A 72089-nucleotide genomic window follows, 5' to 3' on the forward strand; every position below is an offset into this window, starting at 1 on the left:
GCATAATTGCTTTTTATATGTTTTTCTTCATTAGTATCACAGTGGTTACATACTTTTTTGGATTGTTTCGAATTATTATTTGGTTTGGGACAATCACCTAATCTTTCATCATTTTTCTTCTACATTTAATAGACAAACCACAGTTCCATTCAAATAATTATTTTTTAAAAGTTGGATGATAAACATTTTGTAATTTATCAATGACGTGGGTTTTTATATTCATCGCTAACTATTTGATCAAGTTTGGATTTAATAAAATTTCTTCGTTTAAGGAACTTTTTATATGAATTTTGTCTGGATTCATTATTTTCTCCTAAGTGCTAGATAATTTTGGATAATCATTCTATCTTCCTTTCTATTAACAATCTATATATAATTATACTGTATAGAAAATAAAATCTTTAAAAACGCACCTAATGAAATTATATTGATTTGAGAATTTTTTTTATATTATCTATATCTTTTGAATTAGATTTTTAAAGTTCATTTTTTCTAAATTGTTATCACTGTTAAAATTTTAATACTTTTGAGACATTCTTGTTTAACCCTTCTTCGGTTAATAGGTGTAGTATTTCTAAATAATCTTAAACCAACTTTGTTTTCTTTCCGTTTCTGTTTCTTTTCGTAGTCTTTTAAAAGACATATTTCTGGGTCGGTTTTAACATAAAAAATCCATCAATTGGATTTTTTCCGTATGGTTTTAATAATATTGATGAGTTAAGAAAAGATTGTATTACGCCCACTTCGGGGGGATTTATAACACCATGTCGTGATGTTGGTTTGTAAAAAAACGTTACTGTTTTTTTTGGGGTGGTTGGGGCAAGATGAAATAAAACACGTTCCAAGGACAGAAACACATCAATCGTTTAGCAGACGATAACATTTTTATATGACTGGTTTAAAGGTTTAGCTGAAAAGGATATAAATATTTGGATAGGGTCTTGAGCAGGCAAAGTTCAAAAGGTTATAAGAATTATAACTTGCGAAGCTGGGAAACTTCGGTTGCACGTGGATCAGTAACATTTTGCCAGTCGTGAATTGAGTTCTGGAATTATATTAAATTTAGGATTATATCTTTATTATATCTAAAAAAACGTACTTTTTCCTGAGGCAATATTACCTTCACTGCTAAATTTTTCTCATTTATATAAAATACTTATAGAAAAAATCTTAATCAACAAATCTTTCATAAATCTTTAATAATCTTTAATAACCTTTATTACAACTCTTCTTCTATTTTTATTTTTATCCGTTAAGTTTAACTTCCTTATATGCATTTAAGAGGTGTTGAATAATTTTTTCTTTCTGCATTTTAATAGTATTGTAAATATATCTGATCAACTTTATTTGGATCTTCTTTATTTACTTTTCCAATCGTGCTTTTGTTATACGTTGTTTTAATTTTGTGATGATGTGTTGTTAAAATATATTTCTTGTCGTCAAGTTTTAGTCTGTTAGTTAAATATGAGTAATAACTGATGGACAGCACAGCAATGCTACAAATCAGGAATAGCTGGAACAAGTGCTAATTTTGCAGCTGAACAACCAAGACACCTGCGTAATATATAAACCCAGTTATTTCTCTCCCACAAAATAATACTTTTTCTGTAAGCAGCAGCTAGTTTAGTTAAGTGAAAATTAATTGATTATTAGTTCTATTCCATTATTATAGAATTAGATTTTTAGTGCTCATTAATTAATTAGCTTTTTATTTTCTAAATAAATTTCTTTCAATACTAAATGGTAACCCAATATTAAATTTTTCATTGTAACCTTTCCATTTTTTACTAAAGCTTGTTTTTTCTTATAGTCTCGTCTAATAACTTTTTCTATGCTAAAATTCTTGTGTAGTAGGTAAAAGTCTTGTTCATAAATTGTCTTGAATTATTTCATCATTTAAATCTTTAATAGTGTATGTTCTGGGTTTGTATTATTAATTTTCTACATTATAAATATTTCCTCTGTCCAATTTGGTGTATATCCTTTTCAAAATGTCTTTTAAGTTTGCTTAAGCGAACTCGATCACCATTTTTAAATTTTGCTTTGCTCTTTGGTGTCTTTAAATTACCATATAAGTTTAAAGTAAACATACCTTTATTTAGTTTTTACTTGCTGCGGTTGGTGTCATTTTTATACTAGAATGGTTTTGTTTTGTTTATATTTATCAACCATATCTGGCAAATTATTAAATAAGATATAGTATTATTGTTGTAAAATATTTCCACATTATTTTTTTTAAGTTCTATTAACTCTTTCAATTACTACGCTTTGCCTTCATTAAATGTATGATGCATATTAATCTTGATTTTTTTTCTATTCAAAATGATTCAAACTTTTTTTATAAAATTCTTTTCCTTCATCTACCCCCCCCCCCCCCCCCCATCAACTTTACTGGTAATCGTCTTCTAAATTATTTTGTCCAATGCTTCTGTAACAGATTCTCAGTTTTATTCTTCATTGGATACCAAGCATATTTACTAAAAAAATTTAGACCCTTTTCAAAATAATTTACAGAATTTCTAAAAAATTTTAATAAATTATCCTGATATACCGAAATAGCTAAAATCATATCCCGAAAAGTAAATGTTACAGAATTCTGTAAAATGAACAAAAATTTCCCAAAATAAAAACGTAATGCAAAAATCATACAAAAATCTAACAAATAAATTTCTTACCTCGATCGAGCATAAATTTTAGCAAGAAAATAATTCAGACATAGATTGTCTATAAAGTCGTAAGGTGGTTGTGCGCAGGCATATCTAGTCCAGTCTTTTAAAGGATAAGTCCCGCCAAATCCCTAAATTTCAGGGGAAATTCACGGCTAAGCCGTGAGCTATGACTATTGTCATTTTCACGGGATTCACGATATAGCCGGGGAATCAAAAACTACTTGGCGCGAATTTAAATTGACAATTTGAGGCCCATTTTTAGTGGTTTTGGGGATAAAAACATAAATTACTGAAGTTTATAAAATATCAACTTTCTTATTACGAACAGAATTTAATGAAATTTACATGGAAATTTAAGTTATGAACTACAGAAAAACATGAGAGGTATTTCATGCGTGAAATCTGACATTTACCAATTTAACTCAAAAATTTACAAAAGATGATGCAATACCTGCATTTATAATACAGATAAAATAAGGCCCGTATGTCAATTTGTGACAATGAGTCCGCCAGTATTTCCCCTAGTTTTAACCAGGAAATTCTCCCCAGTTTCCACAAGGACTTCCGTCTATCAACAGTCACTAGTTACTAACCTCACAGTAAAAGCCATCTGTTGCGTTGTGCCAGACGTAAAACGTTTCTTGTCCTGTTATGGTTTTATCTTCCTCATCCGAGTCATCAACAGACCATACTATAAAGGGATTCTTAAAAACTTTGAAACCTGTTTATTTCAAATTTCATATGTACATCTACTAGTTCTATTTTTTGAGTACTTAAGACGATTCAGAAAAGTTCTTTAATTTCTAAATTATACTCCAAATGATACATTTCCCTTTGACAATTTCTCCAAATTTACTTAGGTTGAGAGAGAAAAAATGGTTTTGTAAAATACAAATCATAAATCACAACACTTAAAGTAGTATTAATTTTTGGTTGCTTCCCTCTTTACAAGAAAGAAAGTTTATTTGTTTTTTTGTTGTTGCTTTTTTGTGTGTTCAAACACTGACATGATTTAGGTCATTTGGCAACTTTCCATGCTTTTGATAGTGGTGGAGGAAGATTGGGCCATTGTTTCAGGAATAAACTGTAACAGGACATAACCTTCTTCTGTAACCCAGCTTCCTTACTGTGTAATTTAAGTAACTTGAGAGAAACACTAAACAGACAAAAAAGTAGCAAACTAATATCTTGGTGAGATACTAACAGAAGTATACATCAGTAAAATAATAAACAAATCTTCTAAATAGTACAGCAATTACCTAAACACCAAGTCCTGTCTCAGGTCTTGGCACCAACTTTAAAGAATTTCCTTCTATCTTTTCTTGCCACTCACTGCCTTCAACTTCTCAAGGTTCAGTAAAATATCAATAGTAGGATTTTCATAACTTATTTTTATCTATTTTGAGATCAGTAGGTCAAAAGTAAAGGTCATAGTGACCCAGAACAGTTAAAATGATTCCGACGGTAATTAAGAACCCTTTTGCCTAGGATCACAAAACTGTATATTGAGTTGATCATGACCTGCAGAATTTCCTTTGAGATCAGTAGGTAAAAGGTCACAGTGTCCAGAACAGTGGATTTTTTTGCTAAATAACTAAAGAATGCTTTGGCCTAAGAGTACATTTGATCGGAGGTCATTTATGTCTGGTAAATGTCCCATAATTATCGATTTGAGGTTAGAACGTCAAACATTCTATTGCACAGTGACCAAATAATTTCTGTTCAATATGCAGTAACTGAATGCATCAAGGTTGGCTTTTCATGTTCTACAAGTCTTGTTTTCTGTATTTAACAAGATAAAAATGAAAGCAAATTCAATCCCATGCTTGTATAATACTGAGCATTTCACTGATAAATATTGCAGCACTTCTTACGTGCCTCTAAAAACCTACAAATTATTTCTCTACAGATTTACAAGCAGGGGAAAAGACCAATTATCTCCAGGCATAAGTGGGAGGAAAAGGTGTAGAGCTAGCAAGCAACACTTTCATATTTCTAAAGAGGCTTGAAGTAAACAGCACTGCACATAATTCAAAGTAAGCTGATTTCCCAACTATGGTCTTTTTTAACTATCCCATTGCTAATTTTAATCATTTTACGTACAGTACAGATAAAAAATCATAAATTTCAGCTCTTTTAACAATCTGCTTTACAGAAAATTCAATCTGCAAAAGAATTCAATACCTTAATTAGAGTTCCAATAGATTTATCTCTCAGCCAAATACAGTCCAAAGTGATCTAAGCATTCTTACTGAGCCCTTTCACCCACTTCAGGTTTGTTGTTATCGTCTGGGTACATGTTTTACCTTTGCGAGGGAAAAAAACACTGCAAAGGCAAGTTTACTATAGGTGATATACATTATACCAGATAGAAACTACAGTTGTCACAGGATTGACGAATTATACCCTACAATATGGCCTTGTCACAGAACTAAGCGAATCTCAAAGCCAAACTTGCTTGAACTTTGACCTACTGACCTAAAAATCAATACAGGTATCTGCTGGTCATGATAAACCTCCCTATGAAGTTTCATAAATCCTCTGCCCAATCATTCTCAAGTTATTGTCCCAAAAAAGGGTTTTAAAAATGTTCCGGGTCACTCTGACCTTTGACCTTTGGAACTCAAAAATAAAGGGGTCATTGCTGGTCATGACCAACCTCCTATTAAGTTTCGTGATCCTAGTCAAAGTGTTCTAAGTTATTGTCCGAAAACCTTTTTTAAATTTTTCCAGGTCACTGTGACCTTGATTTGTGACCTACTGACCTAAAAAATCATAAGGGGTCATCTGCTGGTCAAAAACCAAACCCTCCCTATCAATTTTCATGATCCTAATCCCAAGCGTTCTCAAGTTATCATCCGGAAACCATTTAACTGTTTCGTATCATTGTGACCTTGACCTTTGCCTACAACTTCAAAGTCAAACATGACCTGTATCTTATCATGTTACACTGTGTCCAAAAAAAAATATGACCCAAAGACCCAAGCATTCTCAAGTTACCATCCGGAAACCGTTTAGCTGTTCTGAAGTCACTGTGACCTTGACCTTTGACCTATGACCTCAAAGTTGAACTTGTCCTGTATTTTATGTTGCTACACCTGTGCACTAAAATTTATGATCCCCAAGACCCAAGCCTTCTCAAGTTATCACCGGAAAATCATATTACTGTTCAGGGTCACTGTGACCTTGACCTTTTTTCCTACTGACCCAAAGTCGAACTTGACCTGTTGGGCCTGTATTTTCTGATGTTTCACCTGTGTACCAAAAATTATTTAATCGGTCAAGCCTTTCAAGAGTTATCATCCGGAAACCATGAAACCAAAAAGACCGACAGACAGACTGACCGACCGATAAGCTCACTCCTTATACCCTCACCCCCAAATTTTGTTTTGTGGGTTTATAATTAAGGTAAATCATTGGATTTCAACTCCCATTATATAACCCCGACCCTTAAATATAATAATCATGTCACCCAAAATAATTACAGAATATTAAGGTTTAGATGGAGGCCCTTTAGAAACAAAAAACAAACAACACCAAATCATGAAAAAAAGAGTTGTTTGACATGAAAATTGAACAGCATGTAAAACATGTATATTACTTTACGAAAACAAGTGTCAGTATACTGATATAAACATTGAATTCCAGAAAAGGGCTCCGCTAAGGGGTTCCACTGAAAATTGAACAGCATGTAAAACATGTATATTACTTTACGAAACAAGTGTCAGTATACTGATATAAACGTTGAATTCCGGAAAGGGCTGCCTAAAGGGGCTTCACTTCCGGACAGGTTAAACACCTTTTAAAAACTCACCATTTTCAAAGAACAGTTACACATGTTTTGTTTTGATGCCTTTGCAACAGCGTGTGAGTGGTGAAATTTCGCATAACAAGTTGGAACACAGTTTTCAACAATTGTTTATCTTTATTTCTTTACAAAAGACATTCATTTTCAAAGGGAGACAACCTGTTCCCCATTATTTTAAGTACAAAATGGCATTTAAATTTTTAAAGGGAAACAACTTTTTCCGATTAATTATTAATTAAGTAATATTTTAGGGAAAAAAATTGTTCCTTTGAAATGAATTTCCATTTGTAAAGAAAAAAAGATAAAAAAATTGCTGAAAACTAAGTTCCACCTTGTTACGTGAAATTTCACCACTCGCACGCTATTGCAAATGCATCAAACAAACATGTGTAAACAGTTCTTTGAAAATGATGAGTTTTTAAAGGCGTTTAACTGTCCGGAAGTGGAGGGCCCCCTTTTGGCAGCCCTTTTCCGGAATTCAATGTTTATATCAGTATACTGACACTTGTTTCGTAAAGTAATATACATGTTTTTCATGCTGTTCAATTTCATGTCAAACAACTCTTTCTTTTTATGACTTGGTGTTGTTCGATTTTTGTTTCTCAAGGCCTCCATCGAAACCTTAAGTGCCTAATCATTCTTGCATTCTTTCAGTATTTCAGTATAAAGTTTTCAATTTCATCATTTTTTTCAGGTTGCTGTTGTGACAGAATTTGGGAGAAATAAAATCAACCCAGTTGTAATTAAATCTTCCCTATGTAACTTGGGAAGACCATGATGCACAAGATGAAGATCAATTAATTCTGGCTTACAATCTCTGCTCAAACTGTCATGAGCTTGGCTTCAGTAGCCAAGTGGTAAGGATATTAACATCAAAAACTTGCCTTCACTACAGTGGGGTTTATAATCTCCCTTTAGGTAAAGAATTATTTACGTGAGAAAGCTAAACACTATTCATGTCTACCCAGGCATCCATCCATGCCTGAAACTAAGAGGTACACCTCCACCATCAGAAGTTGGACAGTTGTCATATGACTATTGTTGTGTCAGCGTAACCCAACAAAACAAAACATATTGTGAAGATCAGTTGACTTGGCTGGAAATTGAACTCTTGACCTTTACTGATAGATACAACTCTAAAGACCACTTTCCTAGTGGTTTCCTTTAAATGTTAATAGACAGAGTCTTGACAGTGATATTTGAAACCAGGAAAAAAAAGACATAAAAAATCAAATTTTGTAAAGAACATACCAGTCTCATTCAAAGTTCATATAGGCCCAAAATTTGTCATTCCTGGAAGATACTTGCGTGTCCTTCCCTGCCCATTGCAAAGTCCTCAATTTAAAACAGTTGCCATATTCATCCACCATCTCTGAGAATGCCTCCTGACTCGGTACTGTGTAATACCCAGGTTTTGATAGTAACAATACCCGCTGGGTGTGGGGGTGGCATTGTCATCTGGAAAAAAAAAGCAGCATTTACTCATCATCTTAATTACCTGTACTTTCTCATTAAAAGCAAATGTCAGTTTCAAACTGTTTTTGCTGAAAAGCATTGGGTTTTTCTCTTTGGTTTGGCGGACATGAAGCTTCATCAGATCTCCCGATATAATATCTAGTGAATGAGATCATTTCTCCATCATTATCTGTTGGTTTTCCGTCACTCTTCTATTAAATAGCTGCCAAACTGGCTATACTTGGTACTGATGAAAAAAACTCAAACAGATGATAAAGCCAACAACCTAGAATTCAGTTGATTATTTATATAATTGAACACCCTGTCTAATAGTAATCACTTACAACACCAACCCGGTATAAACAAAAAAAAAGTGGTAAAAAATTTTTGTATAAATAAAAGACTTACATTTATCTGTTTAAAAATATTTATCCAAAATTACTGGGGAAAAGGATGCTTTTTGCACATGAACACTGTCAACACATGAAGGCCTGATATTGGGTCACTTTTCATTACATGATCCAGAATAATTGTTGCAGAATTATAATAAATACTAAGGAGAAAATTTTGTAAATGACAGTCGTCAAATTTATCATCAATAAACGTTCATACAGTCCCCATTTTACAACCACTTTCAGGGCCTCACTTTGTGTGAGATTGCTTATTAAATATAAATTTAAATTATGTCAGTTTTTCAGCAAACGTTAAGCTTATCTTGATACCAACCTTTGACAACAATATGCAGAAATAAACAAGAGGGTCATGTATGTCATCAAAATTTCAAGGCTGTATCTTAAAAACCAAGAAAGTAGGTCAGTAGGTCAAGGTCACAGTCAAGTGACATCATATTACTTGGGGTCATCAGGTAATTATAATTAAACAGTCTTGGAAATAGGATCAGATGATTTTTTAAGTATTTTTCCTATATAACTCACATAATAACTAAGTGACCTCAGGGCGAGGCCTCTTTTAACCCCAGGGGCATAATTTGAACAATTTTGGTAGAGGACTACTAGACAATGCATCATACCAAATATCAAAAGCCTAGGTCGTATGGTTTCAGACAAGAAGATTTTTAAAGCATTTTCCTATATAAGTCTATATAAAACTTGGAACCCCCAGGGCAGGGCCTCTTTTCACCCAAGGTGTACAATTTGAATAATTTTGGTTGAGGACCATAAGACAATGCTACAAACCAAATATCAAAGGTCTAAGTGTTGTGGTTTCAGACAAGAAGATTTTAAAACTTTTTTTCCTATATAAGTCTATGTAAAACTTGGGACCCCCAGGGCGGGGCCATATTTGAACCTAGGGGGATAATTTGAACAATCTTGGTAGATGACCACTAGATGATGCTACATACCAAATATCAAAGCCCTAGGCCATGTGGTTTTGTACAAGAAGATTTTCAAAGTTTTCCCTATATAAGTCTATATAAACCATGTGACCCCCGGGGCGGGGCCATATTTGACCCTAGGGGGATAATTTGAACAATCTTGGTAGAGGACCACTAGATGATGCTACATAACAAATATCAAAGCCCTAGGCTATGTGGTTTTGTACAACAAGAAGATTTTCAAAGTTTTCCCTATATAAGTCTATATAAACCATGTGACCCCCGGGGCGGGGCCATATTTGACCCTAGGGGGATAATTTGAAAAATTTTGGTAGAGGACCACTAGAAGATGATACCCACCAGATATCAAAGCCCTAGGCCCTGTGGTTTTGGACAAAAAGATTTTTAAAGTTTTTCCTTTCGGTTGCCATGGCAACCAGAGTTCTGCATGGAATTAAATTCTTTGAATAATTTTGAAAGTGGGCCACCCAAGGATCATTCCTGTGAAGTTTGGTGTAATTCTGCCCAGTGGTTTCCAAGAAGAAGATTTTTTTAGAAATTGTTGATGCACGACGGATGACTGATGACTGACAACGGACATCAAGTGGTCACAATGGCTCACCTTGTCACTTCGTGACAGGTGAGCTAAAAAGTTACATGTAAAAAAAATGCTTTTTCTGTCCGAGTTTATCATCAGTACCAGTACTAGAAAGAGTTTAAAACAAAAGGTCCAAACATGCTAATCTTTCTATGACGCTAATATTATTTAATGCAATGCCTAAAATGTTGGACACAAGTCTTTGTTAAGAATCCAGAAACAAACAATTTTTTGCTGAAAGAAGGCAACAATGAATCATAACTTACTGGTCTCTCATCTATACTGACATCACCGTTATGGAAATGATGCTGATATTGACTGTGTCATCCTGCAAATTAGTCTGGAATTGACTGGTTCTCTTGCACTGGAACTAACTGGTTCCCTAATGCTAGAAGATTTATTCTGCGCATTCAATATAGCAACTGTGTCATCCATGTTCGGCCTGGAAATTAAAATGCAGTCAAATATTGTAACAGAGTACATGCTTAATAGCAGTTCCTTTAGAAACAAGAAATGTAAAGCAAAATATTGATTTTGAAGATTTTGCATTAACAGCATACTGTGAAATCCAAGTATGTGTTAGTACAATTTTTCATGGATTTCCTGATTCCTCCTATCTACAAAATAAATCCAATCAAGCATATAAAATTCCTATTTTTATTTCGTCTTTCAAACTTGAATCTATAAACCTTTGTCTCATCGAAGCTATTTTCACCAAAACAATAAAAGCTCATGCCAGCAAAATTAAGCAATTTTACAGTATTCTTTCTTTTTCCCTGATGCCATTTTATTCAATCATATTTAAACTAGAGCTCTCACAACTGCCTATTCATCTGAATAGTATGTCTGTCTTTATATACTGTTTACTCACAGGAAATATAACTTTGATAGTTTTGGAGTAAATGGCTTTTCATTATGTATCTGAGTCAACCATGCACCAGGACATGTATCACTGGGATCAGTATTTTCAGTAATTCAAGGACCGTAATTCTGAAGTGCCTGGGCCGATTTGGCTAGTTATCGAACTTGGCCGAGGACTTATTGTCAAACACATTTTGTTCAAGTCTGGCGAAGATCGAATGTGAACTGTTCAACTATGAGTGCGGACAAGATTTGTGACAGACAGACAGACATACACTACACACACAGGCAGGACACCCGCACTACTGTGGTGGTGGAAGACATAATAATACATTTATATACAGCAGCTTTATTCTTAACTTAACATACCTTCTATCTGGTGTATCTATCTGATCAGAGATGTTTGTACTTCTGATGATATTCTCAGTTTCAGGAACATCAACCTCCTGTCTTCTCTGTTTATTGTATGCAACAGGAGAGGACCTAAACAAAACATCAGGTCCACATTTAAAATATCTGACTAAATCAAGGCATTTATGCATGCTTGGACTAAAAAGATTTAGTAACATCAAAACTATTCAACTGAGGAAATTCTGCATACAAAGAGTTGCATAAGCTGGACTGATATGAAAACTGACAATCATCAACCAGATTTCACAAGAATTTATGAAAAGAATGGTATGATTAATGTGCATTGTTTTTGTCTGGTTTAGAGCAACACCAACAAAAATTAGGTCAAATGGTGACTTTTCCAGCTTTTCATGGTGGAGGAAGACTCCTGGAGGCACGGGGGGGCACCTGGGCAGAATCACCAACCTTCTGTCAACAAGCTGGATTGCTTACATAAAATAGTCTACACCACTGGCACCAGAACAGAAAGAAAATACCTCTATACATGTTATACCTTACCCCTAGGTATTCTATAAGAACCATGGTCATGAAGGGGAAAATATACTAACCCATTTCAATTGCACATTTTGTACCTAAAACACGCAGGTCAGTAAATGTGTACTATGGATATCAAACAAGTGGTAATTTATCTTCTGCTGTGTACGAGTCGCATTTCTTCAATACATCCTACCTTAGAAAAACAACGCGTAGTTTATAGTTATTTCAACGTTACACAAAAAACTTGCTTGACCTTCCCTGGTGAAGTTCCGTTCTAGATTAAAAAACCATTCTGATTGGCTGTTGTGGAAATGTGCGTCAATCATCATTTTACTAAACGTGTTCGCTCAAAAATGTGAAAATGCAGCATAAATGTGCAAAATGAATAAAAGAAACAGAACAGATGCAGACCAATGTACGATTTCAAATTAAAGATCATATACAAGATGAATTTCATTCATCATTTCGAGTTTTAGTGTAAAATTGTGATTTTTTTAAATTCTGTTTTTGTTTGTTTACATTTCGCAAAACATATGCACACTGCCGTGACCTCTAGACCAGATGTTCATTAGGGAAGGTCACGCAAGTTTTTTCTGTAACGTTGACGAAAGCATAAAATATACTGATTATCTCAGCAATATGGAACACTGAGACAATGTGACTGGTGCACGATGGAAGATAAATTATCGCTTGTTCAATATACTAGGTAACCATTCACCGAACTGGGCGTTTAAGTTGAGAAATGTGCAATTGAAACGGGTTAGTATATTTTCCCATTCATGACCATGGTTCTTATAGAATACCTAGGGGTAAGGTCTAACACGTACAGATGCATTTTCTTTCTGGTCTGGCACCAGTGGTCTACACCCTAAGTTTTCAAACCCACATTAAGAGGGGGTCAAAGATTTGAGTCACCATAACCACTTGACCACAGAAGCTCCTCTTTTTTGTTTGATCCCTCTTTATGGATAAAATCCTTTTCCAGTTGTGAACATAACCTAGAGACAAAACACAAACTAGCTTACCTTCCCCTGAAATTCTCTTTTTCCCTTAAAGAAGACATGTTTGCAGGTTCACCACTCATAGATGAGGCTCTGCTTGGGTTACTTGAATCTTATCCCAACGTTTTAATTGTCAGTTTCTTAACACTCTTCCTTGGCTGGAATGTGTCACTTCCAAAACAGAAATAATCATCTTCCAAGCTTTCAAATATCTGAGGCTGCAGTAATTAAAAAATATCAGGTATTTAATACTTCAAGGATGACTCAGTGCTAGTATCTAAAACACATTTTCATGAAAATTACAAGAGCTGTCACTAATGGTGACAAATGCCCCCACAGCACATTCACCTTTGACCTGGTGACCCCAAACTCAATAGGGGTTGTGTACTCAATAAGTACTATCAGCATGTGAAGTTTGAAAGTCCTGGGTGCAGTGGATCGCGAGTAAAGTGCCTTCATGCAAAAAGTTAACGTTGTGACGAACGAACGTACTAACAGTTGAAAACTAATATGCCTCCCTTTGGGGGCATAAAAAATTCAAGCTATATTTTGTTCAAACTGGTCAGAGAAATGTACCCGGTATATGAGGATGCACATGTCAGTTTTAACTATTGGAAAACATTTAAGAAAATAAAACAAAGGAATATTTAAAGAAACTCCTTTTTCTTACACACTAATTTGGCATCGAGCAAAGTAATTTCACACTTCAAACAAGAGGGCCATGATGGCCCTATATCACTCACCAGAGTTGATCTGGCTTACTGACCTAGTTTTGACCTCACATGACCTAGTTTCAGACTTAACCTAGAGATCCTCTATACAAACATTCTGACCAAGTTTCATAAAGATTGGGTCACGACAGTGCCTCTACATTGTTAACAAGTTTTTCCATTGATTTGACCGGGTGACCTAATTTCTGACCCCACATGACCAAGATTCGAATTTGACCTAGAAGTCATCAAGAAAAACATGCTGACCAATTCTCATGAGTTTCAAACTTAAAGCGTGGACTTTGAGTGTTAACAACATTTTCCTTTGATCTGGCCTACTGACCTAGTTTTTGACCCCACATGACCTAGTTTCAAACCTGACCTGAAGACCATCTATTCAAACATTCTGACTAAATGTCATAAAGATTGGATTACAACTTTGGCCTCTAGTGTTAACAAGCTTTTCCTTTAATTTGACCTGGTGGCCTTGTTTTTAACCCCACATGACCCAGATTCAAACCTGACCTGGAGGTCATCAAGACAAACATTCTGACCAATTCTCATGAGTTTCCAACTTAAACTGTGAACTCTAGTGTTTACGCGAATTTCCTTTGATCTGGCCTACTGACCTAGTTTTTTCACCCCACATGACCCACTTTCAAACTTGACCTAGAGATTGTCTATACAAACAGTCTGACCAAGTTTCATAAAGAATGGGTTACAACTGTGGCCTCTAGAGTGTTAACAAGCTTTTCCTTTGATTGACCAGGTGACCTAGTTTTTGACCCCATATGACCCACATTCGAACTTGACCTAGAGATCATCAAGACAAACACTCTGACCAATTCTCATGAGTTTCCGACTTGAACTGTGAACTCTATTATGAGTGTTAAGAAGGTTTTCCTTTGATCTGGCCTTCTGACCTAGTTTTTGACCCTACATGACCCAGTTTCAAACTTGACCTAGTGATAATCTAAACAAACATTCTGATCAAGTTTCATAAAGACTGGGTCACAAATGTGGCCTCTAGAGTTTTAAAAAGGCAAATGTTGACGGAAAACGCACAACGAAAGATTCCGGACAATGACTAGTCACAATATTTCACCTTGAGCACTTCGTGCTCTGGTGAGCTAAAAATTGAAGTTTACATTTTAACAGACAGTATACTTGCAAAAACTTTTATCACATTTTTTCAAATATACCAATCCTTACATTTTCCTCTAAAATCATTTTTTGTTTTTCTTTACCAAGGAAATATTTTATTACTACTTCATAATTTACTAACATGCTATTGTATACACATACCTTGTTACCATTCAGTGCTCCAGACAAAGCCTTGGGTCTGATCTTTGCCAAAGGTCTCAGACACACTTTATGCTGATTAGCCAGAATGGTTTTCTGTGCCACTGGGTCGGTGGGTTTCAGAACATCTTCCCCTTTGATCTTACTCTCTTTCATGTTCCAGAAAAATGGAGAAACATCGTATGTGTAAGTGCTAGCAGCATCTGTTGTAGCTGAGCTGTCTGGCTGACTGCAGCTTGATTTGCTGTCCTGTGGAAGTATAACTGTAAATATGTTATTATAAGACATATAACTGTTGACTTTTACATTGTAAGTCACACAGATTTATTCAGGTCAAATGGCAACTTTCAAGCTTCAGCAGTGTAAATGTAGAAAGAAGTGGATGCACTTCAGGGCATAATTTATAAATGAGTGGGCACATGGGTGAAACCATCTGACTCCTGCAGCAAACTGGATTATTTTCTTACCTGATGACCAGAGCAGGACTCTGTCCATAAGAGGTGAGGAGCATGTTATTTGAAGACAGTGACCTTAACCTATCTGTTTGAATGCATCAAATATTTATGTTTTTGTTTGTTACATCAACATAAATGTCTGATGAACATTATTCACTTCACTCACTGTCACTCAGTGAAGAAGTGAAGACAAGTTCATGTTCTTAGGAATAAGATGAAATGCTACTAAATATATTACTCTGTACGTCACCGTGTTCAAACTGCCATATCTATAGTATTATCTGTTTAAATTTACATTACAACTGCAGTAAGGTTAATCTAGGAATAGATTCTTTGCATCTAGTATCAGTTTTAAACGATTATAATGTTTGATTCAACTATCCTATGTCATCATTATATATATTTTCTTGGATAAGGTTATAATTATGAAGGCATTACAGCTAAAGTGGTAAAAGACCAAGAGGGGACCGTTCCCAGCAGTATTTCAGGCACAGACAGCTTACCTTGGTGAGCACCTGGGTAAGTATATTAGCAGTACTATCAACATTCTTGTTAGCCATCCAGATGACTTCTAACAGGAAATTCTACATCCATTGAGGGGTTTCCAGTCCAGTGGTGAAGGGCAAGTGGTTCGGAGTCAGTGGCCTTCAGTCATATATAATTAATATATCAAAAAATAGAAATACAAAAGATGAACTTACCCTCCTAGTGTGAGAACTGTACTGACAAGACCAGAAGTGTGTGTGTGTTCGAGTTTAACATCTTTTTCAACATTTTTTCAGTCATATAAATGACTGGGTCTACTTGTAGCAATGAGCACAATGCCCAACTTTATAGTACTGCCTCACTGGAATAAGATGCCATAGACACATGGCATACCCCACCCAGTCACATTATACTGAAACCGGGCTGACCAGTCCTAGCACTATCTTCTTAATGCTGAGCATCTAGCGAGAAAGCTACGAGTACCATTTTTTACGCCTTTGGTATGATGCCGCCAAAGATCGAACCCACAACCTCCCACACTCGAAGCAGATACTCTACCACTAAGCTACAGAGGCGGTTTTACCAAGACCAGAAGTTGCACTACTGAATGTCCAAAAACCTGAAGATAAAACAAGTAAATAGGTTCATCATTTCTTTCTATCTTCTTTAACTTAATTCCCAACTGTCATATAAAATTTCTTTGTTGTAGTATTCATTCATCTCTGGAAGTTATAATCAACACATTTGGTTCTAGACATTTGAAATTACAAGACAAACTTACATTTTACATTAATCTCGAAAAATTAACATTTTTTTCATCATATCATCATACAAGATTTAGCTTACCAAAAGGTTCCTTCTAGCGCATATTAAATATTCTTTTTAAGGGATATTTAATAAAATAATTATGAACTATGTGTTTTGCTAGTTTACGTGCATTCTTATCTATTTATTATAAGAATACTTAAAGTTATTTCGCACAAACATTTATCTAACTTAAAATAATAAACAAACACCTTTAGATGAGCGATCCTACCTAAATATTATCAGCGGACAATAAATAATAAATAACGTCACTCTGTCAAAATTTCGGGAACCAATGTCGACAGCAGGTCAGAGCGAAACTAGTCTATCTGCTTCTATTTCTATATACACTTAGACTAGTTTTGCTCTGAGTCCTCGATGCTGTCCTACTGGCACAGATCAGAATTTGGTCGTATGTTTGCCTATTTTTAATTAGCAACAGAGTGAAAGAAAAGTTCTGCCATATGCCAGTATTTGCTTTGCATGAATGGATACTTACAGCTCCCGAACGACAAAACCAGGAGAAAAAGGGCTTTTATATAAGTCGGCACCAACAAACTGATGAATTTGAAAAAAGTGCGTACAAAAAGTTCACAACTTGAAAATTACAAAACAATTAATCAAAAGGCATGAAATTACAAAGTTCGAAATATTTATAGCTCAGTAAAGTGAAGAAATGCATTATACAGTTCAAGATAAAAACAAGGGAAGTAATTGAAATAGAGAATAATAGGTTAGTGCCATAGATGAGAAAGTTTATCTGGCGAGGTGGAGGAGGTTATCGGGTGAGCCGAAGACGAACCTGATAACGTCCGGAGCCGAGCCAGATAAACTTTCTCCAACTTAGGCACTAACCTATTATTCTATTTATCTTGTCATTACTTCATTTTCCGATATTAAGCAATTTATTTTTAAAAAAATAAGTGTGTGACAACCGTTTTACTGTAGTCATTTCCGTAATGACGTCACTTATATAATAACGTAATCACCGACAAAATCGCAATAACTTCTTAGTTTTTGAATAAAAACTCATTATTTGACCACTCATTTTCTTAGTTCGGACATTTCCAACACAATGGTGATGGTTTCAATGCAAAATTTCTTATGACAACAATATCGATCATAAGGTCCATTATTAACTGACCGTATATCACTGGTCACGTGTCAACTGACAGTATATCAAGAAAGATATACGGCACCCTGATATCGGGTCGAAAATACTGCAAGTGACAGGATAAATGTTGTTATCCGGTAACGGTACGTATCGTGCAATAGCATTCACAGACAAGTAAAAAATCTCGAATTACTTTATTAGTACAGTGTGTTTTGATGGTTATACTTAAAATATCAAAATAATAAAGTTGGTATGAACTAAAATCGTAAAAGGAACATCTGGAAGCAGCAAAGAGTGCAACCGAGAAGAATAATAGCAGATGAAATTTTTGGCGGGAGTCTATTTTTAGATGATGAATATTCATTTAGTTAATCTCGATTCTACAATATGACATGTAAGATTTAGGGGTTAGATAGTTTTAACTTAATTACTGTTTTTTTGTAGGTCTGTTTATTACGTAATTGTATTTCACTAAAGATTGACTTAAAGATGCGTAAAACACACTGGCAAAGAGGCTATAATAATAATAATAATAATAACGACTTTATTTATAGAGGCGACACAGTTGGGCAAGCCCAGTCTTCCCTGTGAGCCTCTTGAAATATGTACATGGTATTTACAACATGATAGTAATGGCATAAAACTAATTAACATTTTAAGTTCAGCATTAAAACAAAGACATAAATTAAACATGACAAGAAGTATAATATTATGTACATGAATGATAACAGCTATCAGTGTTCACCAGAGAACCTCCACTGTAAGTAAGCATGTTTAAATGACTGTATGGAAGAGGACTGGCGTATTTGTAGTGGAATGGAGTTCCATATATGTGGTCCAGAGTATGACAGCGATTTTCTAAAGAATTCTTTATTTGGCTTTGGAATGTGTAAAAGGTCATCTGAGTGTGATCTGAGAGTGAATGCATGAGAGCAGCTGGATTTTGTGAAAAGATGTTGGATGTAGCTTGGTGACTGTTCATGTTGAGATTTATAGACAATTATGGCTTTTTTAAATTCCAGTCTTTCTGGAATGTCATCCACTTAAGTTCTTTGAACAGCAATTTGGATGGTGTGTCAAAATCTTTGTCTAGAATTATTCTGGCTGCTCGCTTTTGAAACTTGATGAACAGATTTTGAAGCTCAAGACTGCAATTTCCCCAAATTGTACAGCAGTAGTCTATATGCGGCAATATATATGCATTGTAGAACATTTTGCGAACACTGATACTGAGATAATGTTTTATACGCATGAGGAGGTAGAGTTTTGAATTACATTTCTTAAGTGTGCTATGAACATGTGCTTTCCAGTTTAGGTTACTGTCTACATTAACACCCAGCAGTTTTTCACATTTGGAGTAAGCAATAACTTCATTATTTAATTTAAGCTTTTGGGATGATTGTTGAATTGTATTTTGTTTGTAATTATTTGCAGTTATGAACATCAATTTTGTTTTTTGAATGTTGAGAAGCATGGCATTTTGTGAGCACCAACTGTGAATTATGTCTAAGTCAGACTGAAGGTTTTTGTATATTACTTTTACATCAGAGTCTGTTGTGCTGATGGTTGTGTCATCAGCAAACATATCTGTTTCTGAGTGTTGTATATATAAAGGAAGGTCATTAATATACTATTAATGAATTTGCTATTTGTAATGAATATGCATGAGTACAAAATGGCGGCGCCTAATGGAATTCGGATGCCTTTGATGATACCGTGGTATCCATTACCTGCTCAGTCAAGTGTGACATGTTCACCATAAGTGTTCCTTCTCATGAGAAGGAACAATAAATATTATCTGTTACATCTAGGCTTGTTTTAGGAAATAAGCCTGAATGAGCATGAAAATGAAAATGAGTAAACTTCCTGGTTGAGTCAGTTAAATTACATCAATTTATGACATTTACCTGTAGGGGCAGCTGAGCCAAAGGCACCAAGTCCCAAGTTGATTCAGTGTATTCCCTAACATACTGGTTCCTGTGCTCATTCCCTCTGTAAAGTTGAATCATCAGAATGCTGGAGCTGCTGAGGTTGTTGTTAGGCTAAAGCTAGCTGGTTTTGCTGCACCAAAGTGCTGTGCTAAAAATTAAAAGTAAAACTGGGAGCTTGAATATCATTAAAATCTGTTTTAAATGTAAACATTGAACTAAATCAAAGGGAGATAATCATAACAGCAAAGACTGACCTCATGTTCAAGTGAAAGTGCTGACCAGTCTACTGTATGTGACTGAAGGATACAAAAAAACATCCATATATACTGCGAAATCATGCATTCTTGTAGGGGACTAACTTTCATTGATTTCATGGTTGAGTAGACCTATAAAATTTAATTGCAACAATGCAGTTAAATTCACATCCTTTTATGTTTGAAGGTCAAAGTCGTCTCAAATTTATGCCATAAGAAAATACCTGTTTTCACCAAAAACACAAAATTTTGAGCCCACAAAAGCTGGAATGTTTAAAACACACAGAAGATTGCATTTTTTCTTGTATTTAAATTCTATATCCTGAAGACCAAAATCATACAACTCTACCTCCTTGCAAAACTACAAGGTAAAGACTATAAAAGGTCACTGCAACATTACAGGAGTTGAGAATAGCCTGTGTTTGTCACCTTTGCAATATTAAAATGAAACTTCACTTCATCTGTAACTGATTTTCAAGCAGCTCTACGTAAGTTTGTAACATAGCACAGTGATATATCCCTAGGGTGTGATGGTCTGGTGGTAAAGGTTCTGGCAGCTCAATTGGTATAAGAATGCATATATCCACATATGACACCAGAACTAAATTTTCCCGGAAGGGTACTTTAGTGCTTCAAACTTTCTTCATAAAAGTGCTAAATTAAATCAGCACAACTAAATACAATATCTTTTATCTATCTACAGCTCAACATCAATTTTTAGTAGGCTGTAACCATGTATCATATAAGAACTTACTTCCATCAAATACAGATGGAGTGGTTGCAGTGTTGAATCCAAATCCTGTACTGGGTGTAGAGAATGGTTTGACAAAAAGGTTGGCCCGTGTTAGTGTTGGTTCCAAATCCTCTGAACCCGCCAGTGGAGGAAGTCTGGGCTCCAAATGCAGACTTGTTTGCAAACAATCCACCCGGAAATGTCAAGATTTGATTACTTTCACAAAATATCCCTGTAAAAAGATCCTGACAGATAATGCAGTTACTACAATAGATTTTCTGTGTAAGGTTTGATTTGACTTACTACTTTCTCTCCTTATCATTAACCAATGACTATTTGGATTATCAAAAGTTTGTTTTTTTCCCTTACCACAGAAGTATTTTTATGCATCCATTAGTATTTCAGTTTCAATATGTACTTGTCTTCAGCTCACTTACCCAGGCAGTGATTAAGGGGCCCATATTTTTAGTCTAAAATTCAAGACTTAAACAAGAACAAGGCTGCGAGAATTTTACTAGACGAACCATTTGATACCCCTTCAAATGAACTCTTCAAGGAACTCCATTGGATGACTTTCCCGGAAAGAGTTGATTATAAAAAAGCTGTAACAGTCTATAAAGCATTGCAAACAGAATCTCAAAATTGTCCAGAATACTTAAAGAATAAATTCAAATATGTTAATAATAATAAACTCAGGTCATCACAGCAACAACTTCTTTATATTCCAAAGCCAAATTTAGAATTTTTCAGGAAATCATTAAATTATTCAGGACCAAAACTGTGGAATGACATTCCTTTACATGTAAGATCTTCTGCATCTAGTACAGAATTCAAAAGAAGATATATCCAATGGAAGTTTCTTGGTTGGACAAACTGACAATTAAAATATATTGTTTTTATTCTGTGCTGTTGATTATGTAAAATCTATCTGTTTTGTTCTTTGTTCATTTTAATATGTAAAATGTATTATGTTATTATGTTATTATGTTTAGGTCCTTATGGAAATTTTTCTGTAGTTCTGGTTTTGTAAAATGTATCTGTTTTGTTCTTTATTTATGTTGTCGTACCATGTTGTAAATATGTAAAATGTATCATGTTATTACGTTGAGGCCCATACGGAAGATTGCTTCGGCAAGCATGCTGCCTCATTAAATAAAGTCTTTATTATTATTATTATTATTATTATTATAATGGCAAATATTTAATTTGCAGTAACTTGGAATATGGCAAACTTTTACATATGAAATTTTTCCTTTTTTTCCTCTACCAGCAAGCTAAAACTTTCCCTAATAAAAACAGCTGGAAGATGGATGACCTTTGATTCAATGACTTAAGTCAATCATCATAAAGAAGATATGCCACACCAGATATCTGAACCTATAACTGCCTGCCTGGAGGAAGTCTTATGCTCTACCTACAGAGCTAACTTGGCAGGGCCTGATTTGACATGAGCTTACAGCTTGTGATGTTCCAAAACCACCAAAACCAGAGCTGGCAGCAGTTTGCCCAAATGTGTTTGCTCCTGTGGTTCAAAACAGTGGCTGAAATAGCATAATTTTTATTTTTCATTCGAAAAATACTATAAAAAAAATTAAATTAATTTTTAAAAATATGTTGCGCCAAAGATTAAAGAATCCGACACAATAACAAATGCCACTTTCATATCAGCAAGGAATTTTCTCAGTTAATTTAGAAGACAAAGATCATTAATCAAGGTTCTGCTGACTGAGTAATTTTCATGTCACTTCAATTTGATAAACATACATATACATGTTAGATAAATGAAATGACTGAGTATTCCCATTCTATCTGGAAATATTGATCCCTACTGAAAAATAGATTAAAACCAGCACCATACCGGCACCACTAAAAATAGATCACTACCGGCACCACAGCATCGCTAAAAATAGAAACTGGCACCAAGCCGACACCAAGAGTATCCCAAAAAGACATGTAAAAGCCAAACTGGACTCATACCGGCTCTGGCACCAATTGGCATCAAAGAGTATATAAGCAGAATGCAGCGTCACACTGCACATAATGCAAACCAAACTTGCCTTATCATTAGGTCAAGTCTTCTGAAGAAGTTCACAACTTCTGAACGAAACCAGTCAGGGAAGATACCTAACCAACAAGAGAGCATGTCCTCCATGGCTCACACCCAGCCATATCATAGTAATTACTAGACATATACATGTTGTAAAGAATTTGTGTTTTGTAGCCAGTTGTCAAGTGAGTCAGTGGCAAATGGTTAGCTGGTTGGACTACAACACTAGTGGTCCGGGTTCGATTCCCAGTCGCAGATGATATCCAAGCCTAAACTGAATGCTGGGGAAGTAAATATTTTATTAGTTAATAAAATATGGGCAGGAGTTTGGATGCATAATAATTAAATCACAAGTGCGTAGCACGAGTGATTTAATTATTTGCATTCAAACGACTGCCCATGTTTTATTAATTGATAAAATTATTGGAACATACTTATTATTTTGATTCTAACAACGGAAATAATTCGCATTTTACAGTACTACATTTTCAGCGTAATACGTCATTCAGGTCATATGCTGTTACAATTTACCCCCTATGGTTAGAAAGTGTTGCACAGCCAATGGAACATATAGATATTTGTTCCTTTTTTATCAGAATTTTGAGAAGTATTCATAAATTAGTAATATAACAGCTCGCAAACTAATTATGAACAGAATCATCAAATTAGGCGAGTTGACCCTGTGTTACGAGTGACGAACTTAACTTTTATATGACGTCACATCATTATGAAGTCATACTTTATGTCATACATTTATGACGTCACCGCTGAATCATAATTAAGCTAATTGAATTCGCTCGTAGAGATCAGAACGTGTTTTACGGACCTACACATAAGTCAGTATATGACTTTTTGTTATATTTATGTTTTTGAAATGCTGTTTTCATCCGTTTGACCCTGAAATAACTCGTATGTAATGGAACTGAAGTAGAATCTCTTATGTTACAATCATAGGGGGGTGAAATGTAACAGCCAACCATATTTAATCGCAGATTCATGTATAGGCGATTTCGCTATATGTTTATATAGCAATTGTTGCGGATCCTGTTAGAATTAAAATTCAAATGCTATTTGATAGTTCAGATTAGTGAAAATAAAACCATCATTAAAATAACCCAGTGAATAGTACCATGTATTCTAATATGCTTTTTTCTGTTGAAGCACTCTTACACTAGAATGATGTCTCACTAATGTGCGGTGACATCAATGTTTTTGCATGACCAAGAAAGAGTGCTACTAAACTTAATCTACTATTTTAGATTAAGGGCCTATTAAAATCGAAATAATTCATTGTTACTACTATAAAAAGAGTGTTTTAATACTATTTATACACTCGGGCGGTAATACACTCTTTTGCTATAAATTATTTCCTAAGTGTGGACTATAAAGGTTTTAAAATCAATAAACTTTAGGTTTGTACTGAGTTGGATTGGCAATAATTACAGGTTCCATAACCTCTTATCACGGAATTTATAGAGTTTTGAAATTCTGATAAATGCCTGTAGTACATTTTCAATAGTCAAATAGTTAAAGCTACTTTCCATGGAATTGCAAGCAATTTTATCATTTGTCTATATTTTCTTTACGGTTTCAGGGATCGAATTTAACGGTCGCTAACTCGCAAAATTCGAGTAAGAATAAAAAAATGCGAGTAGGAAATAATGGCACTCGAATGTTTTTGCGACCGCGTCCGAAAATCAACGCATTCGCTCAAACTGTCCTTTGTGCTTTTTAAAACCACTTCAGGGTAATTTTACCGATAACCACGTGACCGACTGTAGACGCTTGTCGTTTTAGGCTGATCACTACCAAATAGAATGTAAGCCTCCACAGGTCTAGTCACAAGTAGTCCAAATATAAATAGTACTAATCTTTTTTCCTTTCCTAGTGCATTTTCTCGACAGCAACGTGCTTTCTTTTACCCTACCGCGTTTCAGTATGTATCACTTTGCATTCTAATGAAATCAGCATGTTCCTATCGCATGCTAGATAAAAATGGTGGCGTAAGAATTTAATGTCACGAAAACAGAAATTGAAAGAAGCGAAAAGTAGTAAATTCAGCGGGTTGTATTTAACGAACTGTAGTTTTCTTATATAAAAGTTAACACCCCCTTTTCTTTTTGTTTTTCTAAAGTAGCGATCTAGTTCTTTATGGGAATATACGTCTCTGAAAATCTGATATGCTAGAAAAGGTCGAGAAACTGTTATGAAGTGAGTGGATTTTATATGAAATAAAGAACAGCTGGATTTAGTGGTGTTCAGCCTTTATACAAATGTAATTATCGGATATTTAAGTAAGCGTCTATACGATATTTGTTTACGATTTGCTCCCGTGGTTCGCAACATGGATGGAAAATGAATAAAATAACTAGTTTCTTTGGGAGAAAAAGGCCCGCAGAGGCTGACAATGACAGTGAAAGCAAGGGGAGTGACCCCAAAGAACCTAAAGCAAGATCTGCCGTTTCGACGACGTGTACTTTGGTTCGTACCGCTCAAACCACAAAGTCCCGGTCTAACCCCACAGCATCTGTCAAAACTGTAAAAAAATGGGAATCCGAGCTAAATATAAAACTTTTGTATGAAACAAAAGAAAATGATGACAATATAAGTAAAAACGTTACACTGGTACCTTGTGGCTTTATTGTTAGAAATTTTCATGTAATAGTCAGACAGTGGATAAGTTTGTATGAATAAATAACAAAAACATTAAAGGTTTTTATAGTTTACTTTTAAGTCAGTCAGTAAACACAACAGCAGAGCTGTACATAAAACAACAAAAAATATCACTTTAGGTTATAAAATTTAGTGAGCAAACAACCTCTAAATAATTGCTAGTGGAACTAACCATTTTGCTAGTTGAAAAAAATGGCACTAGCAAAAAATTGCTAGTGGAAAAAAAAGTAAAATTCGATCCCTGGGTTTCAGACTATGCAAATAGCAATTATTTTATTTAAATTCCATTTTGTTACTTTGTAACTGCATATTTTCTTTGGAGTACCGAAACCTATTTTTAGAAGGTGAAATTGAAAGTACTAGCTGTCGCTTTTATTTTAAGATTTGGATTTTCCAGACTGTTCCATTTATAAAATAAGGGTTTGAAAGACACTGATAAATCGGAATCTCCAAGGTCACATGAGGAGCTGAAGTGGGCCATTAGGAATAAGATATACTCTCCTAAATTGATTCTATTTATCGTTAGTTTGTAGAGTGAGTTGAGTGCCATTTTCCTTGCCAAACTGAGTATGGCTATTTTTGTGGCAGAGTGTGTAATACGCAAACGATAAAACAATGTTGTCCTCGTGAATTTCGTGCACTATCGTGCAAGTACACACCATGTTGAATAATTCACAATCAAGAAGATATTTGAAAAATCTATGTTATATGCAAAAATACAAAATGATACGTAATGCAATTCAAATACATATTAAACATTATCATCATTTTAAAGTGTATGTTAGCAAAATATAAAATGAAAACATATAAAATGAAAAAATATAAAATGAAAAAATATTGATCTCCATTGGAATTCGAACTCACAAAAGTTGGATTCTAGAGCCTTCATGCTTACCACTGCACCATGGCATCTATTATCGAAGGAGGCAGTCATTTAAATATTTATTATAAAAATAAGTTATAAACAAGGAGCTGCGTTCAATAAACACTTGATGCCCCCGGTGGCATCCTTGTCGATACAAAGCAACCGAAGTCCAAAATGAGGTCAAGGTCAAACTGAGGTCAGGTGATGTTTGAAGATGAGGAATGGTCACAGGTTACATCTGTATTAGTATCAATTCATTCTTGTAAGCGGTATTGATGCTAGATGAAACGGTCCCATTTGGTTAACCAAGAGATGGCCCATATAAACCAACCTAAGTCCAAAATGAGGTGAAGGTCAAACTTAGGTCAGGTGATGAAACGGTCCCATTTGGTTAACCTTGTACGGACGGACGAACGGACGGATGGACGGACAGGACAATCACTATATACCTCCCACATCAGTAGATGCCGGGGGCATATAAAGGTAGTGTACCCCTTAACCGAAGTGGTTTATTCCAGTACCCTTTTAAATCTATTAATAAAAGCCACAGGTCACTCCTAAATGCTAGTATAACTGCTAAGTGTTGTTGACGACAGTTAGTAGTTTACCATTGAAATCTTTGAAAGTACACTGAATTCAACAATTATCAATGTTTCACTATTGAAATCAGAATTATTTGACCACGTTCATGTAGAATTATTTTTTTTCTATAACGAAATTTAATAAGACTGTGGAAAGCTGCTTTTAATTGTTGACAACAATAATTTAGATTTAGAATACATAGAACTTTTCACGAACTTGTGAATTCATTTTAATACCTGTATGACAGAAGATATGAAGACATCTATAACAGCAATTAATTAACATATTCACTTGTTCAGCATTTTGTTTGTTAAGCAGTCTTTCCCATAGTGTTCACATTAGACATGTTGCAATGTATAACAAAACCCTTAAATAAAACAAACCTTATTATGTGTTGCTTGACCAAAGTGACCACCAGTTCCTGTGCTTGTCTGAGTTCCAAATTCAAACCCACTCTGTGTAGTAGAGGTTGTGTTGCCAAACAAGGGCTTGTTCTGACCACACAGTCCCCCACCAGTTGATGCGTGTGTGGTTGGCTGACCAAACAGATTACTGGTTCCTGTTGAGGTGTTTGTTCCAAATCCAGCTGAAAATTGAAATATCTACTTTTTACTTCTGGAAAGAATATTTATGATCTAAATTAATTGTGTTTAGAATAAATTCAAATTAATTCATGTAAATTGTATCACATTTGTTGTATATCCCAAAGATGATTTACCTGCAGATGCATGTTGCAGATTAACTAGGAAATACCTGACTGTATCTGGAGACTTTGCCTATCTATACAAATTGGGTTCATCAGCTCATTCTTCAAAACCATTTAAGAATTTTTACTCTTAAAAACCTTACACCTAGGAAATCCATTCTAATTTACTTGCACAATAAATCATTTTATGACATAAAAATTCCAACCTTGCAGAATTACTTGTAGATTTAACTTATGAAGGAAACAATAAAACACAAGTTTTAAAGCTCACTTACTTGATGCTCCAAACCCTGATGGTTTGGCCTGTGCAAAGGCAAAGCCCATAGGTTGTGTGGCCGATGCCGCAGGGGTTCCAAATCCAAGCCCTGAAGATGTTCTGGAGGAGACGTCTATATTTTGAGTAACTGGTGGCGACAAGGATTTCTGTTTTGACATACTTCGGTGTCCAGCTTCAGTATGGTTCACTATCAATATTCATACATACATTCAATACTTCATACAATACCAAATATTTACAACAGTACTTAGTTCTCGAATTGTAAATGGATAATTTGATACAGTTCTTAATGTTTCCAGTTAAGTTTCAGTCAGACTGTGTGGTGGTCACTCAAATTTTGAATTTTAAGAACACTGATTTAGTAGGGGTGTAACGATACATCGAAATATCGATGCATTGCGATACTGAGTGTCCCGATAGAATGCATCAATAGAAAAGTCACGATCCAATAACAATCGCCAATAGTTCCTTCAACAATCGATAGTTTCGATGGTTTTGAAATTTTAGTAAATACAGAAATAATTAATAATTCATAAACCAAGAAACAGAGCCAGCTCTCATTTGCGCCTCGGAAAATGTTTACGTCTCCATTACAATAATTACCCTCAAGGAATTAAACTACCATAAAGGACTGAGAAGTCTGGGAGATAATTAATAAATTTAATTTTTTTTTAGAAACTTTGATTAAATATATTTAAATAATCTTAAATGAGAAAAAGTACTTTGAACATGGAGAAAGTAGGCTACTTGTATGATATAGCAAAACTGTTTGGTAGGGCCATTCATTTAGTGCTGGTACACCTTAGTCTGATCCGTCAATTTTCGTCTTTTTCGATGCTTTGGGTTATTAAACACGTTGACATTCTCAACAAAATGGCCGTTTTGTTTGAGTATACCTTCCATAGGTTTATTGTTTTACTTATTGTTTCAAAGCCAAGGAAGGCAAGAAATAAAACAAGAGCACCGCCTTGCAGGTGCTGACGCTCATCTGATTTTTTTTGTATAATAGAAATATTGTCCTACCCATGATTTTCTAAGTCTAAAAAGGGCCATCATTCTTGCAAAAAGCAGGATAGAGTTATGTTTCTTGATGTACAGTGTCCACTTATGATGGTGAAAAACTGTTGCAAGTTTTAAAGCAATAGCTTTGATAGTTTATGAGAAAAGTTGACTTAAACATAATATTCAACCAAGAAAATGATTTTTCTAAGTCCAAAAGGGGCAATAATTATTGCAAAAAGCAGGATGGAGTTATGTTGCTTGCTTTACAGGGTCAGCTTATGATGGTGAACAACAGTTGCAAGTTTTAAAGCAATAGCTTTGATGGTTTAAGAGAAAAAGTTGACCTAAACATAAAACTTAACCAAGAAATCTGATATTTTGTAAGTCCAAAAGGGGCCATCATTCTTGCAAAAAGCAGGATGGAGTTATGTTTCTTGCTGTACAGGGTCCACTTATGATGGTGAAAAACTGTTGCAAGTTTTAAAGCAATAGCTTTGATAGTTTAGGATAACAGTTGACCTAAACATAAAATTTAACCAAGAAAACTGATTTTCTAAGTCCAAAAGGGGCAATAATTCTTGCAAAAAGCAAGATGGAGTTATGTTTCTTGATGTACAGGGTCTGCTTATGATGGTGAACAAGTATTCCAAGTTTCAAAGCAATAGCTTTGATAGTTTAGGAGAAAAGTTGACCTAAACATAAAACTTAACCAAAAAATCTGATATTTTCTAAGTACAAAAGGGGCCATAAATCTTGCGAAATGCAAGATGGAGTTATGTTTCTTGCTATACAGGGTCAGCTTATGATGGTGAACAAGTATTCCAAGTTTCAAAGCAATAGCTTTGATAGTTTAGGAGAAAAGCTGACCTAAACATAAAACTTAACCAAGCAACGCCGACGCAGACGCCGACGCCGACGCCGACAACCGCTCAAGTGATGACAATAACTCATCATTTTTTTTCAAAAAATCAGATGAGCTAAAAAATGTTAAAAATATTTAATGTTACATTTATATCTGTCCATTTCAGTTATACAAACATCTCAATGTGTATTATTAACACTATTAACAGCAATCATAAACGGTGTTGTGTCTTACACTGTGTAATAATGCCAGATGGTAGTTTTACTGTATAAAACATTGTGGCCGATAACTATTGCAATAGTATCGCAATAGTAACCTGCAATAGAATAGTATTGCAATAGTTTTTCAGCAATATCAATAGTATTGCAATAGTCAAAATTGGCCTCAATAGTCACCCCTATGATTTAGCAAACATTATTCTAATACAAATATTATATCATATGAAGAGCAAATCTTAACAAAATGCTACAACTTACCTCCAGACTGTTCCCCTCATATTCTTTCATTGCAGTGATACACTGATGTTTTGTATTGATATTCTGTGTTACATCATTCTTTACCATCATATCCTGACCCTGGGGGTGGATATCCTGACCCTGGGGGTGGATTAAATTTGATGGCTGTACCAGTTTTGGGCTACTGAGAAAATGTTGAAATATAGAGTTAACACATTTGTAATGTAATTTCATTGATACAAACATAATCACTCTTCTAAATGATGTATTCCAATGAATTGAAACAACCCAAGAAAATTGGACCCTCATTAATAATGATTATTTAGCACTCATTGGGTATTTATGTCTGTATGTAACTATTCATACACTTTATTTAAAATCTGAACTATGAAGGTTATTGTCATTTTCAGATTTACTGACCTATTATTAGTTTCATTACAGACCAAAGAAAACATAAATCTTAAATCAAAAATATACCTGGACTTGCCAAAAAGAGCCCGTTGCCTGCATTATTTGTCATTCCAAACAGGCAAGCTTCACTGCTGCCAGTTGTTGTTGTAGCTCCAAATCCACCTGCTTATGACAGAAATATAGTTATAATATAAAGTTATAACAAGGCAGTCTGAAAGACAGCTAAATCCCCCGCAACTGCTATGGATAGTGAAAAGGTAAAACCTTTGATTTTAGCTGTGACCTTGACCTTGAACTGACATGGCTGACTGATGAATTCTGCACAACGTCTTGATGAGGTGATCATTTGACCAAAGTTTCATGAAAATCCTTCAAGGGGTTTAGGAGATACAGAGCTGAAACCTTTGACCTTCAGTTGTGACCTTGACCTTGAGTTGACATGGCTGACTCATGAGTTCTTGATGAGGTGATCATTTGACCCAAGTTTGATGAAAATCCTTCAAGGGGTTAAGGAGATACAGAGTGGACACCAAATGGAAGGCTCAAACCTTCGACCCTTAGTTGTGACCTTGACCTTGAGCTGGCATGGTTGACTCATAATTTCTGCACATCGTTCTGATGGGGTAATCATTTGACCAAAGTTTTATAAAATTCCTTCAAGGGGTTTAGGAGATATAGAGCGGACACAAAATCGAAGGCTCAAACCTTTGACCTTCAGTTGTGACCTTGACCTTGAGCCAACACGGCTGACTCATAAGTTCTACACATCGCCTTGATGAGGTGATCGTTTGACCCAAGTTTGATGAAAATCCTTCAAGGGGTTTAGGAGATATAGAGCGGACACAAAATGGAAGGTTCAAACCTTTGACCCTAAGTTGTGACCTTGACCTTGAGCCGGCATGACTGACTCATGGGTTCTGCAAATTGTCTTGATGAGGTGATCATTTGACCCAAGTTTTATAAAATTCCTTCAAGGGGTTTAAGAGATATAGAGCGGACACAAAATGGAAGGCTCAAACCTTTGACCTTGAGTTGTGACCTTGACCTTGAGCCGGCATGGCTGACTCATGGGTTCTGCACATCCTCTTGATGAGGTGATCATTTGACCCAAGTTTTATAATTCCTTCAAGGGGTTTAGGAGATATAGAGCGGACACAAAATGGCAGGCTCAAACCTTTGACCTTGAGTTGTGACCTTGACCTTGAACCGACAAGGCTGACTCATGGGTTCTGCACATCGTCTTGATGAGGTGATCATTTGACCCAAGTTTCATGAAAATCCTTCAAGGGGTTTAGGAGATATGGACCGGACACGATTTTGTTATGGACGGAAGGACGGAAAGACGGAAGGACGGACGGAAGGACGAATGGACGGACGGAAGGACCATTCCTATAATCCCTCCGCCACGGGATTAAAAAAGATACGAATGTGCTACTACATCCTTTTCACTGAAATATCAAATACAAGTCACCTCCCTGCAAAATAAAAAATCTTACAAAACCTGTTCAAATTTTCACGGTAGTTCACATCAAGTAACTAACAATAGGTAACACACTCACCTAATGCTTGTTAGAGGTGAACTTTGAGGCCTGAGCATATTCAGTTAAATTGGGAAAATGCCCTAGCCTTTAGTATTGGAAATATTACCATGATTTTTGTCCAGTTGGAAATTTAGAAAAAAAAGTTTTGCTTTAAATGAAATATTGCAGTTCACAAATAATTGTTCTATGACAAACAATCTATTTTTTAAAAACTGAGAAATCATGAAATTATGAGCCAAGATTCATTGGGAAGCCTGAATTTTGACTGCTGTTATAAAAGAACTTTTACGCCCTGTGAAGGTAAAAAGAATGTGTTGAAAAACTGATGAACTACAAATGAGCAATGGAAAAACATTGTGAGAATAATCCCCTGTACTACTGAATCCAAATGAATTACTGGTGCTAGCTGCAGCTGGTGTGCCAAACAGGCCAGTGTTGGCTGTAGTCTTCTGTCCAAACAGTCCACCTATACTGCTAGGGGTTGCACCGAAATCTGTGGAAAAAGAAGCATTGAATCATCAATCTACATCATCATATAAACATTTTACATTAGTATACATTTGAGCAGAAATTCAGTGCAAGCTTAAATTTCTGCATTATATGTAATATAAGAACCAATCATGGCAACTTTATTTTTCATAACTATTTTCATGCAGTTATTATATCCGGATGAATCAGGCATCAAACCATTAGTATCTAGCAATAAAAAAATAACTCATCTTTTCAAAATGCATTACCACATTTCTAACATAGCACTGCTGCTGCATAGATTTTCACTTGATAACAGTCTTGATCATCATTTACCATACCGATGGAGATATTAACATTGCTAAATATTGCAAATTAGCCCTTGTGAAATAAAATAAGTATCAATTCCATTAATTCAGCTAGATCCAGTATTTAAAATATGTATCCAGATGAAAAACAGCAGAATGCCATCACAAAAAAAATATCCATGGATGTACACTGTACACAGTAATCATATCACTCTAAACCAACAGCAACATAAGACAATTTTCTTACTAAATCCTGATGACTGTGTCCCAAATGCTGACCCTACACTTCCACCATAGAGACAAGTCCTTGTGCCAGTTCCTGTCAAACTCTGCCCAAATAACCCTCCTCCTGCTGTATGTGTTGCCTGTCCAAATGCTGTAGATTCAAATCCTGGTGTAGTACCTGAATATATACATGAAATTAAGCTTTTTGTGTGTCACTGTGTGTTTTTAAATAAGTTGATAATTTTTTTCATGTTTTAAGAATCATCAGATCAAAACATAATGAATTAATTGAGCTGAAAAGTCACTTCATATCCTATCTATTTGGAGAACTTCTTAAAACTCTCTTGGCTTAATAGAAAATTCTCATGCACTGAAACACATCTTTTTTTTTCAATTTAATCATGAATAAATATTATATTATGTTTGTATTTTCTATTGCCATTATATTTAGATTAGGGATGGGAACGAATACTGAAATCAATATTCGAATATTCGGTTTGCCATATTCGAATATATTCGAATATTCGGTTTGCTTTAATGGAAGCTTTCAATTCTTATTAAGTGATTGGCATAAACACAACGTATTCATTTGTTTACAGCGTGGATCATCGTACGTAATAAGGCCAAAAAATGTTTGCTTCGGGTAACACGATCCTACTTAGCAAAACCCGCCGATCCTAGCATTTTATTTCACGATTCTGTCAATATAATCATGAACATATATAACTAATTCAGTGTTTTAGCTTCAAAATAATACAAAAAATCAAAACGATTATAATTTAGACCGTCGCAATTTTATCTAAAAATAGCAGGTCGCCCCATTTAAACACGTGACGCGCTGTTGTATTACCGCCGCCATTTTGAAAATTTTTAATCGTCGTGTAAAAAGCTAGTAAGGCAAACTTAAACCTCCTTCAACATGAACTTATGCATCAGTCATATGTTATCTTGATTTTATTATAAAAGTTAATTCGAATACGGCCGATTGCGGATGAAAACCGATTCTGCGGATGGTCTGAAACGTCGTACAAAATATTGTGAAAAGATCGGCAATATCTACAAGTTTGGTATTGTTTTCGAAAAAAAAAAATTCTACAACTTGTTACATAAAACAGGCGCCAATAAAAATGAACAAACGTTATAAAGATATCACATTTACGCCTAATACAAACTGTTAATCCGTAGCGATGACCCCAGGTAATTATGTATTGCAATTTTCTTGTTAATTGGACATCTTTTGACATGCATCTGACACAATGACGCCTGTTGCAAACTGTTAATCCGTAACGATGGCCCCTGCCAATTATGCATTGCTATTTTCTTGTTAATTGGACATCTTTTGATACTCGTTAAACAAACATGACATGGTTTTATTCTGTAGAATTAGCATGCTATGCTCATATTGCCCAAAATCAATGATACTTATTTTGAACAAAAATATACAATAATTTACGAATATTCGAATTTGATTTTCATATTCGAATATTCGACCGATTTCCGAATATTCGAATATTCGAATATTCGTTCCCATCCCTACTTTATAATAAGAAAACAAGACTCAATATTGGCAAATTAAATGTGACTGTCCATTAGGATTTTTTTCAACACAAAAGGGCCATAAAGGCCCTGTATCGCTCACCTGACCTACTGACCTAAAGATCATCAAGATTAACATTCTGACCAAGTAAGTTTCATTAAGATATGGTCACAAATGTGGCCTCTAAAGTGTTAAATAGCTTTTCCTTTGATTTGAACCTGGTAACCTAGTTTTTGACCCAACATGACCCAGATTCGAACTTGACCTAAAAATCACCAAGATTAAATTTCTGACTAAGTGTCATGAAGATATGGTCATAAATGTGGCCTCTAAAGTGTTAAATAGCTTTTCCTTTGATTTGAACCTGGTAACAAAGTTTTTGACCCCACCTGACCCAGATTTGAACTTGACCTATAGATCATCAAGATAAACATTCTGACCAAGTTTTATTAAGATATGGTCATAAATGTGGCCTCTACAGTGTAAACTAGCTTTTCCTTTGATTTGACCCGGTGACCTAGTTTTTGATTTTACATGACCCAGATTCAAACTGGACCTTGAGATCTTCAAGATTAACATTCTGACCAAGTTCATGAAGATACAGTCATAAATCTGGCCTCTACAGTGTTAACAAGCTTTTCCTTTGATTTGACCTGGTGACCTAGTTTTTGACCCCGGATGACCCAATATCAAACTCGTCCAAGATTTTATTGAGGGTAACATTCTGACCAAGTTTCATTAAGATTGGGCCAAAATTGTGACCTTTAGAGTGTTAACAAGCTTTTCCTTTGATTTGACCTGGTGACCTAGTTTTTAACCAAAGATGACCCAATATCGAAATCATCCAAGATTTTATTAAGGGTAACATTCTGACCAAGTTTCATTAAGATTGGGCCAAAATTGTGACCTCTAGAGTGTTAACAAGCTTTTCCTTTGATTTGACCTGGTGACCTAGTTTTTGAACCCAGATGACCCAATATCAAACTCGTCCAAGATTTTATTGAGGGTAACATTTCTGACCAAGTTTCATTAAGTTTGGGCCAAAATTGTGACCTCTAGAGTGTTAACAGTCAAATTGTTGACGACGTACGACTGACGACGAATGGATGACAACGGACATAGGGCGGTCACAAAAGCTCACCTCTGAGCACTTTGTGCTCAGGTGAGCTAAAAAAACCAAGAAAGAAGGTCAGTAGGTCAAGGTCACAGTCAAGAGATCCCTAATCGCTTGGGTCATCAGGACATTATAATGAAACAGTCTAGAAAATATGACCTGATTTTGAAGTATTTTTTCTTATATAACTCATAATCATAACATGTGACCCCCAGGGCTGGGCCTCTTTTCACCCCAGGGGCATAATTTGAAAAAACTTGTTAGAGATCCACCAGGCAATGTTACACACCAAATATCAAATGCCTAGACCTTGAACTTTCAGACAAGAAGATCTTTAATTTTTTTCCTATATAAGTCTATGTTAAACTTGGTACCCCTAGGGCAGGACCTCTTTTCACCCTAGGGACATAATTTGAAAACTTTTGGTAGAGAAACACTAGGAAAGGCAACATACCTAATATCAAAAGCCTTGGCCTTGCAGTTTCAGGCAAGAAGATTTTTAAATTTTTTTTTTTCCTATATAAGTCCATGTAAAACATGAGACTCCCCCGGGGCAGGGCCTCTTTTCACCCCAGGGGCATAATTTGAATAATTTTGGTAGAAGACCACAAGGCAATGCTACATACAAAATATCAAAGGCCTAGGTCATGTGGTTTTAGACAAGAAGATTTTTAAAGTTTTTTACTATATAAGTCTATGTAAAACTTGTGATCCCCAGGGCGGGGCCTCTTTTCACCCCAGGGGCACAATTTGAACTATCTTGATAGAGGACCATAAGATGATGTCACAAACCAAATATCAAGGCTCTACGCCTTGCGGTTTTGGACAAGAAGATTTTTAAAGTTTTTCTTTCGGTTGCCATGGCAACCAGAGTTCTGCACGGAATTAAATTCTTTGAACAATTTTGAAAGGGGACCACCTAAGGATCATTCCTTAGAAGTTTGGTGTAATTCTGCCCAGTGGTTTTCAAGAAGATTTTTTTAGAAAATGTTGACGGACGGACGACTGACGACGGACACTGAGCTGTCACAAAACCTCACCATGAGCCTTTGGCTCAGGTGAGCTAAAAACTGGTAAAATCTCTCTAGGGTTGGATCTTTTGTTCTGGTACAGTAGGGTCTTGTTATCAAATTACCATATTCTCGTTATGATTCAAGCTGCAGTGTTCTAAAGATTCTGAATCGCCAAGTGTCAAAAATCAGTAAGTTAATTGGGGGATTATCTTTTGGTGGTGGTGCGGCCGCTTGTCATTTATTAGAACAATAGTGCATAAACTTTTTTATCTAAATGTCTATACTCAAACATTATTAAAGGGTGCAGTTGTCTCTTAGTTGAGCGCTGACAAAAACTGTGCTACAAATAAATGTGAATTATGTAATATATCAAAAGCTGTTTTTTCTTTAATGTAATGTTTAATGAAATAATTACAGTCCTGGTGATAATGATTCCCAAAATTCGAGATAGGATAAAAACTAAAAACAATCATCAGATTATCTGTCATAAATTAGAAATGGCTGATTAGGATAAAATTTTGACTTTCGAAAGCGGTCTTTTGATCAAAAGTCTCTTGAGCTGGGTTTATTTCAAGCTAAATGGTTCGATGACTTTTTCATGGCTTCCCCAGAGTAATCTATACCCTCTGTTACAGTTACACCATCAACCTTGCTGTCGGCAAAATCATCGAAAACAATAAGAGATACTATGGACTACAAAATGTTCAAACTTATCAAATTCTCTCCAAAGCGCAACTTCAAACTACAAGAGATAAAACGTGAAATGGCTCCAGATACACCAGGAAACAGAACCCTGTGCCCTACTAGATTGACAGTGTGAAAGGTTTTGAAATTTCAGTGTCTTTCAGAATTTTTTTCAAGAACAGAACAGAACATATATTTTATTAGACAAGCACAGTCCAAATAATAGGACATTTCAGGACAGCGTGATAACTTATGACTATCGCTGTCCCTTCACGTCCAAACTTATTCTGCGTATTTCTGTTAGGAATTTCCCAATGAAATTCATTGGGAATGTTTTCTGGTAAATGTACAATGTATTTGTAATGATTACATCTCTGATAATGAATTTATGTTGACATTAAGGCATAAAATTGCCTCCCTGTCATTTTTTGAATGTATATTTTGTGTTTTGTTTCTACAATTTACTGCATACATGCCATATCTCCTGCCAGGAGACTTTTTCTCCCATATTTTCAGTATATCTCCCAGTCTCCTGCCGGGACATGAAAATCACCCTACAAAATAAATTCAGAAAAAAAGTCATCAGTTGAAAAATCGTATCTCTCGTAGTTATCGCATAGTGCGGCAATTTTCCTTTGATCTTTGCAGCATGTTATACATAGTAACACACATTATTACTACAAAACTGTGCTGATATTTTAGAAAACTGTTGCGATATATATCAACACGGAAATCTCTATGGAGTTTCATAAGAAAAAAAGTGTTCCGATATATATCAGCACAGTAAAACTGTTCCGATATATATAGGAACACTTTTTCTCTATTGAGGTCCTATCAAGGGAGTATAATTTTTTCCTATCAAAGAAAAGATGATTTTAGCTCCAATTTATAGTTCACAGAGAAAGAATTGTCACAAACACCTACATTTATAAAGTAAAAGAATAAATAAACTAGAATATTTCAAAAACTTGATAGTTATTGCCAAATTCAGAAATACATGAAATATATGAAATTCTGAGATTTCTCAAATGTTTCTTTTTCTTTGATTTTTTTTACAAACAAAACAAGTTTTACAATATGTCTGGCCAATGAAATGCAAAGATTTAAAACCAATGCAGAAATTTGTTGGGTACTTTTATCTGGGGAACACATTTTCTAAAACAGAAGTTTTAGTGTTTCAGTCAGCGAGGCGCAAAAAGGGAATCAAAATAGTAAAAATAATAATAAACAAATTTAAATGAAAATAATATATAAATTTTAATGATAAACTATGCGATAAAACAGTTATAATATGTAGTGCTCGTGTGTTACCAGGATATATCAGAGCTAGGGGTACATCTCATTATTTTTCTCTTCACATATCTGTCTCGGCCTACCGGCCTCAACGATATGTGCAGAGAAAAATACCCTCGATGTACCCCTAGCTCTGATATATCCTGGTAACACACTCTCACACATACTATAACTATTACTTATTACATATTTCTACCCTATAAAAAGCTATTTAGAAACATCAATTTTTGTTAACTTCTAAAATTATCAGTTTTATAAACATCTGCCATTTAATGAAAAAGATTTCTGAAAATCACATTTAAAATAAAGATGTCAAAAAAGAAGAATTTTTTTTTAAGCTGTTCACATTATAAGTTGTCTTATTTTGAACGTTGCCTATAAGTGGATGGGGTTTGATGCCCTTGTATGTTTTATTCTCAAAAATGCTTCAAAGTAAGAGCTGCTTTTGCAACAGTTGTCATATTTTTCTTAAATGCAGACTTTTTATTGGCTTTTTATTAAGATTGCACTAGAAAATCTTGAAAATGACAGAAATATCCAAAAATCACGGTCAAGAAACAGGTGACAATTACGGAAAATGAAAGTTAGAATTAAATTCTTGATAAAATATGTTTTATTGCTTTTCTGTTAAAATAACTCTTCAACACTTACAATTTCTACTTATCTTAAGCATTTTTTTTAAATTTATTTTTGCCAAACCTAAGCCTCGGCAATAATAGAAAATTTGCTATATATTATATATCGTAACGGATGATTGCTCATAAAATTGTATCAAGCGTTCAAAATTATGATTGATATGCAGTTTGTTTTTTTCAATAATCTTATTATTGCCAAAAGACTGCCTAATCAAATAAATCTAAAAATGTTTGCAAATTTGGCTCCCTCTCTTTAAATAACAGGTTTGTCTTCACAGATTATTGATTTTTCACACCTATTGGTTTGTAAACGCTGAAAAACAAGCAATATTTGTAGTTCTGCAGACAGACATAGCTTTGGGCCATTTTCAGCAATTAGAAATTTTCAGAGCCACATTTAATTTTTTGTTGCAAATGGCTCAAGTGGCGATCATTAGCGTGACCCCTGCTAAAATAGAACTACTTGGTAAACAGGTGCCAGAAAAGTCATAAATAAGCTATATAGCTAAATCTATATAGCTAGAATTAGCTATAAAACTAATAACAATAATGTAAAATATGTCAAAATCAAATGCAAAATGGTCATAATCACATTTCAATGGTTTATAAGATGAAAGACAACAAGAGCTGTCACAGGAGACAGCGAGCTTGACTATTTCGATGCTGCATAGTGAAACTGGGCACATCTGAGGAAACTAGAGCTGTCACTGGACTGTCTAATGACTCCAATTGTGGATGAAGATATTGCACAATAGCCTGAGTCTATGTCAAAAATATCAACTTAAAGTAATAAGAGAGGTAAAGATAAATTGTATCAAAACACTATATAAGTATATCCTAAGCAAAAAGGGGCATAATTCATTAAATATTGGTGCCAGAGTTATGCAGCTTGTGTCATATAGTGTGGGTGATGATGTTGAACAACTATTTTAAGTTTGAGTCATATCCATTCAGTAATAACAGAGACAGAGTGAAAGTGCATCAAAACTTTAACCTAAAATTCTAAGTAAAAAGGGGGAATAATTAATGAAAAATTGGTGCCAGAGTTGTGCAGCTTGCGTCATATGGTGTGGGTGATGATGTTGAACAACTATTTTAAGTTTGAATCAAATCCATTCAGTAATAACAGAGACAGAGTGAAAGTGCATCAAAAATTTAACCTAAAATTCTAAGTAAAAAGGGGAAATAATTCATGAAAAATTGGTGCCAGAGTTATGCACCTTGTGTCATATGATAAGGGTAATGATGTTGAACAATTGTTTAAGTTTGAATCAGATCCATTCAGTAATAACAGAGATAGAGTGAAAGTGAATAAAACGTTAACCTGAAATTCTAAGTAAAAAGGGGAATAATTCATGAAAAATTGTGCCAGAGTTATGCATCTTGTGTCATATGATGTGGGTGATGATGCTGAACAACTATTTTAAGTTTGAATCAAATCCATTCAGTAATAACAGAGGTAGAGTGAAAGTGCACCAAAACTTTAACCTGAAAATCTAAGTAAAAAGGGGGAGTAATTATTGAAAAAGTGGTGCCAGAGTTATGCACCTTGTGTCATATGATGTGGGTGATGATGTTGAACAACTATTTAAAGTTTGAATCAAATCCATTCAGTAATAACAGAGATAGAGTTAAAGTGCATCAAAACTTTAACCTGAAAATCTAAGTGAAAAGGGGGGATAATTCATGAAATACTGGTGCCAGAGTTATGGCCCTTATGTCCGATGATGTGGATGATGATGAGGAATAAGTATTTCAACTTTGAATCAAATCCATCAAGTAATTACAGAGATAAGTTGAAAAAAGAGAAAGTGCACCAAAACTTTAACCAAGGTGGGGACGCGAAAAGACGCAGACGCCGATGCCGTGGCGAGTAGGATAGCTCTCCTTATACTTCGTATAGTCGAGCTAATAACAGAAAACAAAGATCTTTGTGGTCATATTTTCAATAAATGCAGAAATATTTTGCAATTAACCAATGAAGAATGTGTCACTTGTGTAAATCATCATTGCACAAGACAGATTTTGTAATGACTTCTAAATCGCAGAAATTCACAACATGTATTGAAACTGAAAGTGCAAGGTTTTTTCTTGCTGTTTTGGGAACATAGCCTATACCCCCAAAATTGGGAATTTTGACATGTAAAGACTGGGAAATATTTAGTCCCATAGGGTATAGTAAGGATGTGTTGAAGCACTTTCTCATACACTTGCTTCACATTGTAAAACCTCTTTAACATACTGCCATTACAAAATTGTCCATAATTTGGTCAAGGTTTGTGCAATTTTGATTTTCTTTTCAGAATGTAGATTGGGAATTTTTGCACACATTTTGGGAAAAAAACATACTTTTTCGCACTGGGAATATAGCCCAATAACAGCTATAAAAACGGCCAAAAAAACCCTTTAGTGTATATAGATCCCTGTTCTGTAAGATTGTCTTTTGCCTTAAAAATTATTTGGATGGGTTAATAACTGTTTTTATTTGATATTGACATATTTTGAACAAATGTTATTCATAATATTTCTAGCTAGGTTTAGTTATATATAGCCAATTTGTGACTTTCCTGGGACTGCTAAAATTGGCACAAATAACGGCTTGATATAATATTGGTTATATGGTATCTAAATGCAAGGAAATTGTGTCATTTATGGTGCAATTTGTAAAAAAATATCCCAATTCCAGAATCTGTGCACCCCCACCCGCACAGGGATCCGTCACATGCTATGATAGAGGGGAAAAAAGTTTTAAAATAGAGGGGATTTTTTTAAAATGTTTTTTTTTTAAATGAAATTATATTTGTGTTATTTTTATACATGTAAAAAAAAAATCACCCATAAAAATAACACAAATATAAACACCTGTAAATTCATGAATTTCATTTCAAAAAATCCCGGCGCCAAAATCCCTTCTTTTTTAAAACTTTTTTCCCCTCTATCATAGCATGTGACGGATCCCTGTGTCCCCCCCCCCCCCCCCCCCCCGTCAATGTCTCACGCTGCCCAAGTACCAGATTCCTTGTGACGTGCATGGTTTACTTTCAATTTTCATTCATGTGCACAAATGTCTATAAAAACTATGAACAAAAATCATATAATTTTGTTCGAAGATATAGTCACTGATAGTTTTTTTTATCTCTTCTTCTTTAACTACACTCCTTCGTACCTCTGAAACAAAACTCTGTTGAAAAGATTATTACCAGATCGTCAATAATTTCATTCTCTGCACTGAACTGGTTTGATAGTAAAATGACTTGTCATCAAGCATTTAACCGTAGTGGTCATTCACTGTTCTTTTTAACTGGTACCGTACAAATTAGATAAACATTGAAAGATCCGCGGTTTTTTTCCCTTACAAATGGCGAAGTTCAATGTAAGGGAAGTAACTTTGTGCGAACTAATTCTGCACCTATCATGTGTGAGGTAAATCTTGATAAATTGACAAATGATTTTGTTTTGTTTTTTTTTTTTTTCAGAAAGAACTTAAATGTACCAGTATATTGTAAATTACCGTAGTCCCCCAAATAAAATTCTGCTGAACATGTCATGATCAAAGGGGTCCGACACGTGTAGGTCACCTTAATATGGCATAATAAATAGTCCTAAGGCACTGGGGGCAAAAACATTGGTCAATAGATATGTAACTGTTATATATCTATTGACCAATGTTTTTGCCCCCAGTGCCTTAGGACTATTTATTATGCCATATTAAGGTGACCTACACATGTCGGACCCCTTTGGTCATGATGACGTTGGACGACTTAATTTTGGTTAGAGACCACCAATTGTTTTCCCAAAGAGTGATAGACTTACATTATAACATTATGGCATGTTTGTTTTTGGGGGGGTTTAACGCCGTTTTTCAACACTACCAACTAGTGTAACTTCACATAAACATTGTCAAACATACAAACAAAGTAGATTCAATGTGCAGGGGCTCGGTCCATTATACCCAAGGTCAAGGTCACCAAGGTGTTATACTTCAGTTATTTTTAAAGTTAAAGTTTTTCGGCAACCTTTGTTTTTCAGTCATATCTTTGTTACTATATTGCTTATATCTTACTGTAGCTTCAATTAAACATTGTCCAGGATACAAACAAAAGTATGTGCAGGGGCTGGACCCATTATACCCAAAGTCAAGGACACCAAGGTGTTATACTTGGAATTATTTACCTGTTAATTTTTTTGAAAGCTTCATTTATAGACATGTCTTTGGTATTTTCAAGATGATAACTTGAAATTAAAAATATTTCTTTATCGATCATCATCTGCATGTGTGGTTACAATCCCCTTAAGTCTAGTTGTATTTTTGACAGAATTATGCCCCTTTCATACTTAAACTTTTTGGCATTCATAATTTTAACATGTCCAAAACATTGTGGAATGATTCTAATTTCACTTGGATAATGATTACATTTTACTCAGGCTTTATCGTAGACTCCCTGTATAAAATTTCAAACTTTAAACTAAATCAAAGCGAAGAGCTATAAAAATAATGTATTTTATAGTTTTTTGATCAAAGTTTTAAATCTGTATATTATTTTTCAATGAAACTTCAAAAATTTGTAGTTTGTAGCATCATCAGTGGCATGTGCAGTCAAAATTATAATATTATTTGATTTCTGAAATAATGTGATATTTATTTCTAAAGTCATTGTAAAAATATTTGGTTTTACCAAAGTGGAAATTGGCAGGTACTTGAAAATGCAGCTCTCTGATTAGTCAGTTAAAACTCCTGATGTCATGATGAATTTTTGAATTGTTTGCTCTCTGGATATAACTTTAGAACAATGTAAGATAATGACTTGAAACTTAAAATATATCTTTATCATCACCATCTGCATGTTTGGTAACAATCCCCATAACTCTGAATTGTATATTTGACCAAATTATGCCTATTTTATATATATATATTTTTTTGTTGTTTTTTTTGGACATAACTTTGGTGCAATATAAGATAATGACTTTAAACTCAAAAGATATCTTTACCATCATCATCAGTACCCCTTCCATACTTGACCTTTAACCCTTCTGAGCAGTAGGATTTTTTATATCTTGGTGTATCTCCCTTTTTAAGTATAGAGTTCTATTATCGAGACATAGATTCATTTCACTGTCAAATCGCCGAATAGTGGAGCGCGCAGACTTATGGACAGCTCTTGCTGAATTGGTGGTCTCTGACCTGTATGATCTGATATTCTAGAGTTGTCATCCCTCAGGACAGCGACAGTCAAAAGTTATCAGAAACAATCATCTACACACACACACACAAAGAAAAAAACAAAACAAGAAAAAGCAAAGGGGAGTAATTGAAAAGAAATTATATGTCCACAAAAATGTTTCTCAACCCACAAAAATCCTTATCAGATACAGCTAGACATGTCAAAATTCACCTGGAACATTTGGGATATCATCCATGTTGTACCGCAGAAAAGTGGTCTCGATTTTTGCTATGACCAAAATATAAAATAAAGTTACAAAATAAGTTTGTACCCCACCATGGACCCCGACACAAAACAGACCCTGTTAACATTTGACCTCAAAGTGTGACCTTGACCTTGTGGTCTGTATCATGCGTACAACATATCATCTCGTTATGGTAAACATCTGTATTTGTATCTGTTCGTATATGTTGAAGGACTACTTCTGGCATATATTATACAGGAATCAGATAAAACATTTATGCAAAGTTATTTCAAAATCCCTTCATGGATGGTGGAGTTATGGACTGGACAAGAAACAGACGCAGTTAACATTTGACCTGTAAGTATGACCTTCACCTTTGGGCTAGGGGCCTGGGTCTTGTGCATGACATGTCGTTATGGTGAACATTTATGTCAAGTTACATCAAAATCCCTCTATGCATGACGAAGGAAGTCTCTGGACAAAGTCATTCTTGTATCTGAACTTTGGCAACTAGGTGTGACACTGACCTTAGTTTAATGCCGCGAAGTCGTACCCAATTTACGCACAGCTACTAATTACGTAACAGAGGCAGATCTGGTCTGGAAAAGAAGTCAGCAAATCCTAGAGTTGTAACACTTTTATCAACTATTCAATTCCGAGCATTAAATGGTTATATACAATATACAATACAAAGATGTTACAAGCATTGTATACAGATAATGATATAAAGCATCATTGTTTTAGAAATATATGGGGAATACAATATTTTTTTTTAAACTCGCTTTTTTTTTTGTATGAGAGGTTGACCACGTCAACACATAAAGTTTACTATTTTAAAACTAATTCTTTAAGAGAATGAATTTACTTTCATTTAAATACAGAGAATATTTGAATACAATTTGTCTCTACAATTTTCAGATAGGACCTATGTAGATTATGATATTATAAAAACAGCGTAGATTCATAGATTCACATACAACTAAACTGTACATGACATATTAACAAGGTGAATATAAAAGGAAATATTTTTATGAATCAATTGCAATTAAGCATACGAGACATTTTAAATGGATTATAATGCCCCATATTTTGTCGCATAATTCTTATAACTCACATTACATAATGTGTAGATAATACTCATATGCCACAAAATATGGGGCATTATATTAGAACTAAGGGTCTGAATCCTGCGCATGCAGAGTTATGGACCAGACACGGTGTAACAGACGGAAGGAAAGACGCAGCCTATTTCTATATCCCCTTTTCTTCAGAACAAAAAGACTGATCAATGCATGTCAAAGGTATGGCCTAAATTCTTATATGACCCTTTAAGTCAAGTAAAGTCATGTAATATTTATTTACAAAGTCGGAGATAACAACAAGTAACATAAGCTCTAGTGAAAAAAAGAAAATACTCCTCAATGCGTCCTTGATGTTTGAGATACGAACCTGGGGTTTGCACATGACACTCCGTCTCGGCAATGAGGTTAACATTCATGCCAAATATAAACAAGATTGCTCCATGCAGGTGGGCTCTACAAAATGTCACAGTGATTCCATAGAGCAGACTTGTAAATGAAGATAAACACATGTTAAGATGGTGAATCTATAGACTGTATTAATTAAAAGAAGATTTTTAAGTAAATATTTAAATGAATATACTGTGCTAGCATTTTTAGCTCACCTGAGCCAAAGGCTCATGGTGAGCTTTTGTGACCGCTCAATGTCCGCTGTCCGGCTCGTGTCCGTCAACATTTTCTAAAAAATCTTCTTGAAAACCACTGTGCAGAATTACACCAAACTTCATAGGAATGATCCTTGAATGGTCCCCTTTCAAAATTGTTCAAAGAATTGAATTCCATGCAGAACTCTGGTTGCCATGGCAACCAAAAGGAAAAACTTTTAATAGTCTTCTTGTCCAAAACCGCAAGACATAGAACTTTGATATTTGGGATGTGACATCATCTTATGGTCCTCTATCAAGATTGTTCAAATTGTGCCGGAGGTGAAAAGAGGCCCCGTCCTGGAGGTCACAAGTTTTACGAAGACTTATATAGGAAAAAACTTTAAAATTCTTCTCGTCTAAAACCACTAGACCTAGACCTTTGATATTTGGTATGTAGCATTGCCTTGTGGTCCTCTACCAAAATTGTTCAAATTATTACCCTGGGGTGAAAAGAGGCCCCACCCTGAGGGCCTCAAGTTTTACATAGACTAATATATAGGAAAAAACTGACCTACTTTCTAATATTTTAGCATCAGTTTGCCATTTGAAACAAGGGCTCATATTACTCAGGTGAGCGATATAGGGCCATCATGGCCCTCTTGTTAATTAAGATATGTAGGAAAAGAATATTTAAGAAAGAAAGTTATCTTAAGGTCAAAGGTGCTGTAGATCAAACTTTATTTCAGAACATAGGCTATAGTTTTTATTGTCACATATTGAATGTGCAAGCTTGTTTAATGCTTTATAAACCAAAACACCAATATTGTATTTAATTTTGTTTGGGAAAGTTAACCACTTAAGTTCACAAAAGAGAGTACTGGATGATGTCTGTGAGGATGCTTTCAATAAAAGCCTAGCTGCCCTCTTTTGAATATTAAAGCTTTTTCCATATGTTTCCCCGTATAGATGATACGTCATCAAAAATCGGTGTATAAGTTCTAAAAAAATTCTTGACATCAGCATTTAGGTATTAAATATTCTATGAAATAGATATAGCTTAAAGTGCATTTTTTCACACACTGTTTTTGTTTTTAATATTGATCCCAACTTAATTTAAGTTAAACACCTAACAATTTTTTGGATATGATACATTTTTAATACAGTTATAATTTAGAATTAGATTTATGTCTCTTACTTTATATAATTTCTTGTTCTATTACTAGTGAACATACTGGTTGTCTTGTTCAGATGGCGAGCCATATTGTTAGACATGCACCAGTTATCAACTTTGACATTAACATCAATTTGCAATTTTCTTTCAATATCAGATACATTATGGTCACTTACATGCATCATAAAATCATCAGCATGCATGTCAATGTTTGAGTTTTCGACAACCAATGGAAGATCGTTTATATATATCACAAAAGAGTAGGGGACCAAGTATAGATCCTTGTGGATAATATATCTTATGTGTTTCCACTTTGACATATAATCTGTCAATAACAAAGTTTTAAAGTTTCTTAAAAAATATAGCAATAATTTTATGATATCTTTTTTTTTCTTCCTTTTTTAGTTGTTGTATGATCTGCAGCTCAGTGCCTTTAAATGAAAGAAAATGGCAAAAGTTTAAACAAGGAGCTGCCTTCAATAAACGCTTGATGCCCCTGGTGGCATCCTTGTCGATACAAAGCAACTTAAGTCCAAAACGAGGTCAATGTCAAGGTCAAGCTGAAGTCAGGTGATGTTTGAAGATGAGGAATGGTCACGGGTTACATCTGTATTAGTATCAATTCATCCTTGTAAGCGGTATTGATGCTAGACGAAACGGTCCCATTTGGTTAACCAAGAGATGGCCCATATAAATCAACCAAAGTCCAAAATAAGGTCAAGGTCAAGGTCAAACTGAGGTCAGGTGATGTCTGAAGATGAGGAATGGTCACAGGTTACATCTGCATTAATATCAAGTCATTCTAGTAAGGGGTATTGATGCTAGACGAAACAGTGCCGTTTGGTTAACCTCGTATGGACGGACGGAAGGACGAACGAACGGACGGACAAACAGACAGGACAATCACTATATGCCTCCAGCATCAGTTGATGCCGGGGGCATAAAAATACATTTATTGAATGACTTACTCCTGTGGTAGCAATTTACCTTTGCATGGCCTAGACCAAGAATTATAGGAATCAAATAATGTGTAGCATCCTAAATGGGGAATCATTCACTGAACCCTCCAGTGAGTGCCTAATTAACTTGCTGCATGTTGCCCTCTGTGGATATTCGTCGAAATGAGGACACGTTATTATCAGGCAAGAGCCAGGTATCGAACTCATCAGTTTTATGAAAGCATGAACTTTTTAAAGTAAAAAGAATTGAAAATAAACAAGAGCTGTCACATTTTTTTTTTTTTGGTTGGATTTAACGTCGCACCGACACATGATAGGTCATATGGCGACATTCCAGCTTTAATGGTGGAGGAAGACCCTAGTTGCCACTCCGTGCATTATTTCATTCCGAGCGGGCACCTGGGTAGAACCACCGACCTTCCATAAGCCAGCTGGATGGCTTCCTCACATGAAGAATTCAACGCCCCGAGTGAGGCTCGAACCCACATCGATGAGGGGCAAGTGATTTGAAGTCAGCGACCTTAACCACTCGGCCACGGAGGCCCCTAGGAGCTGTCACAGGAGACAGCGCGCTCGACTATTTCGATGCTGGATTGTGAAACTGGGCACACCTGAGGAAACTAGAGCTGTCACTGGAGTGTTTAATGACTCCAATTGTGGATGAAGATATTCCACAATAGCCTGAGTCTATGTCAAAAATATCAACTTAAAGTAATAAGAGAGGTAAAGATAAAATGTATCAAAACACTATATAAGTATATCCTAAGCAAAAAGGGGCATAATTCATTAAATATTGGTGCCAGAGTTATGCAGCTTGTGTCATATAGTGTGGGTGATGATGTTGAACAACTATTTTTTAAGTTTGAATCAAATCCATTCAGTAATAACAGAGACAGAGTGAAAGTGCATCAAAACTTTAACCTAAAATTCTAAGTAAAAATGGGAAATAATTCATGAAAAATTGGTCCCAGAGTTATGCAGCTTGTGTCATATGATAAGGGTAATGATGTTGAACAATTGTTTAAGTTTGAATCAGATCCATTCAGAAATAACAGAGATAGAGTGAAAGTGCATAAAACTTTAACCTGAAATTCTAAGTAAAAAGGGGAATAATTCATGAAAAATTGTGCCAGAGTTATGCATCTTGTGTCATATGATGTGGGTGATGATGCTGAACAACTATTTTAAGTTTGAATCAAATCCATTCAGTAATAACAGAGGTAGAGTGAAGGTGCACCAAAACTTTAACCTGAAATTCTAAGTAAAAAGGGGGAATAATTCATGAAAAAATGGTGCCAGAGTTATGCACCTTGTGTCATATGATGTAGGTGATGATGTTGAACAACTGTTTTAAGTTTGAATCAAATCCATTCAGTAATAACAGAGATAGAGTGAAAGTGCATCAAAACTTTAACCTGAAAATCTAAGTGAAAAGGGGGGATAATTCATGAAATACTGGTGCCAGAGTTATGGCCCTTATGTCAGATGATGTGGATGATGAGAGGAATAAGTATTTCAAGTTTGAATCAAATCCATCAAGTAATTACAGAGATAAGTTGAAAAAAGAGAAAGTGTAAAAAAAACTTGAACCAAGGTGGGGACGCGGAAAGACGCCAACGCCGGGGCGAGTAGAATAGCTCTCCTTATACTTCGTATAGTCGAGCTAAAAAGGAATGCTAGTTATGAAACTGAGTTGAGCAGAATTGTTGTTGTCCAGAGTGTAAAGCAATGGAAACGATGGACATGTGTGTCTGCTATTTCAATCTTTTTCTCTGGTTATATGCCTCTTTCTCGTAATTCCGAGCCTTCTCATTGATCTGAGTCTTTTGAAAATTTGCACTTGCAGCTATTTCCTGTTTCTAAATTTTATATATGTTGTAAAAAATCATATGACAGATAAACAAAAGTAAAAAGAAAATAGAATTACTTGCATTAAAATAGAAATATACACAACTGAAAATTTTGGTACAAAATTTGCTTATCTAAAATCATTGGGGTAATATATAACCTTCTTACAGTAAACAGAAAGCACTTATTTTAAAACTTTTTTGTCCGCTAACACAATAATATATCTGTTCTTTATTTTAACAAAGAACTTTTTCAAAAAAGCCTTAATTTTTCAGAGCTAGTACAAATGATTGCAAGTCTCGGTTTTAACGAGAAAGAATTTGGCTGTTTCAGAGGGTTAGGGTCATCATGTGAAAGCCTAGATTATTCATTTACAAAAATCCTTAGGATTTTTCTTCATGGGTATCTTATAAGTTTAGATGTTGGAGTACCAAACTATAGCAAAAACTCTTTTGAAACTTAAATCTTCTACTGACCAGCACTGAAAAAGCGGCTTAGGGGCTCGGAATAACGAGAAAAGGGCATACTTACTTTTAAAACTTTATAGATACACAATAAAACAGGATAGAGACAGGAAAACTGCCACTTCAACCCTTACCCTGCTCAATTTCTATAATGGGAATTATTCAATTTGGGCAATACCATTTATCATTCAAAGGGGTGTTCACTGAAAATTTTCTGACGATAGCGAACAGTGCAGACCACTGAAAATTACAAAAAATACCATAAGGACCCTTTTTGCTTGATGGGGCTTAATATGTTCAGTATATGTACATTGTATCTGTTGTCACAAAAAAGAGAGGAATGAAATATGTTTAAATCAAACAATGTTATTGACATGTACATGCCATTTACCATCTTGACCGAGAGTCATTCCTACATGTTTATGATGATCAACGAAATTAAGGTAAGAGAGGGTAGTCTTGTATAAGATAATAGAAAAAACAAAAACATAGCTTCAGTTTTTGACGAGTTGACCTTAAGAAGCCATTGTCTGGCCCATGAGGAATTCTTATGTTGGTAGTAGATACCGTAAGGTAACTATTACCCACAAATAACCGATAATAAAGAGAAATAACTCGGCAATATAATTTCAGAATTAAAAACAGTAAAAAACCGAGCACTGACCTTGGGGTACATTGGCATTTACACTTTTTGTATTAGAAAAGGATTGTCCGATAAAAATTCTTTGAGGACGGTCTTTTAAGTAGCTAAATATTAATCTTGAATAATACCCAAAACGCCATATTGTCTAAGTTTGAATGATAAAACCCTTATGCCAAACCCTGTCAAATATGTATGTGTGACCCTCTACCAAGATTGTTCAAATTATTTTGATTTGTCAAAAAAAAAATATGTCCGCCAGAGAGCGTGGTCACTTTTCTCTATATGTATATAGTGGAAACTTCAAAAATCTTCTTGTTTGAAACTGCAAGCCCGATTTTAAAATAATTTTACACAAATTCTTGTGTGAACCTCTACCAAGATTGTTCAAATTATTCCAATTCATAAACTAGAATGTGTCTAGAGGTGTGCAAGTTTATATCATGATAAAGACTTATGCAAGTTTTCAATCATTTATATTAAATGCATTTTGAACTAGGTGCATCACATGGTGAAAATGTGCATTTTTGACTATTTCAGGGGCCATAACTCTGAAAATAGGGTGCGGACCAGAATGAAAAATAGGAGGTGCGCAAGTTCATATCATGATTAAGACTCATGCAAGGCTTCATGAATCTATATCAAACACTTTCTGAGCTAGGCATGTCACAAGGTGAAAATGTGCATTTTTGACTATTTCAGGGGCCATAACTCAGAAAATAGGGGGCGGAGCCAGACAAAAAATAGGAGGTGCGCAAGTTCATATCATGATTAAGACTCATGCAAGGTTTCATGAATCTATATCAAACACTTTTGAGTTAGGCGCGTCACAAGGTGAAAATGTGCATTTTTGACTATTTCAGGAGCCGTAACTCTGAAAATAGGGGGAGGAGCCTGACGAAAAATAGGAGGTGTGCAAGTTCATATCATGATAAAGACTCATGCAAGGTTTCATCAATTTATATCAAATACTTTTCAAGCTAGGCATGTCACGAACTTCAGACGGACGGATGCACGGACAAGACCAAATCTATATGCCCCCACCACTCATGGGGGGGTGGGGGGCACAAAAACAAGGCTGCCAGGGGGCATGGTCACTTTTCTTCTCTGAATCAGTAATAGCTAGAGGATTGGTATTTGGCGTGTGATATAAGATTTGTAATGTCTACCATAATTGTTACCACTCATGTAGATGATGATAAAGATACATGTTAAGTCTTTATCTTATATTGTACCTAAAGTAACATCAAGAAAGCAAAGATTGCCAGAAAATTTTAAATATGAAAGGTGCATAATTCTGTCAAAAATACAATAAGAGTTATGGGGATTGTAACACAAAGAAATATTTTTAATTTAAAGTTATTGTCTTTTAAAGAACCAAAGATATGTCTAAAAACAAAGCTTTCAAACAAAAATTAACATGAAAATAATTAAAATTATAACAACTTTGTGACCTTGACCTTGGGTATAATGGTCCCAGCCCCTTCACATACTTTGTTTGTACGCTGGAAATGTTTATGTGAACTTACAGTAAGATATAAGCAATAGTAACAAAGATATGACACAAAAGCAAAGGTTGCTGAAAAACTTTTAACCTTAAAAATAACCAAAGTATAACAACTTGGTGACCTTGACCTTGGGTATAATGGACCCAGCCCCTATATATATTTTGTATGCTGGACAATGTTTATGTTAAGTTACATTAAGATATAAGTAATAGTAATAAAGATATGACAGAAAAACAAAGGTTGCTGAAAAACTTTAAGAAAGCTCACGCCGATGCCGGGACGTGTAGAATACCCTCCCTATCCTCCAAATAGTTGAGCTAAAAAGTGAGTAGTTATTTAATGTTTTATATAGGACATGATATTTGGCAATATTTTTACAGGTTATACATTTAGGTTTGATGTGGAATTAACTTTGATGGTTTATTTAGCCAAAGGCAGTTGGTTAGGAAACTGAAAACCTGTCAGTTATGTTATGTATCTTATGCATTATAAGGCAGATTATAAAAGATAAAAACATAATCTATACATGTAATTTTTAATTTCAAATTAGGAAAATATAGGTAAATGAAATTTTCTAGTGTAGATCTAGACAAAACATAGCTAAAAAGACGTGTTTTTCTCTACTGAGAGTATGCTGAACAAGGCCAGTTACGTAACCTATCTTAGGAAAATCATAACTGTTAATCAAGGTGTGATGCAGACGCCAACGCCATGGTGAGTAGGATAACTCCTCTTATTCTTTAAATAGTTGAGCTAAAACGTTCTGTAGACGGAGTATAATGTACAGTCTGAATGCCAGCATAAATGTGAATGTGACTCAGGAAGATTGTAGAGATTTTTTTTGTCTCTTGTGGGAAATGTAAGCAACTACTAACCAATCCAAAATGATAAAAAATGTTGGTCCAGTTTGTTTCTTTAGATAACTGTTTCAACAAAATGATATAAATACATCAAAACAATTAGTTACACTTTATTATTTGACATTATCAATCAAAACACATATTATCCACATTTTACTGTACCTACTGTCACTTTTAAACATTATTTTAATATCTAATTTTGTAGATTTTTACTAGTAAGTATAACTGTCTTTCTTTCACAGTCATCTGAACTTTGATGTTACATTCAGGGATTTTCACTACCACCTTTGAACACAATGACTTGAATGTTACTTAAAATAATTCTGTCTATATCTGTCACATTTGAAAATTTTTTGCACTCATGTCACACAGAGTGAGTTGCATGTTTATCTCCGCTTTTTTTCCAGTGTTCAGCAGAGTCCAGCCTTCAGTATCAGGAGTGTTAACATAAACAGATAATAAAGAGTTTATTGCGCCTATTGACAGGTAACTGAAGTTATCTGTCTGAATTTTCCATAGAAAAGCTACACTTTGGTGTCATTATAACAGTATGGAAGACTCGGCAGCAACATCCTAAGTCAACATTACTGTGTGTTTTTCCTGTGTGGACTACTCGGGTCAGTGTAACTGCATGGAAACTCTTAATAGCAATGTCCTAGTCCACATTGCTGTGTGGTAGACTCAGTAGCAAGATTCTGGGTCAGTGTTACTGTGTGGTAGACTCAGTAGCAATGTTCTGAATCACAGTTATTGCATAGATGACATAGTAGCAATGCTCTGGGTTCGTGTTACTGTGTGGTAGACTCAATAGCAATAGACTCAATAGCAATTTTCTAGTCAGCATTACTGTGTGGTAGACCCTGTAGCAATGTTCTGAGTTAGTGTTTTTATACGGCAGATTTTCCTGATGGTAGTCTCAGCTCTTTAAATTCCAGCCAGATAAGATAAAGCGATTTTATCTGATCAGAAAACTGTATCCTACCAAGCTGAACATCAATGACTCCCTGTGAAGCAGATCCAAGTTAACTTCTTAGCTAAGATGCAACTGAAATAATGCAACAGTATTAATCAGTAAGAGAAACAACAGCTCTTAGCTCGAAAGTGAATAATACATATGTATAGGACACTAGAGCTACCACTGGAATAAGCAATACACCCAAAATACTTCTTTACCTAAGAAACAGCATTTCAAGTGTAAAGTTTCTGTACTGACAAGTATATTTCAAACTGGAGCTATCACTAAAGGAATTTTATACACTCAGACACAGCTACAGATACAGAGAAATGAGATCTTCACCTAGGACTTAGTAACCTGGATTATGCACTTTGCGTGTCATCTGGATGATGTTAAAAATTGAATGAAGTTTATTCTAGTGGTTTGAAAATACTGACTGGACACAAGTTTAAGATATATGATCATTTGAGTTCTGGGACCTTGACCTTGGAACTAATACCCTTGGTTGTGTGCTATGCAAGATATCTTGATAAGGCAAATAACTGATGCTACTTTTATAAAAATCTTCCCAACAGTTTAGAAGATATGGAGCAGACATGAAGTTAAGCTACTTGACCTTTTACCTTAAACTGTGACCTTGATCTTTGACATAGTGAAATGGGTTCTGCACTCTGCACCTTGTCTTGATGAGGTAAAAAACTGATGTTAGTTTTGTGAAAATCTTCCAAGCAGTAAGGAAGATATGGAACTAATATGAATTACAGATGGAGGGACATGGGAAACTCTATTTTGCGTTAGGGGGTAGTAGGGAAATGTGGGAGCGATGAGGGGGGGAGGGGGAAGGAATTGCTCTGATTGGATCCCGGAACAGTTTTAAGACCTAAAGGAATAAAGAAGAAAATTATTTGCTTCTGGGTGAGTCGAGGGTTGGAAGTGGGCAGGTGGCAGATTGTTGGAGGATTTGTTTGTTTTGGGTTTTTCAACATTATTTCAGTTATGTAGCTGTGGGCATTTAACCTAACCAGTGTTCCTAGATTCTGTACCAGTACAAACCTATTCTCCACAAGTAACTACCAACCTCCTCATATGAATCAGAGGTGGAGGACAAATGATTTCAGACACCATGAATAATAAAATGGTCATTATGACCCTGGATCGCTCACCTGAGTAATGTGAGTTACATATATCAAATGTCAAACTGATGCTAAACTATTAAGAAAGTAGGTCAGTAGGTCTTATTCATGGTCACTGAAAGTCAGTTTTAAGATCAGTGTGCAAAACTGTACATGTCACCCAAATTTTAGGGCTGTATCTTAAGAAACAAGAAAGTAGGTCGGGCATAATTCAAACAATCTTGTTAGAAATCAACTAGACAATGACACATACCAAATATCAAAGGCCTTAGGCTTAGATTTTTTTAATGTTATTCCTATATAAGTCTATGTAAAACTTGGGACACCCTGGGTGGGGCCTCTTTTCAACTAAGGGGCATAATTTGAATAATCTTAGTACAGAGGACCACTAGGCAATGCAACATACCAAATATTAAAAGCCTAGCCCTTCCAGTTTCATACAAGAAGATTTTTAAAGTTTTTTCCGATATAAATATAATATAAAACTATGGACCCCCAGGGAAGGGCTTCTTTTCACCCCAGGGTAATAATTTGAACAATCTTGGTAGAGAACCATAAGGCAATGCTACATAATCAAAGGCCTAGGTCTTGTGGTTTCAGACAAGAAGGTTTTTAAAGTTTTTTCCTATACAAGTCCATTTAAACCATGCGACCGCGGTCTGGGCTAGGGGGGTAAAATTGAACACACTTGGTAAAGGACCAATAGATTATGCTAAATACCAAATATCAAAGCTCTATGCCCTGCAGTTTTGGACAAGAAGATTTTCAAAGTTTTTCCCTATATAAGTCTATATTAACCATGTGAACCCTGGGGCGGGGTCATATTTGACCCTAGGGGGATACTTTGAATAAACTTGGTAGAGGACTATTTGATGATGCTACATACCAAATATCAAAGCCCTAAGGCCCTATGGTTTTGGACAAGAAGATTTTCAAAGTTTTTCCCTATGTAAGTCTATATAAACCATTAATTTGACCATAGGGTGGGCCATATTTAACACTAGGGGGATAATTTGAACTAACTTGTTATAGGACTATTAGATGAGGCCACAAACCAAATATCAAAGTCCTAGCTACTGTGGGTTTGGACAAGATTTTTTAAAGTTTTTCCTTTCAGTTGCCATGGCAACCAGAGTTCTGCATGGATTTCAATTCTTTGAGCAATTTCGATAGGGGGGCACCCAAGGATCATTTCTGTGAAGCTTAGTGTAAATCTGCCCTGTGGTTTTGAAGAAGATTTTTGAAGTTCACAATGTAGCCATATAGGGAAAATAAGCCCCACCCCACTGGTGGCCATGTTTTTTACTGAAACAGAATGGCTTAGGCAATTTTGGTAGAGGGTCACCTAGAGATCATTTCTACAAAATAGTTTTGAAATCTGACAACAGTTTCTGACAGACCGACAGACGGTTCAAAAACTATATGCTTCCCTTCGGGGGCATAAAAAGATGTTTAAGATATACAGATTTGGAGAAAATTCTCATATACATAATTATACTCACTTGAAGAATGAAGGTACTCCTACATATGGAATGTCTGGGCTTTTACAGAATGATGTACTTCCTGGCTCACATTCTGTCCGCACCACCAACAACCATGGGGATTTTCAGGAGCTGTAATTTTCATCAGATTCTGATCAGGTAATGGATTTGGTCGAAAGTTTAACAAAATTAATGGTCATTAACACTTATGTGTGTGTTTACTGACTGCATAATACATGTTGAAAATTTCATTTTTCTATCCTAGCAACCAGGATAGTTATTTTAGCATGTGCATGAATTTAGTTAAGATACTTTGCGTGAATATGAAATCTTATGTATTATGTTTGTCAAATATTTACATTAATTTAACAAATATATATCTAGCCAAGGTTCATGACAAATTCAGTTTGTAACATTGTTATTACCTCCCTTTACTTATCTTTGCTGCACAATCAGGATATATTGGAAATAAATTAATTCCAAAGCTATATACTGTTTTAAAACTTGCCTGTTGGTTAAGATTGTTGACATATATCAATATCTATCAAACACAAAAGCAATAGCAATAGTCCACTTTTTGAATATTAATGGGGAAAAATCACAAACTTTCATAAAACGTAATAAAATATACATTTCTAATAAGGATCTGAATAATGAATATTTGTCTGAGGTATAACCCAACTTACTCTCCCACAAATTTATAACTTTTTCTGAAGCAAGCTAGTTTAGTTAAGTGAATAATTAATTGACTATTGTTTTTTTCCCATTTTATTAGAAATTAATTTTATTGCTCATTTATATAATTAAAATTTTTTTTTTTTCAAATTAAAATTCTTTAAATTTCCCAAAAAAGGTCCCAACATTAAATTTTCCATTGTAACCTTTCCCATTTTACTAAAGCTTTTTTTTTCTTAAGTCTCGTCAAAAAATTTTTTTAAATTCAAAAAAATTTCTTTGTATAGGAAAAAAGTTCTTTTTCAAAAATGAACCTTGTTTATTTATATTAAACTTAATAGTGTATTTTTCGGGGATTTGTATTATTAATTTTAAAAATTATAAATTTCCTTTGCCCAAATTTTGGGTGTATACCTTTTTCAAAATGTCTTTTAAGTTTGCTTAAGGGGAAACTCGATCCCCAATTTTAAATTTGCTTTGCTCTTTGTTCTTTAAATTACCATATAATTAAAGTAAACATACATTTATTTAAGTTTTTACTAGCTTGGGTTTGGGTGTCTTTTTATACAGAATTTTTTGTTTTGTTATATTATCAACCTATCCGAAAATTATCTAAATAAGTAAAAGTATTATTTGTTGTAAAATATTTCCACATTATTCTTTTTAAGTTCTATAAATCTTTCAATTACTAAGCTTTGCCTTCATTAAATGTATATACTTGTGACGGGAAAAGGGCCCCGTACCGGCGACAGTAACCATCAGAACAAAATCACCCCCTTTACAATATTTAAAAATTTTTTTACGTTGATTATAACAATAATAGATATGAAAAAAAAAAAAAAACTGTTTATCAAAAGAAAAAAAAAGTTCAGTATCTCTAGAACAAAATTTCTTATTTTCCCCATTCAAATCTGACGTACACGGGTCTTTAAGTAATTGTGAATTTTAAAGTAGCACAAACAAAAAAATTTCAAAATTTCAGTCCCTTTAAACCCTGAATAGTTGTTTCCCGTTTTGGGCTCCCTAGGGTGGTGGGTGTTTGCATCCCTGAGCTGACTTCAGAGGATAACAAAAATCATCGTCTTTGCGGTTTAGGGCACAACCAGGGGACGAAACTCTGCGCGGGGGAAAATCACATCCAGGCGAGGAAACAAGTGAACCTGGGGCTTGTATTTCCCGGGTTATACTCACCAGAAAAATCGCGGCGGAAGAAGCTAAATATATAACATATGGTAAGCACCATGCAAAAAAAAATAATCAGGGCAAAAACGCTCCTTTGGGTAACCATACCTCCAGGCTCCCATAAAAAAGGCTATTAACAAAACTATGTGCACAAAGTTCAAACGTCACTGATTAAAAATACGTCATTTATTATTTCCATTATTACAAAGATTACTTATTTAAAAAGAAAAATTTAAAAGTATGAAAAAGATATGAAAATTTTTATGATGAAACATTTAGATAGGACATAAAACGCAGCAATTTTTTTACAACACAAATTAACAAAATTAAATGTAAATAAAAAAGTTTTTCATAGTTGGCCCATAAATTTTCTAATGCCATACACTACAAGGACTTTAATTAGAGTGCAAGACTGGCACAAAATTAAAATTACAATAAATTACATGGTAAGACTTGCCATAAGATTTTCAAACAAACAATGCGTAAATGGCGTTCCAAAATAACAAAATGTTTGACATAAGTTTTTAAAACAAAGACTTTATAAAATCAGTTAAAAATTTCAGTATAAATCTAACATCTTTATAAACAAAACGTTTTGGGACCCCCAAAAAAATTTAAAAAAGTCTGAAAAATTTATAAATTATCCTAACATACCGAAACTACTAAAATCACATGCCAAAAAAGTAATTTTAAAAAATTCTGTAAAGAACAAAATTTACCAAATAAAAAATCGTAATGCAAAAACATACAAAATCAACAAATAAATTTTTTACCCGATCAGCAAAAATTTTTCTAGCAAAAAATAATTCAGACATGATTCGTTTTAAAGTCGAAAGGGGGTGGCGAAAGGCATTCTAGCCCAGTAAAATTTTAAAGGATAATGTCCCCCCAATCTAAATTTCAGGGGTTCAGGGCTAAGCCGTGGACTCCGATATTTTGTTTCCACGGGATTCACATATACCGGGGGAATCAAACTACTTGGCGCAAATTTAAAAATTGACAATTTGAGGCCCAAAGTTGGTTTTGGGGGATAAAAACAAAAATTACGAAGTTTAAAAAATTTCAACTTCTTATTTTAAACCGAATTTAAATAAAAATTTAAGGGAAAATTTTTAAGTTATAAAATACGAAACTGGGGGATTTTAGGGTAAAATTTGCTTTTTACCCAAAACTAAAAAATTTTAAAAAAAGGGTGATGAAAACCCTCATTTACACTACGAAAAATAAGGCCCATGTAAATTTGTGAACACGTCCCCCCTTAAAAAAAATTCATAATTTTCTTAATTGAAAGCAAAATGCATACTAAAAATAGAAAACCAAAAAGAAAACACAACTTCATATTTAACCATATAATATAGCCACCTGTCAAAACCTCTTAAAAATCTGGCTACTTTTTTCCTCCCGGGAATTTGTTAATACTGATCCATATGGCTGCAATGCCAATCCCCATCTATCACCGGGATTGCAAATTTTCCTTTTATTCAATAAGTGAGCGGCGGTGATCTTCTCTAATACAAAGTCTTTACCAAACAAATACCGGTGAAACTTACTATGCCCATACATCGCAAAATCCTTCTCATCACGAGTACTTTTTGCTCCCGGTAAATTTTTACTAATACGTACGGAATTTTCTCCACATTTTCCCTGAAGTAAACGAGCCTAAACCTACATCTGAAGTTTTCCCTCAATAAAATCTGATCAAAATCTGGCAACTTCAAAATAGGCGGCCCATTAAGCTCCCTTCAAGACTGGAAAGCCTTTTTTTTGATTTCACCCCCACTCACAAGATTTGGTGACCCTTTTTTCGTCAAATCTGTGAGCGGAAGCAATGGCGGAAAAATTTTGGGATAATTTTTCTGTAAAACCCGACTACACCAAAAACGAACTATTCCCTTCTGGTTTCGCCCTTCGGCACTTGTATACCCTGTATTTATTTGGAACGGTTCGGGGGTTTGAACATCTCCTATCATGTCCCCAAAACATTCTAACTTCTAAAAAACCTATAAAACCATTTAGTTTTGTGTTAATTAGCCTCCTTAGTTGGTAACAACTCAGAAAGGGGGCTACTACTGTTCGGGCCCAGTGTTTGTATACCCAGGATATCATTATGAAGCATCCGAGTCCCCTGGGCCCTTCAAAACCCCCCGCATCAGTCTACAAAACTTTGCGGTGCTTTAACTAACCCAAAAGGGCATCTTTACGGAACGGAACAAACCCTTTTGGGGTTTCAAAGCAGTCATGGTTTTGCCTTTCAGAAAAAGGGAACCCCCAGAAACCTTTGCTCAAGTCTAGTTTAGAAAAAAATCTTACTTAGATAGCTTTGAAAACCTCCTCATTTTGGCATGGGTTTTCAGCATCAAAAAACCGTCTTTGTTGCCCTGACGAAAATCTATACAGAACCTAATACTTTTACTTTTTCCTTTAGAGGACAATAGGGGGGGAAAAATGGAGATTTGAGGGGTTCGATATCCCAACCCCAACATTTTATCTACTTCCCTTTCACTAGGCGCGAATGAAAAGGGAAAATAAAAACCCCTTTTATCTTATCGGATCTGTGTTACAACTGAATATCATTTTCCCACTAATTTTGATTTCCAGGAATATCTTCGTACATCTGAAAATTTTCAAAAAGCTACTACTTCCTGTTTAATTCACTGGTAATCCGGATTTATCTCTACATCTTTGTCGTTTCTGTCCCCTGTTTTAGGACAAAAAACTATACCCTTTTCTCTCTACTCGAAAATCATCACTATTTTATTCGGTCTAACTATATAATCTCTCTGTCCTCCTCTACAATAGCGCTCCAACCTTACTTAATATCCCCTTTATTGGTATAATTACTTCACCCTTTCCCTTTCACAGTACTGTTTCAGCATGTTTGCATGAATTTTTTTAAACTTTCCGTCACATCTTCCCTGTAATCATCTATTTACTCCCTCTACACTCGTAAGGACCCTTCCAATTAACAAAAATTTATTATGTTTCGTAGGTAAAATACAAGTACCTTACTACCTGCCCTTAAACCTCCTATCTCACCCTTTCCATTGAAATACTTCTTTTTCTAGCAATTTTTGCTAACTGTTCGGGGCTATTTTCCCCCGACCCCCAAACTTTTCTTGCAAATCCATAACATACTGGTAAGTGGTTTTAACCTCACATTCTCCGTTCCCAGCCCAAAACTCTTTTAGCACAGTTATGGGCCCACGATTGTTCTGCCAAAAAGTAACTCAAGGGAGAAAACCCAAACTTCTTGCGGAACTTCACGGTAAGCAAACAACTTGCATTAAAAATCCCTTTTCCAATCTCTGGGTCTCTCACTACCATCGCTTCAACATCTGCTTTAAAAAACCTTTAAACTTCTCTACAAAACCCTTTTCACAAGGGATACGGTGTTGTATTTAACTCCCTTAAAATGACAAAAACCACTAATTTCGCCATAAGTTCTACGTAAACTCGTCCAAAATCGTAAGATCTCCTCTGGCACTCCAAATTACTATACAATCTACTAATGCCTCTGTACTCCTCAGTTTAAATCTAGTAGTGCTATGGCTTCCGGATATCTAGTAGCTAATCCCCAAATAAAAAGTCCCTTTTTTTCTATAGTCATGGGTTCGATGGGCCCCAACGATATCGACAGCAACTCTTAAACGGAGAACAATCAAAGGCTTTTTTTTAAGGGAATTTACTTACTTACCCTTAGCTATATACTACAAATACTACATGACTGACAATCCCCTTCTAACTTCCCATTACCCTGCCCAGAAAAATTCGCCTAATACCCTATCACTTTTTTTCCCCTTATCCCTAAAGGGCCGACAGTAACGAATCATGTCAACTTTCATCACATTTTCCCTTAAGATTTTTTAGGACAATCAACTGCATTTTTGTCTAAATTCTGGGGGGGTATACTTTTATATAACAATTATTCCTTATCTAAAACCCCTAACTAAACCTTTTCCCTTTACCTGCTTAATCGTCCCTTTCCCTCAGCCTTCTTTTACACAAATCTAACGTCTCTTTCTGTTTTTTTTCTAAGAATTCCTCTCTAGATACATCAAAATCGAAGGAAATTTTTTTAAAGCTTTACTTGCTTTTTAAATTTTGGTTTGCGCCCTATTTTTCTACTGCGCGCTAAACTACAAAAACGGGTTTTTACACTCCCTTAATTACCAACATAACATCTTGGTAGGTTACTACAACCAAGCCTCTACTGTACCCTTGAAATAGGACAATCAATTCTTTCGCTACATTAGCCTATGTTCCCCCCCATCAAATGTATTACATTAAGGGTTTCCAAAAATGACTTCTTCTACTAAGTTTCCCTTTTTACTCCAACATGTACACCCGTACCCCCATAGCGATTACTCCCACCTTACAAGTACCGGGTTTTTTTAGGACATGTCTTTCACTAAGCAACCCAACTCCCAACACACTTAGTTTTTTAATGCTATTTCCCCCTTGACCTACTTGACTTACTCCCATCCTTCCTATTCTTCCTCTACCTCTACCCTAGACGTTCACGACCTTACCTTATTTTACTTTCCACTATTTCTTTTCCCTTTCTACTTTCCCCGTTTCCCGCCTACTTTTAACTCGCTGCTGCATTTGCACTATTTCCGCCGTACTTTCATTCCTACAGTAAAAGAGCTATGCCCTATTCGACCAACTTTTTAACTTCAGTACACCAAAGGGTGATAACCTTACCCCATTAAAACATTGCTACTACCTCAAATTTCTAGTGGCTAAAATTTCGACTACTGGATACTCTCTCTGAGGATTTTATATGGTTTATGGCTCCGGCCCTTTTTGGTTTTGATTCACGACATACTTCGGGCCCCCACGGTCTTTGCAAACAAAACTGCATCTTCTCTCATCCCTAGCTTTACTCTTCTTCTCTCAAAATTTTGGGATAGCTCCATTACATACATCTAAAAAATTTGGGCCCCAAGTATAAAATCTAACATGCTTCGTACGTTTTTCTCTACCTTTCTCAGTCTAAACCAACCATCTAAATATCTATTATTCTGGCTAGAAACTCACAAAGGTTCCCCTTTCCCGAGCCTTTCAGTTCTAAAACTTTTTTTTTATAGCCATCGTCAGGAGTTCGAACGACTGCAAAGCGGCTTTTTAGTTATCATAATCCTTCCCATCTTCCAAGGAAGCCTATCAAAAAAATCTCTTGCCGTACCCCTTTTGAAGGGGAACGTAAATTAAGTGACCAATCTCTTTATCCCCAAATTTTCGCAACAGGTCTTTTTTTAACATTCAAGTACGCATCCTGGAATCAATTTTCTCACAAGGGAGACATCTTAACCTTTACCTTTTTTCTTACTCTCTTTTCTAAGTCTGTCTTAAAAATTTTGCTCTGTTTCTAATTTCCTACTTTCTGCTTCTCCTTCTCTGTTTTTTAACTTTCCCACTAACATTAAATTATCCCTTTTTTATTTTAATTTTATCCCGTTCAACTTTCGTTTTTAATTCTACTTTCCTTCTGCAACCCAGATTCTAACTCAAATTTTCCTTCTCTGCCCCTAATCTTTCTCTTCTCTTTCTCTCTCTGTTCTACTCTTAAACTTTTTGCTTCTAAATACTTTTTTTTTCATTTCTATCTTTCCTTCTGTAAACCCATTCTAATTCTAATCTTTCCTTCTTGTTCTAAATACTTTGCGTTCATATTCTATCTTTTCTTTCTGCAATCTAGCTTCTAACTCTAACCATCTTTTTCTGCTTTAATTACTAGTCTTCATCACGCCCTACCTGCTCTTCCTTAACAAATTACGTAACCCTCTCCTTCATAACCCAACTCCTTTCCTACCTTCTTAAAATCTACTACCCCTATCATGATTTCCCTACGTTAACACTATATAAAACTACGCATCAGTACAAACAACCTGAGACACTAAATAAAAAAATCGGAGGGGGAAAACTAGATACACAGTTTACACTAAGGCCTACAGTTACCACTGAACCAAAACAAAATACTTTCTCACGTATTAAAATACACAAAACGTCCTCACAAAATAAAACCTAAGTGCGCAACAGTACTATTGTCAAACAAGGTTGCATGGCAACAAACAAAAGACAGGAAGTAGGCTGCAACAAACCCCAGCCTTTTCAAATATCAATCAACTGTAACTAGTGTTAACACTTTAGGTAACAAATAAAACAAATAAAAAATCAAAGTGTTTTTTTTCCAACAAATAAGGGATAAAAACAACTGGTAGCATAAAACTTAAAAGTAGGGAAAATATATGCCAGTAAAAAAGTTGCAACACCCAAATTTTAAAAAAAAAAAACTGTATCTGGTATGTTACGTACACTAATAAAAATGGATCCTGGGAGAAGTAGGGCGAGCACAATTAAGAGTGAGAGGATAACCCCTTTCAAGGGCGGGCACTTCCCCAAAAGTTATGGGGGCTTAATCATGGAGTGACACAAAAAAAGCCCAAAAAGAAAATAAAAGGAACGAATCCCCCAGAATCCAAATGTCGTAAACAAATGTCATCATCTGTGACCCCAAAGCTGGTTAGCTGAAGTATGGTCTGTCTTGCTTGCGAGGTAAACTCACCTGAAAAATAAAAAAATTATAGTGTACCAATAGAACAAAACAAGAGGGAAACTTTACAAATTATGCTGCAGTTAAAGGGTGTTAAAAAAGTGAAAAGTACGTGTTGGTCGACCAACCCATTCTACACATTTTGACAGGGGAAAGGGCCCTACCGCGACAGTAACCATCGCAAACAACACCCCTTTTCAAATTTTCAAATTTAAATTTACAAAAAATGATTATTTACAATAATAGGAATTAAAAAAAAAAAAAAAAAAAATGTTAAAAAAAAAAAAAAAAGAAAGTTCAGTATTCTAGAAACAAAAAGTCTTATAGTCCATTCTAATCTGACTGACACAGGTCTTTAATGAATTTGAACTTTAAGTAGCACAACAAAACATGCTTCTAATTCAGTCCCTTTAAACCCTAATACGTTATTCCGTGTTGGGCCCCCATGGGGTAGGGATTGCCCCGAGCTACTTAGAGGAAAAAAAAATTCGCTTTGCGTTTTTCGGCCAACCCTGGGGGCGAAAGCCTGCGCGGGGAAAATCACATCCAGGGGGAGTGAAGACAATGAACCCGGGATTGTACTTCCCGGGGTTTGACATCACCAGGAAAAATCGTCTGGGAAGAAGCTAAAAAAATATAACAATGGTAAGCACCATAGCAAAACAAAAAACAGGGGATAAAACTGCTCCTTTTGGGTACCCTACCTCCCAAGGCTCCCATAAATAATACGTGCTACTTATACAAAACAAGTCACTAAATTCAAAACGTCACAGATTTAAAAAAACGTCACTTTTTACTTCCCCTTTTTACAAAAATTACTTTTTAAAGACTAAAGTTAAAGATGAAAAGATAGAAAAGTTTATGATGAAACATTATAGATACGGCATGATAAACGCAGCTATTATTTACAACTACAAAATTTAAAAAAAATTTAATGTAAACAACGTTATATCATGTTGGCTCCATATAATTCTAAAGCCAAACAAACAACGGACATTAATTTGTTGCTATAGACTGGCACACAATTACAAATTACAATAATAATCATGGGACAGACTTGCCCTATAGATTTTTACAAAATACAAAGCGAGGGGTTCCATAATAACGAAATGTTTGACATAAGTTTTTGAAAAAAAAGTACTTTATAAAAATCTGTTACAAATTTCAGTATAAATCTTTAAAAAAATTATATAAACGAAAAATTTTTGACCCCTCTTTAAATAATTACAAATCTGAAAAATTAATAAATTATCCTAACATACCGAAACTAGCTAAATCACATGCCGAAAAGAAATGTTACAAAATTCGTAGAAGAACAAAAAATTTCCCAAAAAAAAATGTAATGCAAAAAACAACAAAAATCAAAAAAAATTTTTTACCCGTCGAGCATAAATTTCTGCAAGAAAATAATTTAGAATAGATTCGCTAAAAGGTAAGGTGGTGTGGCAAGGCAATCTATCCAGTCTTTAAAGGATAATGTCCCCCAAATACTTTTTATGGGATTCCGGCTAAGCCCTGGGGCTCCGACTATTTGTGTTTCCCGGGATTCCAATAGCCGGGGGAATCTAACTATTTGGCGCGAATTAAAATTGACCATTTGAGGCCCTTATAGGGTTTTGGGGGTAAAAACATAAATTACTGAGTTTATAAAATATCAACTTTTTATTATTGAACCCAATTTAATGAAATTTTCATGGGAAATTTAAGTTAGAAATACAAAAAAAAAGAGAGGTATTTTTTGCTGAAATCTACATTTTCCCCAATAACTCAAAAATTTACAAAAGAGATGCAATACCCGCATTTTTCATACAGAAAAATAAGGCCCCCCTATGTCAATTTGGAATCTATTAACTTATTTTATTTAAAAAAATTCAAAATTTTTATTATAAAAAACTTTTCCTTTATCTACCATAAATTTCTGGGAATCGTCCTTCTAAAATTTTTTTTTCAAAAGCTTCAGTAACAGTTCTCCAGTTTTTTTTCTTTAATGGAATTAACCCAAGCTATTTTCTAAATTTTTTTCAATAACGGGTTTAAAAATACTTTTTCCCCTTTTTTGTATTTTGAAAAAGCTTTCATGTCAACTAAATCAGCTGACCCAAAATATCATCAATGTATTTAAATATTACCCTTTGTTTTTTAAATTTTTGTTTAATTGGGTTTTTTTTTAAATTTTTCTGCTAATTCTCGCTCCATGTGATTCCGGGGGGATACTTACCCCCTTTTCCCGTTTTTTTACTTTTTGTCCCGCCCAATTTGTATTTTTTTTTTAAATTTTAGGTTTCACAACTAAAATTTTTTTCAATCTTTCCCAAAAGTTTTTGATTTAGTGTTATTTAAAATTTGGGAAACATTTGCTTATCACAGTACTCTTTTTTACACCACTGTCATAGCAAAAATCATGTCCATACTACTGCATCCAGTTCGTTGCAGGAGGTCCGTTATCTAAAGATTTCCTGGTCCCAATAGTTTATATCCCGGGAATGTTAAACCTTTTTAGGTAAAAAAGGTAAATTGCTTATGAATATTAAATTACCCCTTTTATAGAACTTTTTAAAAAATTTTGCTTTCTTTTTTCCCACAAGACGAACGGGTAGCTTTTATCATTTTTTACCATTTTTTTTTTATCATAATGGGGGTTTTTAATTTTCAGTAAATTTTTCTTTCTTCAAACAATATATTTTTTTTTTGTAAACTCTCTATACAAATGTTTTTTAAAATTTTCTTATTTGGGTTTTAAAAAACCGGTGGTTTTTAAAATTTGTCCGGCATTGACCATCCCCCCCGGGGTTAAAAAGGTCAAGGGGGGGCCCAGAGGGTTAAAAAAACCATCCTAAAAACACTACTCCCTTTTCTTTCACTTTCGTAATTTTCTAAACACAAACCCAAACCCCCCAAAAAAGACCCTGGGACCTGGTCGACTAGGGTATTCCTCGGTATTACTCTTGACTCTGTTAAAATGCAGGCTTCTCTACCAGTCGGAAAGGTCGCCCGAATAAAAGTGATATTGACTGAAATACGCCCCAAAGAACTCTTTTTCGGGGCGAAGGGGTGAATGCGCTAGGGCCATCTAAAGTTCGCGCCCAAGAGTAATAAAACCGGGAAAAGATTTTTTTTTAAAATTTTTTAAAGGGTTTGTGCCCAATTATAAAGGGCAAACAATCATGTAAAATTAAGCAAAGATTGCCTAACCGACATAAATATTGGATATGGTTTCGGGAAAACCCTTGAAGGGAACTTCGTCCTTTTTGATAAATAAAATAACTGAATCTTTTTAAATAATCTGAAATGTATTAATCAAACCCCCTAAAAAAACCCTCGCAAAATTTTTTTTTAAAAAAAATATTTTTGGTACACTTAGGTTTAACATTTTAAAATTTGGCAATTTGAAAAAAAAAAAAAAAAAAAAAAAAAGGGGGGAAAAAAAAAAAAAAAATAAAAAAAAAAAAATTGCCCCATTTTTTAATTATCAATTTGTCAACAAAAAACCATGTCCCAATATTATTTTTTTTGTATTATTCTGTATAGCAGAATGCTTTTTCCTCACCTTAACCTTAAATAACCAACCTTAATATCTTGGATATTTCAAGAATATTGTAATACTAATATGCATGTGGTTATAAACTGGAGCTGCTTTTGAAAACGCGCATTTTTATAAAGAGCAATAATTACGAATTGCCTTAGCCGATTTAGCTAGTTATCGAACTTAGCCGAGGACCTTTTATTCAAATTTTTTAGTTCGGGTGAGAAATGTTCCCAAATTAGATTTTCCCGGGCAATATTTTGGGCAGCCGACTGCGCATGGACAGACGGAGGTGTTTAAACATAAATGTCGGCCCAAACCCCCGGTGTAAGAGACATTACGTTTTCTAACCCAGAATTTTAAAATCTTTTAAAAAAAATCCTTATGTACCCTTTTAATTTCTAAAAACTAAGTGTGTAACATGTTCATTCATATTACAATTATTTAATCGAACCTGATGCCCCATTTAATCAAATAAAGGGAAAAGAAAAATTTTCTTAAATTTCCATAAAATGGGGACCAAAGCTAAATGACCCTTTTTGGGCCTCAAAAAAAAAATAAAAAAAATTATTTTTTTTTGCCCGGGATCAAATAGTTTGAATAGTGAAACAATTTAAAAAAAAAAGTTTTAAGGGGATGATATCATATTGTACTAATCGTGACTGTGGGTGTTTTACCAGGGCCCCTTTTCCCTTTTGTCCAAATGCAATTTTATTTAGTTTTAAATTTTTAAAAAACATGTTTATGTTTTCCCATCTTAAAATGTTAAAGCGGTGAATAAATATATCTTATGGATGGCCAGGAATCTTCATATCTCTTAATGCAGTTGTTATGCTATATAAATGGTGGGTACTACGCTATACCAATACAGTATGTTTTGTGTTATTGTTTACTATCCGTTCTAAAGTTCTACGTTCAAAATATTTGACTCAAACCAAACCGCCAAAAATCTACAAATTTCAGAAACACAGACGAAGGCACCCATATTGTTTATATTTATAAAGAAAAATAAAATTTTTAAACGGGGGTTTTTTAAACAGACCCCTGCTAATATTTTTAAACGTCTAGTTTCTAGGGTTTTAAATTTTAATTTTAAAAATTTTTTCCAGTAAAAATACGTTTAAAAAAACTTTTTAATAAAAAACTCCCTTTTATAAAGGGGACGAAGGCAAAATGTTTTAACAAATTATGTAGCAAAATTTGTATTTTTAAATTTTTGCTGAAGCTTTTGGGTGCAACAAAAATTTGCATGTTGCCCAAAAAAGGGTGATGTCACGGACAAGAAAAAAATTTTCATTACAGTTGCTTTTTTGTCAATAGTTTTTATGATTTTGGGTTTTTGTGAAAAAACTAATTTTCTGGAAACAGATCGGCATTCCCAAAATCCCAAAAGGGAACCCAAAGTTTTACTCAGTGATTATAAACCTTTAATTGAACATATGATACATTCAAAAACTGAATCATACTTTCGTTTAAATAGTAGCAGATCTAGATTAATAGATGTTCCAATGCCAACACATGAAACAAATGGAATAAATACTAAGAAAACGATTATCTTATTGTTTATAAATAAGCCAAAATGGATTGGTTTGAAAGGTTTTAATGCATTTTTAAGAACAGAATGCCCGTATTCAAACTGTGTTATTGTGGAAAAAACAGAATCTCTTTCTAAAATGAATGCAGTAGTTTTCGGAACGAGAACTGCTATTGGACACAACTTAAGAAATCTCTTAAGTGAGCGTCCAAAAGATCAAGTCTGGATATTTTTTAGAATGGAACCTCCAGAAAATGTGAGACCATCCTGGTACAGTGATCCTTTATTGCGGAATACAATGAATTGGTCATGGGGTTACAGGACTGATTCTGATATATTCAGGCCTATCCAAATATTTCGAAAACGTTCTATTATAAATATTCGTGATTATGAAGATATATTTAAAAGAAAGACTAAAATGGCTGCTTGGGTTGTAAGTAATTGTAAAACCAAAAGCTTACGTGAGCTCTACGTCTCAAAACTTGTTGACGCTGGAATACAGGTCGATATCTTTGGTCGGTGCTCTGAGAATAACAGCTACGTTACAACAGAAAGTGTAAAAGAGGTAATAAGCAAACACTATCTGTTTTACCTTTCATTTGAAAACAACTTTTGTAAAGATTACGTGACTGAAAAATTTTACACGTATTACAACTTAGATGTTGTTTTAGTCGTTCGAGGTGGCTTGAATTATTCCGAACATTTTGATAAATCTGCATTCATAGATGCGTCTGACTTCAGACGCGCTGAAGATTTAGCACATTATATGATACACGTGAGCAAAAATCTAAAAGTATATACAAACTTTCTTCGAAACAGAGACAGATATATAACTATCGGAACTACGAGATACAGTTTGAAATTATCTGGATGTAAACTGTGTGAAAAACTAAGTGTAAGAGATCAATTCCGAAAAGTGTATGAAAATATTGACACCTATATACACAACGGCACATGCTTCAATCCAAAATTTGTTTAAACAAAATAAAATCTTGAAAACTCAGACGATTGTCACATTTAAATAGTATTTTATAATCAGGACAATTAGAGTTACTTGTTTCCGATTTACTACTAACATCAATTTTACCTCATGTGATTAGTGCTTATAGTTAATATTTAAAACCAACTATTACATTAAAGTTATTTGATCGTATTTAGCAGGTTGTTTAAGATCAGCTGCAGTTAATACTAGCCAATATGTGGGACAAGTAGTCATTTGCCTTTACACTCTAAATCTAAAAAAATAAAATTATAGCACTATGCTGCAATAATTTAAATGTGTTGATCTCGCCAAATTAAATCACTTATCTCAGAAAAAGCAGCATTAAGCATCTGTTTGTGAAAACACAGTTTTCTTTTATAGTTTCTAACTGACATTCACATTGTATATATTTTGTCCTCTTTTTAACTATTACTCAATATAAC

At 34.7% G+C, this 72089-nt stretch overlaps 2 long non-coding RNA genes across 5 annotated transcripts; both read right to left on the reverse strand.

The window, feature by feature from the left end:
* Positions 1-7833: 7833 nt before the first annotated feature.
* Positions 7834-32999, reverse strand: LOC123552569 (uncharacterized). 4 transcript variants are annotated; one of them, XR_008370762.1, is made up of 14 exons: positions 32850-32999; positions 32224-32319; positions 30352-30447; positions 29896-30055; positions 27554-27742; positions 26956-27158; positions 20427-20637; positions 19395-19566; positions 15785-16188; positions 14632-14877; positions 12641-12834; positions 11097-11210; positions 10133-10308; positions 7834-7935 (listed from the first exon to the last, which is right to left on the reverse strand). It is a non-coding gene; the product is annotated as an uncharacterized LOC123552569 (long non-coding RNA). The 4 variants fall into 4 exon arrangements; XR_008370760.1 differs by having other exon boundaries at positions 29896-30058; XR_008370761.1 differs by having other exon boundaries at positions 30352-30450.
* A 20720-nt stretch (positions 33000-53719) lies between these two features.
* Positions 53720-57739, reverse strand: LOC128556787 (uncharacterized). The gene is made up of 2 exons (XR_008370836.1): positions 57216-57739; positions 53720-54670 (listed from the first exon to the last, which is right to left on the reverse strand). It is a non-coding gene; the product is annotated as an uncharacterized LOC128556787 (long non-coding RNA).
* Positions 57740-72089: the final 14350 nt, after the last annotated feature.

This window comes from Mercenaria mercenaria, chromosome 4, assembly GCF_021730395.1.
Source record: "Mercenaria mercenaria strain notata chromosome 4, MADL_Memer_1, whole genome shotgun sequence".
Classification (NCBI taxonomy): domain Eukaryota; kingdom Metazoa; phylum Mollusca; class Bivalvia; order Venerida; family Veneridae; genus Mercenaria; species Mercenaria mercenaria.